This window comes from Dromiciops gliroides, chromosome 2, assembly GCF_019393635.1.
Source record: "Dromiciops gliroides isolate mDroGli1 chromosome 2, mDroGli1.pri, whole genome shotgun sequence".
NCBI lineage: Eukaryota > Metazoa > Chordata > Mammalia > Microbiotheria > Microbiotheriidae > Dromiciops > Dromiciops gliroides.
In genome coordinates this window covers 352,471,766-352,543,854 of record NC_057862.1, presented here as the reverse complement: position 1 = coordinate 352,543,854, position 72,089 = coordinate 352,471,766, and the positions used below count along the sequence as shown (strand labels likewise).

At 37.4% G+C, this 72,089-nt stretch overlaps 2 protein-coding genes across 2 annotated transcripts; both read left to right on the top strand.

Moving 5' to 3' along the window:
* The first annotated feature begins 24,872 nt into the window (after positions 1 to 24,872).
* On the top strand, positions 24,873 to 30,753 carry LOC122740220 (serine protease inhibitor Kazal-type 12-like). The gene is made up of 4 exons (XM_043982148.1): positions 24,873 to 24,933; positions 26,781 to 26,806; positions 29,800 to 29,927; positions 30,708 to 30,753. Exons 1-4 carry the CDS (start codon positions 24,873 to 24,875, stop codon positions 30,751 to 30,753), a joined length of 261 nt encoding a protein of 86 aa, XP_043838083.1.
* A 24,404-nt stretch (positions 30,754 to 55,157) lies between these two features.
* Positions 55,158 to 60,989, top strand: LOC122740371 (serine protease inhibitor Kazal-type 12-like). Its single transcript, XM_043982477.1, has 4 exons — positions 55,158 to 55,215; positions 59,058 to 59,209; positions 60,051 to 60,166; positions 60,944 to 60,989. The coding sequence occupies exons 1-4, from the start codon at positions 55,158 to 55,160 to the stop codon at positions 60,987 to 60,989; spliced, it is 372 nt and encodes a 123-aa protein (XP_043838412.1).
* The last annotated feature ends 11,100 nt before the right edge of the window (positions 60,990 to 72,089 follow it).

The following is a 72,089-nucleotide window of genomic DNA, read 5'->3' as shown; positions in this document are numbered from 1 at the left end:
TTTTATTTTTTAATTTAACTTTATCTTTGATTTTTTCCCAATTCCATGTAAATATAGTTTTCAGTATTCCTTTTGGTAAGATTTTGAGTTCCAAATTTTTCTCCTATCCTCCCTTTCTTCCCTCCTCCTAAAGCCAGCCAGCAATCTGATATAGTTTATACATTACAATTGTATTTCTCCATTAGTCATGTTGTAAGAGAAGAATCAGAACAAAAGGAAAAATCACACAAGAAAGAAGAAACAATACCTAAAACAACAACAACAACAAAAGTGAAAATACTAAGCTTCAATCTGCATTCAAACTCCATAGTTCTTTTTCTCTATGTGGAGAGCATTTTTCATCATGAGTCTTGGATCATTGTATTGCTGAGAAGATTTAAGTCTATTACAGTTGATCATCATACAGTGTTGTTGATTACAAAATCTTAGCTAGAAGAAACCTTTTATCTGTAGACCTAATTCTAATTTATGTAAAAATCCCCTCTATAATGTCCCTGAAAACTGGATACCTGCCCTTGATCTGAATACTTCAAAGGACAGGGTACTCACCACGTACTAATTTAGCTCATTCCATTTTTTGTTAGTTTTAATTGTTAGCACTTATTCATTTAACCAGTTCCAAATTCACTTCATTGTATCATCCTCTAGTGTTCACCTTTGCAACTTCTCCATAAAGATATCATAGGACCCTTTGCTGATTTTCCGTCATATAATATCTCCAATATGCTCCTGCTTAACCAGTGTAGTAACTGTGTCAATAAATTAAACTAGAGTGGAACCTTCCCCTTTCATTCCACTTAAAGCATGCTTAAAGATTTTCTATTTGTTTTGGTTAGCCCTACCATTATGCCAAGGTATGACCCTCCCATCATCTACCTCCTGACTGGAGTCACAGCTCATCTGTTTGAAACTTAATGCCATGAGAGCCACTATCTCTAATGTGTCTCTTCTTTGTGGTGCCTCCTCACATCCAACCACCTATTAGCTTTTCTAACTCATCTAACAATTTGATGATTCACACCAGTGATGTCATCTTGAGAAGCAGGCACCAGAAGAGAGTGTGCTGGAAGGGTAACTATTCTTTAAGAAATACTATAATCAGTACACTACCTCACAATGAGCTCAGCCTTCTCAGAGATTCTATAATTCGGAAAATCCCCATGACACCTTATAGCTCTTGATTAGAAGATATCATGCTTCAGAAATGACATCAGTATTTCCAGCTAAATTATATTCTCTTGAAAGAACAGACTATGCTTTCTTATCCTCTGTATTTTGCATGGGCCTAGCCCAGTCCTGGGAACATAGTTAGTGCTTAATAAATACCTAGGTGTAGGTATCTAGATGTCACCATGGTTAAAAGTGCTAGAACCAGGAAGACTTGAGTTCAAATCCTGCCTCATATACTTATTTGCTCTGCCACCCTGGGCAGATCATTAACTTCTGCCAGTCTCAGTTTCTTAATCTATAAAATGGAGGTGATAATAGTTCCTGTCATTTAGGGTTTGGGTGAGGAAATAAATGAGATAACATAAGTACAACACTGAAAATATTCAAGTGCCACATGAAGCACTATTCTTGTTAGGGCTGATGGATATTCCTTAACTTAACAAGAGAAAAGAAGACTATGTGACTGTGCTATAGAGCAAAGAATCTAGCTTTGAAGTCAAAGGATCTGGACCTCAATCTCTGCCCTGCCTCTTATTCCTTGTGTGATCTATCTAGATATAGATATAGATATATAGATATGTGTGTGTGTTTTGGTAGGGAAATGAGGGCTAAGGGACTTGCCCAGGGTCACATAGCTAGTAAGTGTCAAGTATCTGAGGTCGGATTTGAACTCAGGTCCTCCTGAATTCAGGACCAGTGTTTTATCCACTGTACCACCTACCTGCCCCCTGATTTCTATATGTTTAAAATTAAGAGATTAGACAATTTTTGCCTTATCTCTGAATTTCACCATTTTAGAAGGCTACCAGTCCATGGGGTATAGCAAATGGACTAGAATCAGACAAGATGAGAAGAACTAGTTGATAGAAAATTCTTATTTATACAATTTGAAGGAGAAAGGCACCTCACTGATGAGATGTTATTGTTGTTCAGTTCTTTCAGTTGTGTCCAACCCTTCATTACCCCATTTTGGTATTTCATAGCAAGGACACTGGAATGGTTTGACATTTCATTCTTTAGCTCATTTTATAGGTGAGGAAACCAGTAAACAGGGTTAAGTTACTTAACCAAGGTGATGCAGCTAGTATTTATCAGAGGCCAAATTTGAGCTCATGAAGATGAGACTTTCTGATTCCAGGCCCTGGCATTCTATCCACTGTGCCACCTACCTGCCCTATATTTTTATGTTTTTGTTACTTATTTCTCAATTCTATTTCAATCTTCTTCCCTCCTAACTCAGCAGTGCCCCATGTTTGACACCTCCAATGTCAAGGCTCCTGGGTAGGTCATGAAAAGATGTGAGTTCTCATCCTAGTTGTGACACTTACTTTCTACAAGACCTTTTCTGAACAGTGGTTTCTATACTTTCAGGGAATGGACCATCCATGATATCAATGCCATAGGGAACTTTAGGAGGAGGATATTTTCTCTACTAATGTAGGTACATACATCTTCTATAATGTATAGTCTTAGAGTAATGTTCAAGACCCTGAGTGGTAAAGGGTCTAGCCCAGGGTCATGGAACCAGGATATTTTAGTTGGAACTTGAGCCCCAAATTTCATGTCTCTAGAACTGGCTCTCTATCCATTGTCCCAGGATCTTCTCATATTACTATTATAGCTATGATAACCTCTAGCCTGCCTTGCTCACAAGTTTGTTGAAGGGGCCATCTAAATAAATAATTATTAACCACTCACTATGTACAGATCACTGTGCTAGGCACTGGGAAAGATGCAATGTTTACATAATCCCTAGGCTTTATTTAAATAGAATCACAATTGGAGGCAGCTACTTGGCACAGTGGATAGAGCACTGGCCCTGTATTCAGGAGGACCTGAGATCAAATCCAGCCTCAGACACGTGACACTTACTACCTGTGAGACCCTGGGCAAGTCACTTAACCCCAATTGCCTCACCAAACAAATAAAAATAAATAAATAGAATCACAATCTATCAGGGGATATAACACTATAAAGAAAGATAACTGTAGAGGGGCGGAGCCAAGATGGTGGAGGAGAGGCTGTGACTCCCACAAGCTCCAGATAAACCCATCCATTCACGCCCAAATAATGCGGTAAAAATCAAAACCCAGAACAGCCTAATGCACATAAGAACAGAGTGAGACTGTTTCTCCGCAAGAGGGCGATTCTGATCACCTACTGATCAGGCTGAACAGCTCAGCGCGCGGTCGGGACCCAGCCAGTGACAGTGCTTCCAACACGTCAGAGTCTTCAGCACCAGCAGCTTCTGAGGCTCTGATAACGGACTGGTGAGGGGGTTCGGAGGTAGGCCGGGGTGAAGTGGAGGCAGTATCTGCTGGAGTTGGGGCAAAGCGCCCTGGGTCTGAACCAGTGGGCTGAATTGAGTGGTGGTGGCTGAGTGGGGGAGGGGTAAAAGCACGCCAAGCTTCCGACCATAGAGAATCAGAGTTCAATCAGACTTCTGTTTCCGGGTCAAAGAGAAAGCGGCTGTGATTACTCACAAGCCAGGCAGGCTGAGAAGAAGCCCAATCACCCCCTGGTCCACACTGTAGCACCAACGGTGTGTCCGGGAAGCAGCGCTACACTTTAAGGAGTAAAAAGCCAAGAAACAGTAAGCCAGGATGAGTAGGCAGAGAAAGCAGAAGACCATCGAAAACTTCTTTGGGGGAAAGGTAGACCACAATACATCCTCAGAAGAAGAAGATAATAATAGGGTCAAAGCTCCAACATCCAAAGCTTCCAAGAAAAATATGAACTGGTCTCAGGCCAAGGAAGCTCTCAAAAGGGACTTTGAAGAGAAAGTAGGAGAGATAGAACGAAGATGTAGAGAAAGAGAGGAAGGAATGGAAAGAGAAATGAGAGCAATGCAGGAGAGTCATGAGAAAAAAGTCAACAGTTTGAAAAGCCAAATGGAAAAGGAGATTAAAAAACTGTCTGCTGAAAATAATTGCCTAAGAATTAGGATTGAACAAATGGAAGCTAGTGAGCTTATGAGAAACCAAGACACAGTAAAGCAAATCCAATTGAATGAAAAAATAGAAGGCAATGTGAAATATCTCCTTGGAAAAACAGCTGACCTAGAAAATAAATCTAGGAGAGATCATTTGAAAATCATTGGACTACCTGAAAACCATGACCAAAACAAGAGTTTAGACACCATCCTCCAAGAGATTGTGAGGGAAAATTGCCCTGATATTCTTGAAGCAGAAGCTAAAATAGAAATTGAAAAAATTCACCGATCACCTCCTGAAAGAGATCCCAAAAGGAAAACCTCCAGGAATATTATAGCCAAATTCCAGAACTCCCAGATCAAGGAGAAAATATTGCAAGCAGCTAGAAAAAAGGAATTTAAATACTGTGGAGCTCCAATAAGGATAAAGCAAGATCTAGCAGCTTCTACATTAAAGGACCGGAGGGCATGGAATATGATATTCCAGAGGGCAAAGGAACTGGGACTACAGCCAAAAATCACGTACCCAGCAAAACTAAGCATCCTCTTTCAGAGGCAAACATGGAACTTCAAGGAGAAAGAAGACTTTCAGGCATTTGTTATGAAAAGACCTGAACTGAATAGAAAATTTGACTTTCAAATACAACACCCCGGAGAAGCATAAAAAGATAAACAGGAAAAAGACTTCATGAGGGATATTAAAAGATCAAACTGTTAACATTCCTATATGGGAAGATAATACAGAGGACACAGGTCTGAACTGAATACAAAGGGAAGTTATGTTTTGTTCTTTGTGGGGTGTCTTATGTATGGGGCCGGATTTGGGCTTGGGGCCTCCTGGGTCCAGGGCTGGTGTGATGTCCACTGTGCCACCTAACTAACCCATAATGACATCCTTAAAATAGGGTTGAGGTGTAGAAGAAATAGACTGGGGAAGGGGGAAGGGGAGAGATGGTCTGGGGAGAGGTTATTCATATGAAGGAAACAAGAAAAAAGCTTATGGAGGGGAGGGGAAGAGGGGGAAGGAATTGGGGAGTGAGTGAACCTTAATATCATCAGAATTGACTCAAAGAAGGACTAACATACATACTCAAGTGGGTATAGTAATATATTTTGCCCTGAGGGAGGGGAGGGAGATAAGGGGGGGGAGGGGAAGGAGGGAAGGGCAGATTCTGGGAGAGAGTAGTAAAAAGCAAAATACTTTCAAGGAAGGTGAAGATGTTCTGCATAACGGCACAAGTATGAAATATTGAATTGCTTGATTTCATAGGGAGGGTTGAGGAGAGAGGGAGGAAGAAAATTTGGAACATAGAATTAGCTCAAAGACCTTAAACTCATCAGAGTTGGCTCATGGAGGGAATAACATTCACACCCAGTTGGGAGGAGTAATCTATTTAACCTTACAGGAAAGTATGAGGGGAAGAGGATAAGGAAGGAAGGGTGGAAAAAAAGGGAGTGTAGAGTAGGGGAGGGGACAGTCAGAAGTAAAATACTTTTGAGGAGGAATAGTTTAAAAGAAGATGGAAAATTGAGTAAATATCATGGGAAGGGAATAGGATGGAGGGAAATAGTTATGATGACTTTGCTGGGCTAATACGAAGAAAATTCTTTGTCAAGTTTAAGGTACATTGTTTAGGGTATGATGAACAGGATACTATTAGAAAAACCTGGAAAGACCTACATGAACTGAAGCAGAGTGAAATGCACTGTATACAAAATAACAGCAATAGTCTAAAATGATCTGCTGGGAAGCATGTGGTTATTTTCAGCAAGGCAATGGTCCAATATAACCCTGAAGGACTTATGAAAATGGCAACCCATCTACAGAGAAAGAAGTGATAGTATCTGAAATAGTTGGAAACACATTTTTTTTTTCTTTTCTCTTTTTTTTTTCTTTTTTGGTGAGGCAATTGGGGTTGGGTGGCTTGCCCGGGGTCATGTGGCTGGTGGGTGTTGGGTGTGTGGGGCTGGATTTGGGCTCGGGTGCTCCTGGTTCCAGGGCCGGTGCTCTGTCCGCTGCACCACCTAGCTGCCCCTGGAAACACATTTTTTTAAAAAAATGTTTTTTCTCTTTGACAATTCCTCAGTCTGAAGTTTTGGGAGTTTTTTGACTGTTTTTTCCTCACAACCTAGCTAATGTGGGAATGTTTTCCATGACTATTCCTGTATAATTTATTTTGAAATGCTTGAGTTCTAGTGGGTGGGGGTGGGAATAGAGGAGGAAGAGAAGTTGGAACAATTTTTTTTTTAAATTGATGTTAAAATTTGTTTTTACATATATTTTGGAAAATAAAATTCTATTCTAAAAAAAATAATAAAAAAAAAGAAAGATAACTGTAACACATAGTAATGCATGATGAACTACAATGGAAAGGAGAAGGCATACATACATACATGCATATATATATGTGTGTGTGTATATGTGTATGTATATCTGAGGAATATAAATCATTGCTGTGGACATCAAGAAAGCTTAACAAAGAAATTCCCATTTACATCAAAGGAGGATCACAGGGTTCATGCTGGAAAAAGCACTGGATATGGAGGCAGAATCCTTGGTTTCAGTTAAGTTCTCTTCCACTTACATCCTGAATTATTTGGGGGGAGGGGTTCCCTTTCCCTCTATAACCCTAAGTTTTCTCCTCTGTACAATAAAGAAGTTATCCATTCTTGTGCCAAGATTTTATTCTCAACATTCTAAGATCTCTCTTACTCCTGAAATTCTATGTTTTGGGGGTTGCAGTGGCCAAGGGGTAAAATAGACCTGAATAAGAAGTGAATTAAGTCCAAAGAATCAAAGACTAAAAAGATGTACCCAGAGGTACATCTGTGAGAAATGTTCTTTCATTCACTCATCAAACCTTTTTGTCCTCCATATTGGTAGTGAGCAAAGCAACATTCTAAGAATAGAACACATTAGTGGTTATCTAGAAAAGAAAGAAGAAAGATTTTTTGCTGTAAGTGCCTTAAGAACAGGAACGATCTTTTGCCTTTGTTTCCATAGGACACATCATAATTCTGTATATATTGTAGGTGCCCAATTAATGCTTTTTCACTGATTAACTGGAGAAGAATTACAACCACCAGAAAGATATAAAGAGAAATTGGATTCCAAAGTAAGGAAAAATAATTGCAAAATATACCATACTATACTAATCTTAAGGCTTATACATGTGTAACAAAATTATATAGGCAGAGACCTTTTGGGCTTGGGACATAGTGATCATAGGTAAAGGGATAGTTAGAAAGATGCTTTGTGATGTGTTCCATGTCTCACAGTCATAATGTAACAAAATTAGGGGAGACAATTTGCATGCATCATAGCACAGCAGGGTTGAATGGTCAATGAGAAATTCACAGAATCATAGATTTAGAGCTAGAAAGGATTTCAGAGGCCAATCATCCAACCTCCCCTCCCCCTTATTTTATAGATGAGGGAAATTATTAAGTTCACTGGCTAGCCCAAGGCCCCACAAGTTGCATATGTTAAAGCCTTATGTTAGGTTGTGAGTTTATATTATTTCTTATTCCCATGACTAAACCAACTCATGTAGGATATCAACATTTCTTGAACTAATCTTTGAAAGTCTCAATCTCTACAATACCTTGTGATCCAGCCTTCAGTGGGATATAGTAAAGAGCAACCATGAATAAAACATAGTCAAACCAAGGCTGAAGCTGCATTTCGACATTCAATGTCTTGAGGTGCCTTCCAGCTCTGAAAAGGTTATTTTTATTCTATTATTTTTAGGTCTTTTCAATGACATATGGATATGTTATTCCCAAATACTTTCTGACCCTGAAGTTCCATTTTATATTCTGATATTTTGTATTTTAATATTTTTTGTACAAAGATTCCTTCAAGATCTGGAATCTGATAATTGTGTGATTCTCAGGTCTGTTCCAACTCAGGCATTCTATGAGACAAAGGGTATTAATATGTTTTTGGAAATTGGAAAACATCATTCACATGTATCATTAAACAATTTTATTTGGAGTAAGGAAGGGAAAGAGAGAGGACAGTCTTCAAGTATTAAAGGATTAATGTGGGCCAGAGGAATTAGACATGTGCTGCATGGTTCCAGAGGGCAGCCATGAATTCAGCTTATATGAAGCAGGCTTTAGCTCTATATAAGGAAAACATTATTAAGTATTAGAACCATCTCAAGATATGATGACTTGACTGAAAGGTGACAATTTCCCCATCCAAGAGATATTCACATTAAGCTGGATGATAAATTATTGGGGTTATGCTGAGGCAGTGTGGGACAGTTAAAAGAGTGTTGAGCTCCAGAAGACCTCGGTTCAAATCCCAGTCCTGTTACTTGGTAGATAATTGACTTCGGGCAAGTCATTTTACTTCTGTGGGCCTCAGTTTTCTCATCTATAAAATGAAGATGTTGGAACAGATACCATCTAATTTGACTTTTAGCTCTAAGTCTCTGATCCTTTGTTTTACAGGGGGTTCCTTCAGGTATGGATTGGATAAGATTTCTTCTGAGGTTCTTTCCAACTTTGAGATTCTTTGTTTCTCTCCCATAGGTCTCTGTTTCCTCATCTGTAAAAGAAAATTTATCAACTCTACAATCTTATTTCTCTGGGAAGTTCAATTAACAAAATAGGCATGACAGCAATGTGTTCACACCTACCAGGATCAGGCTTGATGTGTGGCAAGTGATATAACCAGCTCCCCATGCTTTGAAATCACATTTATAGCTTTTGACAGACTACTCCTCACCAATAACTAATATGTTCCCAAAGCCTTAAGCAGCATCACTCTCTTTGGGGCCTCATAATTATATGTCAACAGGTATGGCCTAACCCAGATACCTACCCAATTGCTTGGAGTCTATTAAGTGACTGAAATCCAGCTGAGTGTTCTGACATTCCCTTCCCTTCCCCACCCCTTTGAATACATGTGTTCCTTTGATTCTCACACTAAGGCCTTATGAAGGGACTTGTGCATGCTTGTCACAATGTCCTAGCTAATGGGGTCAATAATGGTCCTATGAGTAAGAGATGAAATGCTATAAAAACTTACTGACTCGCTCAGTAAAAAAGGATTCATAAGCATCATTTGGTGGGAATATTGCAAAATGATATGTTGGGTAAAGTTGGAAAAACCCCACATTTTTCACATGTCCTATTAAGCTCCTCCCTTGTTTGGAAAAACCTTGGTCTGAGAATTGGAGGAGCCGAGTTGAATTCTTGGCTTCTCTAATTCTCTATGTGAATCTGGACAAATTCCTAATTTTCTGTGGGTCTGTTTTTTCCATTCTAAAACAATACTGTTGAACCATGCCTCAGCTGTCTTTTCACTCTCTTTCTATTTGTGAGTTCCTCCCGGAAACTCTGTTTTGAGGAAGTGCCCTAATGCAGACAAACATTTCTCTTTCTCGTGGTTCCACTCCTAACTCTCAAAGCTTCATTATCATGTCCCTATGGTTATATCTCCACCCCCACTCCCATATATAAAAGTTTAAAATTCCCTGTTGTGTGATTTTCCCCCATGAAAATGTAAGATTCTTCTGGGCAATAATTGTCTCTCTTTTTGGGGCGGGGCGTGTATTTGTATCCCCAATCCTTTGCCCAGCAAATAGTAAATGTTTATGGAATTGTTTTCTTTTGAATTAGAAAATCTCTAAAGTTCCTTTTGTTTGCAAAAACTGTCAATTTTTATGATCTCTGATGTTTTATAATTTTACTGTAAAACAAAAAGCCCTGTATTGAAGATAAAAATCCTGAGTTTGAATCCCTACCCTGGTCCTAATCACCTTGGGTCATGGGATTGAGAAGTGAAAAGGGATTAATCATTGAAAATCTCACAGAGGAGTTTGGAGATCCTTCTTATTGAGGATATCATAGATGGTAGGAGTTGGAATGATGCCCCCAGAGGGACCTTACAGCACCAGGTTCTACAATTTTGTGGTCATTCAATTCAATATTCTCTTTTTATACATGAGAAATCAGAAACAAAGTGATTTAACTAATGGTACCCAGGTAATAAGCAAAAGTAGAAGAATTGGTATTCAATTAAACGTAGGGTTTCCAATGACTCCCAATCCAGTACTCTTTCTATTATGTTGCACAGCTATTCCAATAATATTTATTTTTGTGGGCCTCAATTTCTTTAAATATACAGAATGACGTAAGATTTAGAAATGGAAGGGAAGGGGAAGCTAGGTGATGCAGTGCATAGAGCACCTGCCCTGGAGTCAGGAGTACCTGAGTTCAAATCTGGCCTCAGACACTTAACACTTACTAACTGTGTGACCCTGGGCAAGTCGCTTAACCCCAATTGCCTCACTAAAAAAAACAAAAAAGAAAAGAAATGGAAGGGAATCTAGAGATCTTAAAGAGTACACGGCCCTTATTTTGTACACCAGGAACCTATGGCACAGAGAGAAAATATCTTTCATCATATTGGAAAGAAAACTCTTAGTTTTGTTTAAATATCACACAACAATGGTAGTAGTACTAGATGGCCAGTAGTAGATGTTTAAATGTTTATTTATTGATTATTGGATAGAATTTGGACTATAATGTAGGACTTCTAATTTCTAATTATGTTTTTTCATTCCTGTTTTATTTCCAATATGATTTGGAGTTATTTAATGGGTTAATGTAATTTCTTCAAAGGCAGGGACTATTTCATTCTTGTTTTTGAATCCTTGGCACCTCACTGGCCCTTAATAAATGTTGAATTGATTATCCAAATTGTAATGCTAAATGTCTGTATATCATTGAACATCATCATGTCCAAGGAATAAAAATGGCAGATAATCTGTAGTATATTGGATAAATCCAGAATGCGTAAGTTGGCTTCAGTTTATTACCATTGACTTCTGCAGGGGGGGAAAAACCATCATCCATGAAAAGTATAATTGGAAAAGGGGATGGGATGATGATGTCACAAGAACTAAAGTTAACAAATGGACACCCTAAGTACTTGTATCAACAAAGAGTTAAGAAATATAAATTAAGCTTCTTTTTCCCATTCTATCCCCAGTCCTGGCATTCATCAGGTAAATCCTTTGAGGAGGACTGATGGGAGGATAGGAATAATTATTTCACAGGATGTGAAAACATGGACAGCTTGTGATTTGTCCTGTAGGAAGGAATGTGTTCATCAATGTGATGAGAAACCTATTCAAGTTTGAAAGCACTAATGTATGGGTTGGAGCCAGACTTATTCAAATGCTTCCCTGAATCTCAGATTCACCATATTATGCATTCTCTGTATTCTCCTATTCCCCATTCATTCAAAAATTAATTGAGGAAACATTTATCTTTATTAAGAGATTGTCATGGATACTAATTTCTTTTATGCATGGACAAAAGATTTTCTGGGACTAGGGACCACAAAGATCATTAGAATATGGTCCTGCCCCTTATGGAGTTCAGTTCATAATCTAGCCAAGTGAGTAGAATATATAATACAAATGCACAATGACTATCTGACAGCATAGAATATTCTATTTTAGCATAGTTCCAGTGCTAAACACAGAGCCTTGAATTCAATGCCTGGCATGGCACTTTTAACCCTTGTAAACTTGGACTATTAACTTCATCTCACTGGGCCTGTTTCCTCTTCTATGAAATGAGGGCCATCAGAACAGATGGCATCTAAGGCTGCAGCAGGCTCTAAATATATAATTCTTTGACACAGAAAATATTTAAGAAATGTTTATTGGGATTAAATAAATAGAAACCAATTGAATAAAATGATAAAATATAATGATTTCTACTAGAAAATTATCAAAGCTCTGGAGTTCCCAAAGCCTTATACAATTGTTAGATAAACTTTGCAAATATTCATTCTTCTTTCCAGCAATATGTGTTTAAATCTATTATATCTATATGTGAGTATGTATGTACATATAAATGTTGTTCAGTTGTTCAGTCTGATTCTTTGTAAGCCTATAGACTATAGCACACCAGTGGGGTGATTGTTTTTGTTGTTGTTGCTGTTGTTGTTGTTGTTATTGTTTGGCAAAGATACTGGGGTGATTTGCCATTTCCTTCTCCAACATACATAAATATTCAGCAAAACATGCATACATGCATACATACATGCATACACACACATTCATTAACACATAATTTTTTCATCTCCAAACACCAGGTGGCAACCTTCTTCCACAAATTTATTTTCCTGGGTGAAGGACCTAAAGTGTAGATTCCTTAAACCAGTATCTGATTTTTAGATTTGGAATGAACCTTAGACATCATGTAGTCCAATGTTTTCATTTTAAAATTTATAAAAATAAAGGTGAACCAATTCACCCCAGATCATATAGGCAGTATATGGTAGAGTAGGGACTCAAAATGAAATCTTCTGACTTTTCACTATATGCTTTATTTTATAGCACATAAATTTTATAGCACAACTAGTTTAGAAAATTCAATGTTATTTCAGAAGAAAAAGTATGGGGGGGGCGGGGCAGCTAGGTGGTACAGTGGATAGAGCACTGGTCCTGGAGTCAGGAGTACCTGAGTTCAAATCCGGGCTCAGACACTTAACACTTACTAGCCGTGTGACCCTGGGCAAGTCACTTAACCCCAATTGCCTCACTAAAAGAAAGAAAGAAAGAAAGAAAGAAAGAAAGAAAGAAAGAAAGAAAGGAAGGAAGGAAGGAAGGAAGGAAGGAAGGAAGGAAGGAAGGAAGGAAGGAAGGAAGGAAGGAAGGAAGGAAGAAAGAAAGGAAGGAAGGAAGGAAGGAAGGAAGGAAGGAAGGAAGGAAGGAAGGAAGGAAGGAAGGAAGGAAGGAAGGAAGGAAGGAAGGAAGGAAAGAAAGAAAGAAAGAAAGAAAGAAAGAAAGAAAGAAAGAAAGAAAGAAAGAAAGAAAGAAAGAAAGAAAGAAAGAAAGAACTATGGGGTAGGTAGGAGACATATTTTCCCAGAAGAGAGGGGGTGATTTCCTATAGTGCTTCTGGAAAGACTTTATAGGCAATAAATTATAAAACCTGAGAGCTATTCTTTTCTTAACATTATGTACTACTTAACACCTAAGGTATTAGTGACATTTAGCATATGGCTATGGATTTCACCTAAAAAGTATGGGAGCACCTCGACCTTTCTCAGAAAGATTCATATGGTGATGCGACAATAATAATAGCTACCATGTGGTGATTTGGGTGTACATATTTATATATGTGGCAGTAGAGTTTGGGCTTCCTACCTCAACCCCTCATTAGCACTGGTAATGCAGGACGCTAGATTGCAGCTAACTTGTCTATCCCACCCCTCAGAGTTCTAGGAGTAAATTGGATGGGGTGGTGGGATGGGCCATCTCAAACTATTACTTTCAAACACCCATAAAATGTGGTCCCCATTGAATTATTCACCCAGTTATTATGTACTAATATCATCTAAACAATAATGACTGCCTCCATTTTATTTTGACCAATCTTTTCTCAATATCCACAATTAGTCAACATCAATTTCCTTTAACAAAGGTGTATTTGCTGAAAGACATAATAAGAACCAAAATATCCCATTACACACACATGCACACACATGTTAGTATGTATTAATTACACGTGTGTGTGTGTGTGTGTGTGTGTGTGTGTGTGTGTGTGTGAACAGTGTGCTTCTGAGTGAGGTATGGCCAATGAACAAGTCACTTGCTTGAAGGAAACTATGTTGTAGGTTCTGGTTCAGTCCATTGTTGGGTTTGGTCACACAGGTTACATCTCAGAATTTACTTCTCACCAGCCTCAGTTGCTGTAGCTATAGTACCATTCTTCCATAGACTCTGGGTGCTGAACCTCTAATAGCTCTTCCAGTCTTTCAAAGCTTACAAGGTACTAGCTGTGTGACTCTGGGCAAGTCACTTAACCCTCATTGTGCTGCCAAAAAAAGAAAGGAACAAAACAACAACAACAAAAAAAAACAAACAAACAAAGCTTACTAGGTCATGACTTGGTCATTTCCATCTCTGGTAGTTACTTATCTAAGATTAAAAAATAATCAATCAAACAAACAAACAAAAACAGAAGAGATAGAATAAGCAGCAGCACCAATCTATTCACTTTCACATGGCTACTGAGTGAAGGAATGTCCCTCAACTTGCATGCATACAACTTTTTTCCCTCCTCATTTAAAATTTGCCAGGGAGAGAGAGTTCTCCTATTCATTTGAATTCTTTGCATATATATTCTGTTATTACTCCAAAGCTAGTTAAAAGGTGTTTCACCACTACACAGTAATCCAACAGGAAATAGAGAATACCTCTATACAACCTCAAGCAGGGTGGTAAAAGGCAGAACTTCCTTCATATGCTACCACAAACAACCATGCTAAGGTTTCATATGGTTTGATACTAGGCAGAAAATATTACAAATTCCCTAAGAATTGGGACCTTATTCATGTTAACATGTAGGTTATCTTATTTGAGCCTCACAACCTTATGAGATAGATGCTTTTATCATCCCCATTTCACAGATGAAGAAACAGGCTAACAAAAATGAATTGTCCAGCATCATACATCTAGAAAGTCTTTGAGGCAGGATTCAAACTCAAGTCTTCCTAGCTCCAAGTGCAGAATTCTATCCATCCTGCCACGTTGTTGTAAATTTATAGGAACTTGATCTGCCTGGGTATCATCTTACACTTGAAATATGGGAAAGTCTCTTACATTCAAGGTGTCCTAAGAAGCATCTGTTCAGGGACAGGTCAATGGATTTCAGAACACGAAGAGCCTGAATATGGTTCAAAGGACAGTACACAAGGATCAGAAGCCAGAAAATTGCAGGAACATGGTTTTCTTAGCCCGGAAGCTAGACTTGGGGCCAAAGAGTCATGCTTCTAAGGCAGAACATTGCTGAATAAGGAATGTAACACGTGTATGGTCTCTATTTCCTAGGACCACAATCCTATTCCAGGCCTCTGTTACATTTTGCTTAGATTATTAACTTACTAAATGGATTAATGGCTTCCATCATTTCCAGACTCCCATCCATCCTCTATACAACTGCTAAAATAATCCTCTTAAAGCATAAATCTCACCATGTTTCTCTCACTCAGTAGACTTCAGTGGCTTCCTATTGGCTCTAGGATAAAATAAAAATGTCTGGGCTTGAGATTTAAAGTCCTTCAAATTCTCATTTCAGCAAACCTTTCCAGAATAATTATAGTAACCTAGGAGGCACAGTGAATAGAATGCTGGGCCTAGAGTCAGGAAGACCTGGGTTCAAATCTGTCCACTAGCTGTGTGATCTGGGCAAGTCACTTAATTTATATTTTCCTCAGTTTTCTTAACTATAAAATGGGGATAATAATAATAATGTCTACCTCTAGTTTGTTGTGAGGAAAAATAAGATAATATGTTATATATAGCAAATGTATGTATGTATATATATATATATATATATATATATATTTAGCACAGTGCCTGGAACATAGCTGGTGCTATACAAATGCTAGATATTATTATTATTACTATTAATTCTATGTTGTTTCCCTTTCATGTACTATGCATTTCAGTCAGATTGTCCTACCTATTACTCTTAGGACTCTAAATTTCCTCTCATCATATCCGATCTTTGCACAAGCTTCTCCCATTCTTGAAATAAATTCTCTTCTCACCTTTGTCTAATAGAATCTCTATTTTCCTTTGATAAGAAAGGTTCTTAACAAGTTGGACCACATGAGCTAAACCTTTTGTGATACCTGTTCATTTTTCTCCCTCCTGAATGTATAATATATATCTCTATTTCCCTGTTCTATACCCCTAGGAGAATGGATGCTCATTGAAAAAAGATGGCTTTTCATTCCTAGTGCCTAGTAAAACACCTTATTTATGTGTTTTATCAATACTTACTTAACTGAACTGAACTAAAACAAGTTTAATCCTTATATAATCATCTAGGCTTAAATACTCCTAGTGCAGAAAGCTCTTCCAAGGCAGTCTATTCCATGTTTGACTGGCTAGCTCTAATTGTTGGGAAGTTTATTTTTTATGTCAAACTAAAATCTGCCCTTCTATAACTGTCCTTTAGCCTTGCTATCACTGTTCCTAGTACTGTGCTCTGGGGCCAATTAGAACACATCTTACTCCTGTTGCATAACACAGTTCTTCAAACATTTAAAAATAACAACCATTTCTCTTCCAAGCCATTTTATTCTCTAGGCTAAAAATCCCTAGTCCTTCATTTGACTTCCTGATGTTTAGCATTCTTCCCATTCTAGTTATCTTCCTCTGGATCAGGTCCATCCAGAACCATGCTCTTGGCAACCATGACCTGGTAAGTGAAGTATTTTCTACTCTTGTCCCACTTTTTCTCCCACCTAAGTGCTTACTCAAATAGTTTGAACAGTAAATCAAGATGGTTCAATGTATATGTGGTAGTGTTGGGTGAGGGGGATAGTTTGTGATCTAATAGCATGTTACAGAGTAAGAGTCAGAGGACATGGGCTAAAATTTTGACTCTGCTACTAACTACCTGTATGAACTTGGAAAATTAATTTTCCCTCTTTGAGTCTTTTTCCTAATCTGAAAAATGAGACAGCTGTAGTGAATGGCATTTATAGTCATTAGTACTTCCATATGTATCATCTTAAGTGCTAGATAAATGGTTCATTCTGAATCCTGAAAGTGGAGAAATCTTTGAATATCTTTAGAGATATAGTCCCACTTCTTCCTTTGCCAGAGAAGGAAATTGAGACCCACAAAAAGACATTGACTTATCCAATGTCCAAAAATGATTCAGAGAGTAAAAGGGGGAGCTAGGACTCAGAACTGATTTCTAAGCCAGAATTGTTTATACATCTCTGCAAATTCAATAGATGAAGTAAACTGAATTCCAGATGGTAAATTCTGCCTTTCTCCCTTCCAGGACATAAAGAGGAAGCTCATGGCAGGAGGGAAATTCACATGGACAAGAAAAAATGGTGATGCTCACATGTAGATAGGTGCAAGAGATGGTAGATGATGAGGCAGTTAACCTGGCTAAAGTATTAATTGTCAATGGGTGATAACACTTTAGATAGCACTTTCATATCTATAATGCATTTTGCATATATTATTTCCATAAATCTTCACAAGAATCTATAAGTTAGGTGCTATTATTGCACCCAATTTAGAAATGCTAAAAGATGCTGAGAGATGTTAAATAACTTCCCCAGGATCATATAGATTGTGGCTCCTTAAGGTGGGATTCAAACCAAGACTCCACTATCAGTTCTATTTTGGAATATTGCCTGCCAAGTAGTCAATGCTTATTGTTAAGAAGCACTGAGGGAGAGGAAGAAGGATGGCATGAAGCATGGGAAGGGGAAATACCAAGAAAGTTGAAAGGCAGGTTTTGAAAAGGGGTTTGATCTGTTGACCAGTTTGGGTTCTAGTTGGAAGTGGGGATCACATTCTGAAGCAGCCACATCCCGGTTTTGGAGGGGACCATTAGTCTTAGGTAGACATTACCAGATTTCTGGGAGGATAAAGGAAACAACTTATTGGGGAAAAACCCCACAAAACTAAAAACCTTTGTGTCAGTAAAGTTTTGATATATCTTCAGTAAAGGTTTGATATATCTTTATATATCTAAGATATATAAGGGGATGATTAAGATACATTAGAACAAGAGCCAATGAACCATTACCCAAATGGTCAAAAGATTTGAACAGTTAGTCCTCTAAGGAAGAAATTCAAACTCTCAATGGCCATATTGGGGGGGAAAAACCCTCTCTAAATCATAGGCAAACACTAATTAAAACAACTCTGACATTTTACCTCATACCTTTCAGATTGGTAAAGGCTTGAAAAAGGAAAAGGGCTATTGCTAAAGAGGCTTTAAGAAAATTGGCACACTAAAGCACTCTTGATGAATATGTGAATTGTTTCAGCCATTCTGGAAAGCGCTTCACTGTGTATACCCTTTGATGCAACAAAACATGATTATATCTATCCCTAAAAGAAATCGAAGGAAAACAAAAAAGACACACACACATACCCAAATAGTTATAGCAGCTCTTTTTGTCTATTTAGAAAATCAAATGTCCACATTCCACTTAAAGTGGAAGATTGTTTACCTTGAGACCTTTATCAAATGAGAATACATTTTGTTATTTATTAAATTTGAATGAGACCTGGATAATCTCTGGCATTTCTATCAAGTGTAACAGTAATTCTGTTCAAATTGAATAAAGGACTTCATCTTTCCCTATTGGCTTGTATCAAACCAATGACCCGGTTTAACACAAAGGATTCAGGTGTCTAGTGGCAGAAAAGAGGAAGAGCTGCTACTGAGAGGGAATCATTTATATGAGGTGGAAAGTGGAGATGAACTTGGACCTCAGTATCAGTTTCCTCCTCCTTTTGTCAGAAAAAAAAGACTTTGTAAATTTCAAAGCACCAAAGGATTTGGACTTTTCATCAGCATTCTATCAGCATACCTGGGATAACAATGTCTAGCTAGTGTCTGCATCAGGGGTGGGGGCTAGACCGAACATGATGAGGAAAGCCATATTCAAGGCTCTACAAGGAGCCACACAAAGAATCTACATCTTACTAAAGGAGAACTTCATTGGTTTATCCCCAAAGGGGACCAAAGAACTCCCAGTAACCAAAGACTTTAAGTTACCCATTTTCCAATATTTGTCAAAACTTCAAGTCACTTTCTCCTGGACTCTGTATTTATTGGTAAAAGAGTATGTCACAGACTTTGAAGGGATATTTTATATGAACTATTCTTTTCATACCATTTTGGTAAATACCCCCTTTATAAAAGCTAATTAAATCTGGCTAAGTGATATTAACCAAAAATCATGGAAGGAAGAATACCAGTGGTGTTCATGAGCTGTAGCGTTATAGAAGCCACCTCCCAGTCCTTCAGGGAATCCTGAGGGGAGAAATGTTATAATGTTATAATATTCAAGATTTGTAAATGAGTGGATTCCCATCAACTGGGAATTGAATTAACAGATTATGGTATATGTATGTAATAAAATATTATCCTATAAAATGACGAAAGGGAAAATATTTGTTAATTTATACATAGTGAACTGATCAGAACCTAGGTAGCAATTTATATAATAAGAACAACATTGAAAAGGAAAGCAACTTTGAAAGACCTAAGAATTGGGTTCAATATGATGAATGAACATGATTCCATAGAACTGATACTGGAACATGCTACTAACCTTCTTACAGTGAGGTAATAGACTCATGGTTCAGAATGAGATAAATAATTCCAGATGTGGACTCTGGGAATTTATTTTGGTTGATTATGTATATTTGGTACAAGAGTTTTGTTTTTGCTTGTTTGTTTCAATTTGCGTGTGGGGATAAAGAAGTTAGTGATAAAGTTATGAAAAGAAAAAGAAAAGAGAGCCATTGAAACATTTTTAATGTACAAAAGAGAACAGCAAGTATGCTGGAAGAAAACACAAACAAGCAGGGCAGCTTTTCGAACTTTATAACTTGAATTTGTTATAAACTTAAAAAGGAAAAGCCAATTGTATGTAATATAGATACATGGTTTCATGTACAATCCTATTTTAGGCTCTACTTTGTATATGAAAATTCTCATTGCATTTATTTAATTTCAAATAAAATGAATGCAATTTTAACAAAAAAAGACACCATGGAGGGAGGTTGAATAAGTCTTGCTGTCAACTTCTGATCATGTGACCAATGTGATGGTAGGCTAGACATTTTCTTCAGTGCTCATGAACTTTGAAAATTCCTCATAATTATAAGGAAATTATATGTACAAAATAAAATAATTATAGCTCTCCATGGGCCAAGATCTTAAGTCAAACAAGGTAACAGTCTGATGAATTAAGGTATAGGAAAGTGGAAGCTCACTCTTCCTGGGGTAGCAGTACCTACAGCAGCTCTCAGACAGAAAACTAAAGAACAGAATGAACTGGGGCAGAATTCCCCAGGGAATGCACTAGGACTAAAGGAAGGTAACTGGTATCTAGTTTGGACAAGTTCTAACTCTTCAGAAGTCACTTAGATTAGGGATTGAAGTCAGCAGAAAGTGAAATCTCTAAAATGGGAGGAAACTGAGAGGTCAGGTCCTCAGGCCACCTGCCAGTCCAGTAGAAGAAATTAGAAAGTAAGAAATAAGGGGATGTGAAAAGGGTGGAAAACAATAACATTATCAAAGATACCAGAAGGAAGAAAACTAAGCGAAAATATCAAGCAAAAGGAAATAAATAATCAGTGAGGATATGAAAACTGAAGGGAAGATGGTCAGCAAGACATCTAAACAAATCCAAAAATCTCTAAGTAAATATTTGAAATAAAGGAAATTGAACCAACAATGATGAGGGAGAAAATCCTGTGATTCACCAAGATAGCATGGAACCACAGTTGTTTCTAAATTGTTCAAGAGAGAAATAACAATTGTGAAAGCAAAATAGATGGCTTGCATAACCGAAATCATAGATGCTATTTTTTTTTTGGAGAGGCAATTGGGGTTATGTGACTTGCCCAGGGTCATAAGTAAGTGTCAAGCGTCTGAGGCCACATTTGAACTCAGGTCCTCCTGACTCCAGGACCGGTGCTTTATCCACTGTGCCACCTAGCTGCCTCCATTGATACTATTTTAAAAACAACAAAAACCTTGGTAAATCTCTCCAAAGAAACAAAAGAGAGGACAACTGATTGAGAATAAAAACATAGAGAAGCAAAGGGCAAATTTGGAGAAGAGATGCAAAAATCAGTAATGCTAAAAGAACACATGAATCGTATAAAAGCAAAACATATTGATTACGAGGACAACATGCAGAGGCAACTTAAGTATCATAGGTCTCACAGAGGAACATGACAAGTTAAAACACTGAAACAATATGATGCTAAAACTGATACAAAGAAACTAACCAGAACTTCTGAATACAGAAAACAAAGTATGAATCAAAATAGTCAACAAATATCCTCTGGGAGTTGTGAGGAACATTGTGCTACAAACTCAAATGTAAAGAAACATAGTAGTTAAATTGAACAATTCCATTGATGAACAACATAATCTGCAAGCAACCAAGAGAAAAATATTTAAATATTAAGGAAAGGAAATTCAAATAACCCAATACTATTATCTAGCCATCAAAAACTATAGAAGGAAAAGAAATAATTTATTCCCCACCCAAAAATGATATATCCCTGCCTGGATCATGGCCTTATCATAATGGAGGGGCTCGTGTAGTTCAATGAAACTATAAACTATGCCATGCAGAGTTAGCCAAGATAGTGGAGAGGTCATAATGGAGAGTTCTGACAAAAGGTGATCCACTAAAGAAGGAAACAGCAAACTACTCTAGTATCTTTGCCAAGAAAACCCCATGGACAGTACCAAAATGATATAAAGAGATGATATCATAATATGAGCCCCTCAGGACAGTGTCCAGTACACTACTGGGGGAGAGTAAAGGACAACTACAAGTTGCTCTACTACTAATGAAGCAGCTGGGCCAATGCTGAAAGAAAGCTCAGGTGTGGATGTGTCTGGTTCGGAAAAGAAAGCTTGATGCTGTAAAGATCAATACAGATTTTGAGAGATAGTGCAGGATAGAAAGGCTTGGCTTGCTATTGGCCATAGCTCATGAAGAGTTAGAAAGGACTCAATAACAACAACAACCACCACTTCAAGATGCAGCCCAAGGGGACATATCCTGAAAGGTTGAACTTGATCATTAGTAAAAAATAACCATTTTTTCAGTGGCATTTGAAGCATTCTTTTTTTTTTAATCACAGAAGATATTTATAAATATTTTAGATAACAGAAACACAAGAAAAGTAAATACAGCAAGATAGGAAAACACAATTAAAATAAATTACTTCAGAAAAAAGGAGAAAACTGGAGGGAGAAATAACAATAACTAGCATTTATATATAACTTTATATGATATATACACATATGTATACATATATGTATAGCACTACATATATGAAGCATTTTACTAATATTGTCTCATTTTATCCCCACAATAACAGTGGGAGGTAAGTTTTATTATTATCACAACTTTACAGGTGAGAAAACAGAGGTACAAAAGAGGTTAAGAGACTTGTTCATAGTCACATAACTAGTAAATAAATCTGGATTTGAACTCAGATCTTATTGATTCCAGGTCCAGCACTCTAAGCACTGTACTGTCTCGCTGCCCCTATGAAATTAAAAACAATAACAATAAACAAAAACAACAAGAATAACACAAGAGGGAAAACCTTAAGAAAATATTTATTTCTAAAAATACACAAAGATAAATGTGAAAGTGGAAATTAAATAGAAATGATGGTTGAACCACAGGCCCAAAACACAGATTAAATCACTTTACCCTGCCATAGGTGAATGAATGTATTTTATTTTTATTTTTGATGAGACTAAGTTGAAGATTGAGAGGTAGCATGAAAGATGAGAGGGGAGATAGAATATAAAGGGACTAGTGTGATATACCCTAATCAAGTCAATGTTAAACGATGAAGGGAAAACAACTACTTCTTTTGGGAAGGAAAAGAACTATAGGAGTATGTTCTAGGTGGCAAAGAGAGGAATTAAAACAGGAGGAAAGAAAAGGAACTCTATGGTGGGAGATGGGGATCTTATATTAATCTGCAAGGATCTGGTTGTAAGAAAGGTATTAAGACCTCTGGGTGAGTGTTGTATTTCCATGAACAGCATTCAACCTCAGGAAATAGAGAATCAGAGCTCCTGGGAATAACCAGTATCCAGAAGGGTAGAAGAACACGGATCCATCGAAAAAGATTCTATGACAAATGGGAAACAAATGATCATAGGGAGACCAGAAGGTAGAATGATCTCTGTAATGAGAAATTTGGGAAAATTTATATCACAAGGCAATACTTCTGTCTTCTCCATCTCTTGTAAGAATTGATACTTCTACAGAAGGGCAGATGATGACAACCATGGACGCTGGTCACCAGAACACTTTCCATGTGGTCAACTAGAAAAAGGAAGAGCAATTCCAAGCATGTTCCAATGGATGATTCCCTGCTTCAATTCTATAAGCACTGATTTGATCACCACTCTCCCCACCCCTGCCAGGATATATGTTCCTTGAGAGTAGAGATAATTTGGTTTTTTTCTTTGTGCCTGTAGTGCCCAGGCCTGGACATGGTACAAAATAGAAACTTAATAAATCTTACTGAATGACATTTCTATCTTCTTAAATCTAAATTTATTTTAAATCTAAAATTAAATTTAGAACACACCTATCAGTTTATCATGTTATGCCTTGTATTACAGACATTTAGAGATTTGCCATATCTCTTTTTTAGATTATCTATTTCTTGAGGTCAGAGACATGATTTTGTTTTATCTTTGTCTCTCCGGGGCCATTCATTGTGCATAAGCTATCACAGGAGCTTAATGAAAATATGTTGAATGAATGGATGACTTTTCAACAATTTCTTTTTTGTCTCTGTGAAAATAAGACTGAGTGTTATAGTGAGCACAGGGGTAGACTACATTCAAATCTTGCCACAGATATTGGATAAAGTTGTTTTTTCAGTCCCTTGGAGGGAAAAATTGATATTTCTGAGGGGTATCAATAGACAGAAGGAAAGGGGGCGACATCTACAGGACAATAACATAGAAATGATTTAGAAACTCAAAATCAGTATTTTAGAAGCTTTATGTCCACAAAGAAAGCAGAAACAAAAGAATATATAAGTATAAACATCAAGAATCAAAAAATAAAAGCTCAGAATCAATAGGAAGCAAAGAGAATTAATGAAGAGAAAAGGGAAAGAAATCTTTTTAATGACTCTTTCTGAGAGGAATCATATACCGACTGAGGATGTCACCCTGTAAGAGAATGAGACAGATGCTGAGAAAATGAGGGAAGCAGGTAAATCAAAACTCTGGGGAGTCAGATTCTAGTAAGGCTAAGGGCATTATCATACCCTAGTTTGAAGGAGGTAGGGTTGAGAAGAAAAGGAAAGGAAGGTAATTAACATTTATATAGCATCTACTAGTGAGGCACTGTGCTAGGTGTTTTACAAATATTATCTCATTTTATCCTCACAACAACCCTGGGAGGTACATGTTATTTATCCCCATTTTACAGTTGAAGCAACTGAGGCAGACAGAGTAACTCACTCAAAGTCACAGCTAGTTAAGTGTCTGAGGTCAGATTTATGCCTAGGTATTCCTGACTCCAAGTCAAGTCTCATATTCATTGTGCCACCTAGCTGTGTGGGGTAAGAGTGGGAGTTGGGGACGAGAGATCTAACCATGGAAAGGGAGGCCCAGACTCTAAATGGGGGTAAAAAACAACTAAAAGTTGGAGGATAAATTAGAGGATAAGGGGGGATCATTTGCCTCAGAGAGGAAAGGGAAACCTGGAAATCCTTGCATTCTTTTATCTGATTGTGGCCAAAGACAGAGCTGGATGGCCCCACTATCACAGAGTTCCCAGGACTCCCTGGATCAAATTCTCTAAAACTGCACAGTTCAGGGAAATGGATTGGGTGTGGCCTTCATTAAGCACAGTTAGACACTCAGCTCAGGGTGTGTGATATGGTAGCTACTATTTGCAGATATATTTGAGTGGAGCTATCAGTGTGATGAGTCTACCTGCCTGCACAGAACATCCCTGGAGCAAGCATCTTTTAATTCCTGGTGCCTCTCTCTGTGAGGACTGGAAAAGCAGATTTCATCACTAGGGTGGAGGATCTGGCTGAATGCCCTGTGTATGAACATTTAGCTGTCTGTCCATGGATCCCCTTATAAATGCCACTTGGGGGCCTCACTCAGGCACTACACCACTGAATTCTCAACAGAACAGTCACCCCGCACTGCCATGACTTCTTCACGTAGCTCAATGATTCTGCTGTGCTTAACCTATGCCTTCTTAATTGTGGGTGAGTGCAAGATCTTTTATTTCTCCAGTCTACCAGCAATGGGATTATGGACCTTATGAACCAACCAATCATGGGCCAGATAAGGGCTAGGTGGTGAAATAGATCGAGTTCTGTGCCTGAAGTAGGAAGTTCAGTCATTTTTGACTCTTTGTGACCCCATTTGGGGTTTTCTTGGCAAAAATACTAGAGTGGCTTACCATTTCCTTCTCCAACCCACTTTTGCAGATGAGAAAACTGAGGCAAACAGGGTTAAGTGACTTGCCCTGGGTCATCCAGTTAGTAAGTGTTTGAGGACAAATTTGAACTCAGGTTTTCCTGACTTCATATCCAGTGCTATAGCCACTGTACTGCCCAACTGCCCTAATGAATCTACTGACTCGTTATATCCAGGGCTTTGTACTGTGTTCTTCACTGCCTCAGAAAGTAAGTTGTGTTCTGAGGGAAAAAAAATAGCCTATTTGTGCAACAGCTAGGAGTCTCTTGTAATCATATAAGGAGAACCTCAAAGAAGCATGAGCACTGATCAAGGATAAGAATCATGCTTTGGGTAAGGGATATTTTAGATATTATTTGAGGTTGCTTTTAGCTCTGTGATATGAAGGGTTCTGTACCTCAGATAAATTTTGTGATTCTATTGCTCTCTGAGACCATACTCCAAGAATGCCTATAGATCTGTTGTTCCTATGAGCATATGACTAATAATGCGTCCATTATCGTCACTTAGTTATATAAGAAAAATTGACACATATACATTTTCATGTCTCCTTCTACAAAAGATTAGAATATCTAGAAGAGTATTTTTTAAACACAGCACTAAAGAAGGCACTGTGTAATGGGGAGAGCATTGAGCTGGGAGTCCAAAGAGTCAGTGAGGCAGCATGGTGTTATGGGAAAACGCTGTGCTGTTGAGTCAGAGCACCTGGGTTCAAGGCCCACTGCTGTCATTTACTATCACTATGACCTTGGACAAATCATTTGGTGTCCATTTGTAAAATGAGAGGATAGAGTGAGATAATCCCTTTTAGCTTTAGGTCTATTCCAGTCTTATTCTGCTATAAACTTACTATGTGACCTCATACAAAGCACTTCCCCCTTCAGGGCCTCAATTTTCTTTATCTATGAATTGGGGAAAATAATAGTTGTATTATTTATAGTGCTGTTGTGAGAATTAAGTATATAAGGCATCTTATAGTTATATGTAAATGACTTATTGTTATTTATTGACAGTGGACTTATTTATCAATTTTACTGATTCTTCCAAGAGTCTATTATTGGAATAATTTTCGCAAACCCATATTTTAAAAATTATTCTTTATTTATTTGCTCTAAAAGTTGTTTTCTTGAGTGGTGATGGGGCAGATAGGTGGCACAGTGGATATAGTGTTGGACCTGGAGTTAGGGAGACTCATCTTCCTAAGTTCAAATCTGGATTTAGACAATAGCTGTATGACTGTGGGCAAGTCACTTAATCCTCTTTGCCTCAGTTTCCTCATCTATAAAATGAGCTAGAGAATGAAATGGCAAACAATTCCAGCATGTTTGCCAAGAAAATCCCAAATAGGGTCACAAAGTCAGACATGATTGAAACAACTGAACAAGTAATAAGAGTACAGGTCTAGGGGTCCAATCACAGCTCTATCCAAGTGAATTTGATGAAGTTCAAGTCCATCTTCTTTGGATTTCATTTTGTCCATTTCTAAAATGAGCAGATTGAATTATTCTATAGGGTTTCTTCTGGCTCATTTATTCTGGATTCTATGTTAAGTTTTGTCTAGCTCTGACATTCTGTGATTCTTCCAAACCATAATGTGTTATCTCATGAATATTTGATGTCTCCTTAATTCCAGATGCTGTAAGTCAAGGTGGCTATCAGGTATGTGCTACTTTCTCTACTAGAGGCTCCATTCTTCTCAAAGCAGAAGATAAGTGACCAATCATCCATTGGTCCTACAATTGGTTTGTCATTCAGATGACCCAAGCCTATTTGGATGAACTCATTGGTTCTGGGAGTGACACATAGAAGCATCAGGCCAGGTCCCTATCCTCATGGAAATTACTGTCTTATAGGAGGATGTGACAGGGGCACATAGACCTACCAATAATGGAGATTATGGAAGTGAATTTAGAGGAATAAGATATTGTGAGAGAGAAGTCCTTTCTGATTAGAGAATACCCAGAAAGGTTTACTAGAAGGGGAGACATTTCAGCCACTTACACGTGGAAAAGGGCACACTGATTGGACAATTCCATTTTATAGGCTAAGGTGCATTCCACCTTTAAAATTCTATAATTTGGGGTTTTAAGATCTCTCCTCAACTTGGACATTCTAAGTCTTTCCTAGCTTTAATATTCAAAAGTAAATGATTTAAGAAGCTGAGCTTTTTTTCCCCTCCTCGATACCCGTTTTTGTCCAAGAAATTTTTATGTGACCCAGGGTATACAGGTATATAAAATAGGTACACATAACCTTTTACTGTTGCCAAAGTCTTCACAAGCCCCACATTAAGTTACGCAACCCAATATGGGGTTGAGGCCCACAGTTTAAGAACTAGAATCTAAGGTACTTTTCAGAACTAACACATGATAGTAGAGGTTCTAAATGTCTATTCTAGCTTTAATGGACTATGTTGCAAGACTTCATTCTCCTTTTTCATTGGCCATAGCATATCAGTGTACTAACTCTTCCAGTGCTACTGTAGATAAAAGAATAATAAAAAATTCGTATTCTTGCCACAGAGACTCTGTGCCTCCTTTTCTGAAAATTATTCTTTCATGGAACTCTATGGAAACCTTACACTGTATTATTTAGTCCTTTAAATTTTTTAATATTTTATTTTTCCAATGACATGTAAAGACCATTTTTAACATTTATTAAAAAAAATGAATTCCAAATTTTCTCCCTCCTCTCTTTCCTCCTCCCTGACATAGTAAGTAAATTGATATAGGTTATACACGTGCAATCATGCAAAACAAATTTCCATATTAGTCATTTTATGAACAAAAGACACAGACTAAAAGAAAAAAAGATGAAAAATCGTACACTTCAATCTGTAATCAGACTCTACCATTTCTTTCTCTGGATGTAAATAGCATTTAGTCTTCTTAAAAGTGACTACAAGCTATACTAATGGGGAAAAGTCTTAAATTTGAAATAAAATTTTGTCTCCCACAATGCCTAGTTCTGCCTGACTGAAGAAGTCAGTCCTTCCATTAATAGTCCTTGACATACAGGAAGTCAGTAACCAAGTCCTCATCCCTACATTGCCCAGTGCTATTTGCTGTTCTCAGGACTGAACTGTAATGTCCTCCCCTTTTGTCTATTGCTGTTAGATGCAAAACATTCTTGTGAAAGGATCCACCCCAAATTCATGCTGAGGGAGCTGTACTTGGCCAGTACAGCTATTCCAGATCTTCTTTTTCCTCAGACTCACAGCTCCACACATAACACAACTCATTCACTTCCTTAGAACCTTCTTGACTCTCTTTTCTCCTTCTTACTCTTACCCTTTCACCTGGGCTGTGAATTGTGTTTTGAAAAGAGATATAGACTTAAATTCAGAAGCCCTGAGATCAAATCAGTGCTCTGCTATTTACTGCCTGTGTGATCAGATACTCCATTTCTCTGGACCTCCGTTTATTTTGCCTTCTGTAGAATCAGAGTGTTGGCCTAGATCATCTCCTATGGTCCTGTCCTGGTCCAGCTCCACTGATTCATGTTCCTCTTCCTTCTTCTTTGACCTTGGTGTTTCAAGTAGTGTCTTTTTTTTTCTTCATTATTTGTGTGGGCCAGATAACATCTACAATTCTGTATGTGGTTCTATGCATCATGTTTAGCCAGAATAGAGAAACCAGAAATTGTAAGGAGTCTAGAAACCATATGATTTGAGGATCTTTTGAAGGGATTTGTCTATGCTAACCCTGAAGAACTGAAGACAGGGGAGGCAAAGGATAGTACTAATGGTTGTTTTTAGCTATTTTAGGACTCTCATAAGTAAAAGAAGTTGGACCTTTTTCTGCTTGATCCCAGAGAGCAGAGCTAGGTGTCACAGTAATTGTAGAAGGTGAAAAAGGAAGAGCAGCTTCAGAAGGGAAGATTTTGGGTTTTTTGTTTTGTTTTTTTGTGGGTCAATGAGTATTAAGTGACTTGCCCAAGGTCACACAGCTAGTAAGTGTCAAGTGTCTGAAGCTGGATTTGAACTCAGGTCCTCCTGAATCCAGGGCCAGTGCTTTATCCACTGCACCACCTAGCTGCTCCCCAGAGGGGAAGGTTTTTAACAATGAGAGTTTTCCAAAAGTGGGATAAGCTACCTCAGAGAGTAATGAGTCTTTTTCTCCTGGAAAGTGAGAAGTTGAAGGAGCCCATATCTGAGCTGTTCTAGAGGGTACTCCTGCTCAGCACTGGCTAGACTACATGGCTTCCAGAATCCCTTCCAACTCTAAGAGTTTATGATTCTATGAAACTTTCCCAGTGAAGTTTCATTTCTACAAACACTCCCTAAATGCTAATTATAACTAATCACACTAAGATTTTATTGAGTCTATAAAACAAATTGGCCCCTGTGGTGGTTGGAAGGTAAATGGATTTCTGGAGTTAAGCAAACAGAGGGTAAACCAGGTCTCCATCTAGTGGCACCTGCTGTGTGGAGCCAGCAATGGGGTAGTGGAAAGGCCCCTGGGTTTGTAATCAGATAGCAGGCTTCAAATACCAGTTCTCTTAAGTATTTCTTCTGTGACCTTGGGCAATTTCTCTGTTTCCCCGTCAGTAAATAAAATGGTTAGAGACCAAAGTATTCATAAGATATCTCTAGTTCTAAACCCTAGAATCTTCTTGGGTGAAGAACTGAAATTATTGTGTTGCTATTGCAGGCCCAGTGCAAAAAATTCAAGGCACCTGCCCCAGGAGAAAAGACTGAATGTCCCAATCTTAAAAAACCCGTGTGTGGAACAGATGGCCAGACCTACAAGAACCTCTGTGAATTCTGCAAAGTAGCTATGTGAGTATAAAGACACATTACTTCTGAATACCAGGGGTTGGGGAACATAGGGGAGAGGAGGAGTGAAAGATAGGGGAAAACTTATTTTTTTTGAACTCCACAAATTTAGTTTTTATTCAAAAATATCTGTGTAACATTTAAATATCTGGTCATCCAGCCTCTACTCCAATCCCTCTGGTTACTAAAGATTCAGTACCTATGGAGACAATCCATTCTAATGTAAAGCACCACACACCCGCAACAGAAGGTCCCTGCTTTTCCTTGGCATTTCTACACCTGGGTCAAACAGGGTTTAAAATTCTTTTGTCACAGCCTTCAATTCACTTCTACTCTGCAGGTGAATTACTAAAGAAGACAAACTGTTGTGAGAATGTAGGTGGAAGTCATCCCCATTATAATTTTTATTTCTCTTGTGTTTTGTATAGTCTAAAACACTTTCCCCACCACTATGTCCTGAAGTAGAGAGTAGGAAAATTTCCAAAGCCATTTTACATATGAAGAATCTGAGATTCAAATAGGGAGGAATGAGTGGCCCTAGGACATATGGCTAGTAAGTAGAAGGACCTGGATTTGAAACCAAGTCTCATGAACCTCCTCCCTGTCCTCTTTCCACTAAAGCATGCTGCCTACTAAGGAAGGAGTCACAAGGAGAAATAATAACACAGAGAGGAAGACTAGGGGACCTGGGGTCTATTGACATTCAAAGGGATTCTGTGAAAGCTCCATTAATGTAAGGTGGAGAGTGACTTTGTCTCTAAGAAATATATCTCTTTCTTTTAGGGAAAAGAATGGGCAGCTTGGCTACAAACATGACGGGAAATGCTAAACTTCCAAGTGGTTCAGTAGCTACAGTATTCCCTCACTAACTCACCTCCAATAAAAAAAAAACTTGGCAAATATTTGAGGGTCAGTTTGTTTATTTCTTTGGTTTATTGTTTTGTTGTTGATGGAACTAAGGGATATCTCAAACAAGACCCTGATGAGGAGACAAGCAGCTGAAGCAATGTCAAATACAGTACTTTGGGTTTTATGTGTACTTATTATTGAATCATAGTATTTACAGATAGAAAGGACCTTAGAGATTATCGGATCCAAATCATTGATTTTTCAGGTGAAGAAACCAAAGCCTACAGAAGTTAACGTACTTACCCAAGGTCCCGCAGCTAGGAATTGGTAAAGTTGTAATTCAAACACTGCTACTCTGATTCCAAAGTCAGGGTTCTTTCTACTATATAACTCAAATCACAGAATATCAAGGTTGAGAGTGATATTAGAAGACATCTAGTCTATACACTATCCAAAGAATTTTCTCACGGTTATTGGGGAAACTTGCTATACCTGCTTTTCCTGGGTGGGGAGGAACTGTGCATACCCAAACCCAGTAATTCAAATCTTCCAATGAATAGCCACTTACAATTTCCAGAATTCCTTTACCAAACAGAATACACAGATCATTAGAATTTTCAACCTGTGATGAGGGTACAAAAAGAGGGAGACTGAAATGGGGCTACAGGAAGATAAACAGTATCATTAACAGAGCAAGGGAGGGAATGTGGGGAGAGAGAAGAGTTAGGCTATGGACAATTAAAATATATATTTTATTCTGACCTAAACAAATAAAACAAGTGTTTCCATTGTGTCTAATGGATGCATTTTGATGTAGAAGAAAAATCACAGGACTTGAAGTCTAAGAGACATGAACTTTAATCCCAGTTCTGACACATTAATTGTGTGGCCATACACAAATCATATAGTTTCACTGAGCCTTAGTTTCTTCATTTATAAAAGGTGAGTAACATATTACTTACTTCATAGTACTGTTGTGAGGAAAATGATTTAAAAAGCCTAAAACATCATATGAATCTCCACTGCTAGTGTCTCAAGATTACGCCATAAAAGAACTTGTTAAACATGAGTTGTTAATTTGTGTGTGTGTGTGTGTGTGTGTGTGTGTGTGTATGCTATGTATTCATTTGGCAATGTGATGAAGTCTACTGACCTCTTTTATAAGTCCTAAATTTTAAAAATAATTATAGGAAAGGTTACATTTTAGTTAGAGGTTAAGTGAAAATAAAGATGTTTTTTTTCCTATCCAAGCTCACAACTCCCCTGAAATCTAACAATAGATTGCTTGCTTGATAGTCCATGGATCCCATGCTAAAAACTCTATGCTAAAGGAATTAAAGATGTCTAGCATGGGGAAAACTGAAGGACGGATAGCTGTCTTTAATCACTCAGGTAGTTGGTACATATAAACTGAATTCAATTTGTTCTGATTGCTCTCAGATGGCAGAACAAGGATAGAAGTTGTAAAGTGGAAAATTCAACTTAAAAAAAATTCTTAAAATTTTTATTGTTCAGTTGCATCCAACTTTACACGACCCTTTTGGAGTTTTCTGATCAAAGATGATGAAGTGATTTCCATTTCCCTCTTCAGTTCATTTTTCAGATGAGGAAACTGAGGCAAACATAGTTAAGTGACTTTTCCAGGGTCACATAGTGTTTGAAGTCAGATTTGAATTCAGGAACATGAGTCTTCCTGACCTCAGGCCCAGCACTCTATCCACTGTACCATCTGACTTACCTCTTAAAAATTAGAGCTGTTGAAAAGTGGAATGAACAAACTCTGGAGATGGGGAGTTCTCTCTTCCTAGAGATCTTTGAGCAAAGGTTGGATGACCACTTGACAGGTATCTTGTAGTTAGAATCAGGTTGGACTAGATGGTCTCCCTGGTCCTTTCTCAGCCTGAGATTTTGTTAATCTTAAGCTATAAGGAACTTTGCAACATAGAATACAGAAAGTCAGAGTCCTTAAAACAGAAAACCCAGAATGTCAGACTTGGAAGCATCCACACAACTATCAAATATTATTATATGGAGAAAGTAATAGCAAGAAAGGTTCAGGTCATGTTCTGAGAAGCAGGACTGAAGCTTACGTCATCACTGGATTCAAAACTGAAGGATCTTTCCCTGCCCAGGGAAACAGTATGAAATAAAGCATTGGCTCTGAAATCTGAGGACCTGCATTCATATCGCACCTTGGATATCTAAGTAGTGGGGAACTGGCTAACAATGACTCATTCCTGAGGTATAAAGTTGTTTCATGAGCCTGCTTTCAAGCAAGTGAAATGAAGGACTCTGATGTCTCAGACTATGCATGGGTAATGTAAGGGCTAAAATTCTAGCTATACTGTCTAAAATAACTAATGAGTGGTCACCAATAAATTATAAGCTTTAGCAAAAATTAGACTTCTAAGCATTTATTAAGGAGAATAAGAATTTGGTAAAGAGAGAGAGAAAGGCCTAGATTCCTCTATCTGTTAAAGGGAGAGAGCATTTCTAGCTCCCTTCTCCACCGGAGTCCTCAGGAAAGAGAGTAAGAGCCCCAGCCTCCCCCTTCTTCCTCCCACAAGCAAACGTCACTTCCTGACACCAAAGAAAAGACGCATGGTCCTGCCCTCAGAGGCCCTCTCCTTATGTTGGAGCTTTCCTACAGTAAGTCTCCAGCAGGTGGTGTCATTCCAGTCATTCCAGTAGTCTATGATGATTTTCTATCCACTTGCTGGGTGAAGGGCCTTTTCAAGGCCTCCCCTGTCAAGTATTAGTGTATAAATCCAATGACTTAACAACTCAATCTCATTCTCTTTTTGTTGGTCTTGATTGAAGCACAAAATACTGAATACTATAAGCCTCTGGTTGGGAAGGGAGGCAGAGCCAGTGCTAAAGGCCTGTTCTCCTCACTTAGGCTCATATATAGCCATGAAAACATGGTACTTCTTTTCTTATTTATGTGTTTATTTTCTCCTGCTCTTAGGTGAAGGAAGATTGAAGATTTACTATGAACTTTGAAAGTTCAGAAGTTCAAGATACCAGGGGTCCAGGACCTGGAGGTCACACTAGAATCTTCTAGTAACTGAACCTGGTGAAGTCCCAGGAAACCTGAGACCTGACCTCCCAGGGACATTGTACTGCAGAAAGGAAAAGACTCATCCAAAGGCTGTGCTAAATTCAGAAGTGAACTAGGGGGAGTGGATGCTTCGAAAAACTTCTTTAAGGGGAACCCCATTTTTATAATACTATTGTTACAATACAAATTGTTCTGATTTTGCTCACTTCTCTCTGCATAAATTCATAAAAGTCTTAAAAACACTGGTCATTCAATGATCAAACATGATTTCCAAGGTACTCATGGTGAATGAATACCCACCACTTAACAGACAGGTGAAAGATTCAATATACAGAAAGAGACATCTATTTTTGTACATTTACTTGGAAGGAAAGCTATGAGAAATCTGGAAAGCATACTAAAAAAGGGATATTACATTGATGACAAAGGTCCATATAGCCAAAGTTATGACTTTTCCAGTAGCAATGTATAACTATGAGAGGTGGATTGTAAGGAAAACTGAGTGCTGAAAAATAGATACTTTCAAATTGTGGTGCCGGAGAAGATTTTTGAGAATCCCTTGGAAAGCAAGAAGATCAAAACAGTGTATAATTAAAGACATTAGTTCAGGTTATTCACGGGAAAGTCAAATACTGAAGCTGAAGCTTACACACTTTGGCCACATAATAATGACAGCATTCATTCATTGGAAAAGACCCTGGTGTTGGGAAAGATTGAAGACAAGAAGAAAAGAGAATGGCAGAGGATGAGATGGATAGTGTCATAAAAAAAACCCCAACAAACATTAACTTGGTCAGACTTTGAGAGATAGTGGAAAATAGAAGGGTCTGGTGCACCATGGTCCATCATGAAGAGCCGGTCATGACTAAATGACTAAACAACAAATGTAGGAATTTGTTTTTCTTATTGATGCATATTGGAAGGTGGACCTGGGATCAACTGGATAGAATGCTTGACTTAGAGGCAGGAAGACTTGATTTTGAATCCTCCATATTTATTAGTAGTGTTACTCTTTGTGTCTCTGTACAAGTCACATAAAGTCTTTCAGCCTCAGTTTCCTCATTTTTAAAAGAGGGATTATAATAACACCTACCTCAGACTTTTTTGGGAGAATTAAGTGAGGTATATATTAAGTGCTTTATAGACCTTAAAGTGCTATATAAAGGCTAGCTATTATTTTTCATTAAAAGTTTTTATTTTATTTTATTTTATTTTTATTTTTAGTGGAAAGAGTTGTAAAGGAGTAAAATTCTTGTTAATTTAAAAATAATTTTAAAAGGTTTGAATCCACTGTCCCCAGAAACTGAGTTGGGAGAAGAAGGGGTGTGCTAATGGCCTTCAGGAAGATATTTTTGGACTTGTGTTCCTCCTGTACCTTCTTAATAAATATCATTTTTGTAAATGCTAATTAATAAATGGCCTAACACTGCTATCTAGGTACTAATCATTATCAACATTATACAGGACATATCAATTGTAACTGTTGAGTGATATTGGAAATAGCACAACAGAATGAGAGTTAATCTAATGGCATTAGAAAGCAAAACAATAACTCCTTGGGTTACCCCAAGAATACTTAATATTTAAATACTTAACCAGTCCTCTGGGAACCCAATCTGCTAAGACAAATATAGGTGAGAAGACTAAAGGAATAAGTTGAAAATTGCAACATGTGGGCAACTCAATTCAACTCCTTGAACCTTAGTTTCCTCATATGTAAAATAAGACAAGTAGAATCAGATCCCTTTCAGTTCTAGAGCAACTATAACAAATCAGGATAAGAAAGTCAATCTGGGACCAAGTAAGGAATAGTCATAGCATATGTAATTATTACTCTGCCTGTAATCCTGAATTACCAGGCCCATAAAGCTTTTAATGAGACTTTATATACCCAATTGGAAAAACCACTCTTCGACATGATTGGCAACATAATAACCTTTTAAAGATGCATTATGTTTCATAAGGCAATAATAATTCCATTTCAAAAGGTAGAGACCAAGCCCAAACATTCAGGTGACAAGACTAGGCTAAGTTATATAGGAGTTAAACCCATTTAACTTCAAGTTCCATTGTAGCTGACAGGAGACATTGTAAACACCACCCTCTGAAATTTCTGGACTCTCCCCAGACATAGTTCCTGAGGTCTGTTCTATGGAACCACTAAACAAAATGCATTCATTCATCAAAGATTTATTAAATATATGCAAAGTGCAAGGAGGGCCTGTGTTAAGGTCTGGTGATACAAAACCAAAAAATAAATAGTCCTTGAATTCAAGGAGCTTATTGGTGGAATTAACATGGACACTTGGTGGCTCAGTGGACAGAGTTCTGGGCCTGGGGTCAGGAAGACCTGAATTCAAAATCTGCCTCAGACACATTATTAGCTATATGATCTTGGGCAAGTCACTTAGCCTCTCTTTGCCTCAGTTTCCTCAATTATAAAATTGGTATATTAGCACCTACATTTCTGGGTTTTTGTGGGGATAAAAGGAGATAATATTTGTAAAAAGTTTAGCGCAGTGGGGGCAACTAGGTGGTGCAGTGGATAAAACACCGGCCTTGGATTCAGGAGTACCTGAGTTCAAATCCAGCCTCAGACACTTGACACTTAATAGCTGTGTGACCCTGGGCAAGTCACTTAACCCCCATTGCCCCTCACACACAAAAACGCTTAGTGCAGTGCCTGGTGCAGTTAGATACTATACAAACAATAATCATTATTGTTACTAATAATAAACATAATATATGTATATGTCTTTATAAGTACAAATTATACAAAATAATTTTGTTGGGGTCATTAGCCACAGGGGAATCAAAAAAGGCCTCATTTAGGAGGCAGCACTTGGGCTGAGTCTTAAAAGGAAGACAGGAACTCTGAAAAATGGAGGTAAAGAATTAGTACAACCTAACGGAAATAAATTAATTAATTAATTAATTTTAAAAAAGGGAAAAAAGAATTAGTACAACCTAGTGACAGGGGAAGAGTATATACAAAGGCAGGGAAAACAGATCAGATGTCAGGTATAGGAAACATAAGTAGACTATCATGGCTGAAATGTAGACACCATGAGGGAAGGTATATAAAATGCCTGGAAAGGTAGATTGTCACCATGGTGTGATATGCATTGAAGGTAAATGAGAGGACTGAATTTTATTGCCTACAGGCAATTGGAAACCCTCAAAGGGGAGTAACATCAGCAGGTTTGTACTTTAAGAATAGCAGTTTGTTGGGGCAGCTAGGTGGCACAGTGGGTAAAGCACTGGCCCTGGATTCAGGAGGACCTGAACTTAAATCCAGTATCAGACACTTGATAGTTACTAGCTGTGTGACCCTGGGCAAGTCACTTAACCCTCATTAAACTTAAAGAAATTTAAAAAAAAGAATAACCATTTGTTTACCTACATGGAGGGTATATTGAGTAAGGGAGAGAATTAATTTAGAGAGACCTGGAAAGAAATGGAAAACTAAACTGAAAGCTTATGGGAAGTAAGAAAGAAAAAAGACAACACGGACCCTAGAGTATAAGAACTGAAAAAATATCTTAGAACTTAATATTATCTTTTAAAAAAAATTTTTAGAACTTAATATTTTAACTTCCCTTGAGAGAGCTCATAGTCCCTTTCTCATAAACTAATAGGATTTAGAATTGGACATTAAAGACCATCTAATTCAAGCTGCTTAGTTTAGAGTTGGGTAACTAATATCCACAAAGATTAAATGACTTGCCCAAAGTCACACATGTAAGAAGTAGCTTTACACAGTTAATAATGATCATAACTCCTATTTCTTATATAAGGTTTTTTTCTTACGTGTTATGATAGTCATAGTGATAACTCATGAAATATTTGTCAAAAAGAATATATGCAAGAGTGTGCTGGAAGTAGCTCAAATTGGTTCACAACAGCTGTTAAATTTTCAGTGTGAGCATTTACACATTAGAAATCAACAAACACCAGGAATCAGGGTTCAATTTATTGTTTTGTTGATTGTTTAGTCTTAATAATGTGAAGGAGAAAATGTTAATAATGCAAATTGAAATTAAAATTATGTCCCGATTGCTTTTTTTGAGAACACCTCTGAAATAGAAGACTAGAATCTTAGAGTTAGGAGGATTAACAGGAAAAGACAACATATATGTGTATGTGTGTGTGTATACATACATACATACATAAACATTGTGTGTATGCATATATGTATGCGTACATGCATATGCATATATTTCTTATACAGAATTTGACATAGCTAAAATATGAACATTTCTAAACATAAAGAGAAAAAGATTGTGAAATTGTATATCTCCTTACAGAGTTTGATTTTATTAAAGCAATGCTAAATTCAATATATTAGTCCCAAAGCTCTCCCATTTGTTTGTGCTTTCCTCTGAACCTCCTCTTCTTCTCTATGAATTTTAAGTGCTTCATACATGCCTCTTTTCTTTCTTTTTCCTTTTTAGGTGGTTGTGGGGAGACGACTGATATCACAATGATTTATTTCCATCTCAATTCTCCTTTGCCAAATAAATAAACAAATAAACTTTTCCTTGTAACAAATTAGCATAATCGTGCAAAAGAAATCCATACTATAGCCATGTTTAAAAATGTATGCCTCATTCTAAGCCCTTTGTCTATCACCTCTTAATAAAGAAGTTTGAAAGAGAGTTTATACTTTGTATCCTATAGTAATGGTTGGTCATTGCAGTGATGAGACTTTTTAAGTCTCTCAAACATATTTCTCTTTACACTGTTGTCATCATATAAATTGCTTATCCATGTTGTGTTTACTTTACTCTGCATCAGTTTATAGAAATCTTCCCAAGTTTATCTGAATCCATCCTTTTCAACATTTCTTATGATGCAATAATATTTCATTATATTGATATACTATAATTTGTTCAACCATTCATAATTGATTACTGCCTTAAATTCAATCCTTTGTTTCAATAAAAAGGAATTCTATGAATACAATTATATACTTGGGTTCTTTCCCTCTTTCTTTTATCTCTTTGTGGCATTGCTAGTAATGACATAACTGGGTCAAAGGATATGAAAAGTTTAGTTACTATGGGAGATTCGAATTCCTTTTCAGAATAGCTGGATCAAATCAGTTCTATAAGCAGTGAAGCAGTATGCTTGTCTTTCCAAATTTTCTCCAAAAATTGTCATTTGTATTCCTTTGCACCTGTAAAAATATCACAGATATAAGGAGAACTTCAGAGAAATTTTAATTTCTCTTCTATGTGGTTGAGAGCATCATTGACCACCCTCCCCTTCTCCTACACATGGCAGAGATGAGGAAGAGTTATAGGAATAAACAGTAGGTCTGAATCAAACCCAAACTATTTCCTTCTACTACCACCCCCCACACATCTCACCCTCCCATTTTCTCATCCTTAATAATTCTCAACCCTACTACATTCATGTGTCACTACAACCCCATCCACTTCCTTCTATTGTGTCCTCTAGTGTTCCTGTTCCATAATGTAAATATCTTACCATGTTCTCTAGAATTAAAAAAAAAAAAAAAACCTTCTCCAACGCTCTGGTCCTAACTGGGGAGTCAGAATACTGCTGGCTCCACATTTCCATTACCAGATTCTCCCATTCATCTTCATTACTCTCTAAACTTACTTTCTTCAAAATCCACTCAGTCAAAATTTTCTGCCCAGTCTAAATCATGACACTTGTTATATTTTCCCTCCTTTCTCAAGGAATTCAGCACCTGCTTCACCATGTTCCTCACCTCCCAAACTCCTTCCCTTGATCTAGGCGATGCTAGTTTTCATGTTAATGATCGCTTCAACTTCCTAACCTCCCTGTTCCTCAACTTCTTAAATTATATGATCTACCCCTTTACTCTACGTACATCATACATAGAGCTGTTCACACACTAGATCTTTCCATTAATAAGAAGCATCCTACTTCATTAATTGGAAGTTCTGACATTCTTCTGGATATAACCTTCTATGATTCCAGTTTTCTTCATCCCTTTCCAAAATTTCTTCTCCCTTTACAAGATCTCCAATCCTTCTGTCCTCTGCTCTTGAATTTTTCACTCTTGTCCAATCACCACTCTATCTCTTGATAAATCTTCAACTTGTGTTATTCACAACCTTGATACCTAGATACCTTAGAAATTCATGTCATTCAAATTCACCTGTGCCTTCACTGAAGCAATGAAGTATTTTTATTCTACTCCCTAAGTTATTGCCTTCTTACTTTTTACACCTCTCTATAAAAGGAGCTCCCTTAGGGTGGGATAGTACTGGGAATTAGGATTTATCCAAAAGATGGCAGGGAGAAGGCATGAAATTTCGTGAGCTCTACCAAATTTCCCTCAAAAACAACATTAGAGGCAGCTAGGTGGTACAGTGGATAGAACACCAACTCTGGATTCAGGAGGACCTGATTTCAAATCTGGCCTCAGACACTTAACAATTACTAGCTGTGTGACCCTAGGCAAGTCACTTAACCTCAATTGCCTCACAAAAAACAACAACAACAACATTAAATAAAGCCTCTAAACAGATTCTGAAACTACAGAATGTACAAAAAGACAGAGAGATACAATCTTCCTACTTGAGATAATTTAGAAAACTTGAGGAAAGGTCTGTCTCACTTGGGCAAAAGGGGAGCACAGTGCAGCACAGCACAGTGCAGAGGAGGTCTGGGCAAGTCAGCAAGAGGCTCTTGTCCACAGCACAATAACTGAGGCCCCTTGGCCCTGGTCAGCAGGCTGGTGACACAGCATTCCAGTTCTAAGACCTGCCAGCCCTGTCTGAGAGGGCAAACTGACAGCTAGAGAACCACCAATAAGACAGGAGTGAATTGGCCAAGCCATCCTAGTACAGGAAGTAAGATCTGGGTGGTGAGGAATCCAAAAGCCACAGAGGTCTCAGAGCAGAAAGCCAGTGATCATGGCCCTATCCCCCAGCACAAGAAGCTTGCAAGAGTGGCCCCTTTTCCCCAAGTGTAGACCTTAACCTTATAAGTTGAAAAATAGGCTAAAATATGAGTAAGAAACAGAAAGGGGGTGGCTAGGTGGCACAGTGGATAGAGCACCGGCCCTAGATTCAGGAGTACCTGAGTTCAAATCCAGCCACAGACACTTGACACTTAACTAGCTGTGTGACCCTCAGCAAGTCACTTAACTGCAATTGTCTCATCAAAAAAAAAAAGAAAAGAAAAGAAACAGAAAAGGATTCTTACCATTCACAGCTTCCTTGGTGACAGGGAAGACCAAAACACAAACCCAGATGAGGATGCTATTGTCAAAATGCCTACATGTGAAGCCTTAAGTGGGAAGATTATCTGGTCCCAAGTCCAAAAAGCCTTCTTGGAAGAGCTCAAAAAATCTGTTAAAAATAAAATAAAAGAGGTAGAAGAAAAAATGGGAAAATAAATGAGAGAAATGAGAGTTACACAAGAAAATAATGAAAAATGAGTCAACAGCTTGGAAAAGGAAGCACAAAAATGGACCGAAGAAAATAATTCCTTAAAAAATACTAATGGCTAAATGCAGAAAAAATTGGCCAAATGGAAAAGGACGTGCAAAAGCTTACCTTGGAAAATAATGCCTTAAACCTTAGAATTGGACTGAAGGAAGATAATGACTCCATGAAACACCACGAATACATCAAGCAGAATCAAATGATTGAAAAAAAATGAAAGAAAATGTGATATACCTCATTGGAAAGACAAATGACCTGGAAAATAGATCCAGGAGAGATAATTTAAGAATTATAGGACTACCTAAAATCCATGATCAAAAAACAAAATAGTCTAGACACTATATTCGAAGAAATTATCAAGGATAACTGTCCTGATATTGTAGAATCAGAGGATAATATCATCATTGAAAGAATCCACTGATCACCTCCTGAAAGAGACCTCTAAAGGAAAACTCCAAGAAATATTGTAGCCAAATTCCATAATCATCAGGTGAAGGAGGAAATACTCCAGGCAGCCAGAAAAAAGCAATTTAAATATCATAGAGCCACAGTCAGCATTTCTTAGGACCTGGCAGCTTCAACATTAAACATGGCACATATACAAAAAATGTACCATGTATTAGGACACAAAAACCTCCCAGTCAAATGTAGAAAGGGAGAAATAGTAAATGTGTCTTTCTCAGATCATGATGCAAAAAAAATTATGTGTAATAAAGAGCCAAGGAAAGATAGACCAAAAATTAATTGGGAACTAAACTCATCCTAAATAATGAGTGGGTCAAATAACAAATCATAGAAACAATCAATAACTTCATCTAAGGGAATAACGATAGTGAGACAACATACCAAAACTTGTGGGTTGAAGCCAAAACAGTTCTTAGGGGAAATTTTACATCTCTAAATGCTTACATAAATAAAATAGAGAAAAAAGAGATAAATGAATTAGACATGCAACTAAAAAACCTAGAAAAAGAACAAATTAAAAATCTCCAATTAAATACTAAATTTGAAATCCTGAAAAATCAAAGGAGAGATTAATAAAATTGAAAGAAAACTATAAAATTAATAAATAAAACTAATAACTTTTTTTTGGAAGGGGCAATGAGGGTTAAGTGACTTGCCCAGGGTCACACAGTTAGTAAGTGTCAAGTGTCTGAGGCTGGATTTGAACTCAGGTGCTCCTGAATCCACTGTGCCTCCTAGCTGTCACTAAGAGCTTTTTTAATGAAAAAAACAATAAAATAGATAAATCATTGGTTAATTTGATTTAAAAAGAAGAAAGAAAAAAGAAATTATCAGTATCAAAAATGAAATCGGTGAATTCACTACCAATGAAGTGTAAATTAATGGAATAATTCAGAGCTATTTTATTCAACTGTATGCCAATAAATTTGACAATCTATTGTTTTTATTTAGGATTTTTATTTTTCAAAATTATATGTAAAAAAAATTTTGACATCAATTTAAAAAAATGTGTGTTCCAAATTCTCCTCCTCCCTCACTCCATATAGCCCCCCCAAAACTCAATAAATTCAATATAATTTTAAATTTTACAATCTAAATGAAATGGATGAATATTTACAAAATATAAAATGCCCAGATTAACAAAAGAGGAAATAAAAATACTAAATGAGCCCATTTTAGAAAAATAAATTGAAGAAGCCAACAATGAATTCCCTAAGAAAAAGTCTCCAGGACCATAGGGATTTACAAGTGAATTCTAACAAACATTTAAAGAATAATTAATGGCAATACTATAAAAACTATTTGGAAAAATAGGTGAAGGAGTTCAACCAAATTCCTTTTATGACACAAATATGGTGTTTATACCTAAACCAGCCAGAGCCAAAAGAGGGAAAGAGACTTAAAGGCCCATTTCCCTAATGAATATAAGTGCAAAAATCTCAAATAAAATATGAGCAAGGATATTACAACAATTCATCACCAGGAAAATACACTATGATCAGGTGGGATTTATATCAGGAATTCAGGGCTGGTTCAACATTAGGAAAACTATAAACATAATCAATCACATCATGAACAAAACTAACCAAAATCACATGATTATCTCAATAGATGCAGAGAAAGCTTTTGACAAAGTAGAACACTCATTCCTATTATAAACAGTAGAGAACATGGGAATAAGTGGAGCTTTCCTTGAAATAATTAGCAGTATATACCCCAAACCATCAGCAAATATTTTATGTAAAGGAGATAATTTAGAGGCATTCCCAATAAGAACAGAGGTGAAACAGGGAAGTTCATTATCACCTCTATTATTTAATATTGTAGTAGAAATGTTAGCTTTAGCAATCAGAGAAGAAAAAGGAATTAAAGGAATTAGAATAGGCAAGGAGGAAACAAAATTATTACTCTTTGCAGATGATATGATGGTATACTTAGAAAATCCTAGAGAATCAACTCAAAAATTACTTGAAACAATTAAGATCTTTAGCAAAATATCAGGATATAAAATAAATTCACATGAATTGGCAGCACCATTTCTATACATGACCAACAAAATCCAGCAGCAAGAGATAGAAAGAGAAATTCCATTTAAAGTAACAGTAGATAATATAAAATACTTGGGAGTCTACTTGCCAAGACAAACCCATGAACTCTATGAACACAATTACCAAACACTCTTCTCACAAATCAAATCAGATCTAAATAATTGGAAAGATATCAATTGCTCATGGATAGGCCAAGCTAATATAATAAAAATGACAATTCTACCTAAATTAATGTACTTATTCAGTGCCATACCAATCAAACTACCTAAAATTATTTTATAGAGCTAGAAAAAAGTAATAACAAATTTCATCTGGAAAAACAAAAATCAAGAATATCAAGGGAAATAATGAAAAAAGTGCACAGAAAGGTGGGTTAGCTGTACCAAATCTGGAGCTCAACTATAAAGCAGCAGTGATCAAAACTATCTGGTACTGGGTAAGAAATAGAGTGGAGGACCAAGAGAACAGGCTAGGCACAGGAGATACAGTAGTAAATGGCATTAGTAATGTACTGTTTGATAAACCCAAAGACCCCAGCTTCTGGGATAGGAATTCAGTATTTGACAAAAACTGCTGGGAAAACTGGAAGATAGTATGGCAGAAATTAGGCATAGACCAACATCTGACACCTTATACTAAAATAAGATAAAAAATGGGTATATGATTTAGACATAAGAGGTGATACCATAGGTAAATTAGGAGAGGAAGGAATAGTCTACCTTTAAGATCTTTGAAAAGGAGAGCAGTTTATGACCAAACAAGAGATAGAGAATATTATGAAATGCAAAATGGATGTTTTTGATTACATTAAATTAAAAAAAAAAGTTTTGTAGAAACAGAAGCAATGCATCCAAAATTAGAAGGGATGCAGAAAGCTGGGAAACAATTTTTATAGCCAGTACTTCTGATAAAGGCCTCATTTCTAAAATATATAGGGAACTAAATCAAATTCATAAAAATCCAAGTCATTCCCCAATTGAGAAATGGTCAAAGGATATGAACAGGAAGTTTTTCTGATGAAGAAATCAAAACTATATATTCCCATATGAAAAAATTCTCTAAATCACTATTAATTAGAGAAATGCAAATTAAAACAACTCTGAGGTACCACCTGACATCTATCATATTGGCTAATATGACAAAAAAGGAAAATAATAAATGTTGGAGAAGCTGTGGAAAAATTGCAACACTAATGCACTGTTGGTGGAGCTGTGAACTGATCCAACCATTCTGGAGAGCAATTTGGAATTATGCCCAAAGGGCTATAAAGCTATGCATACCCTTTGACCCAGCAATACCATTTTCGGTATTTTTCCCTAAGAGATCATAAAAAAGGGAAAAGGACTCACATGTACAAAAATATTTATAGCTGCTCTTTTTGTGGTGGCAAGGAATTGGAAATTGAGGGGATGTCCATCAATTGGGGAATGGATGAACAAGTTGTGGTATATGAATGTAATGGAATTCTTTTGTGCTGTAAGAAACAATGAGCAGGAGGAGTTCAGAGAAACCTGGAAAGACTTGCATGAATTGATGATGAGTGAGATGAGCAGAAACAGAAGAACATTATACACAGTATCATCAACATTATGTGTTGATCAACTGTGATAGACTAGATTCTTCTCACCAATCCAATGGTACAAGAAAGTTCCCAAGGACTCATGATGAAAAAGGCTCTCCAAATACAGAATAAAGAAAAAAATAACTGTGGAATATGGATGCTGATTGGACCATACTATTTCTTTTGATTTTGGTGCTGTTGGTTTTCAATTTTGAGGTTTTTCCTTTTTGCTCTGATTCTTCTCTTATAACATGACTAATGCAGACATATGTTTAATGTTATTATGCAAATATAACCCATATCAGATTACCTGCTGTGTAAGGGAGGGGGTAGGGAGGGTAGGGAGGGTAGGGAGGGAGAAAAATTTGAAATTGGAAATCTTATATAAACAAATGTTGAAAACTATTTCTACATGTAACTGGAAATAATAAAATATTTTTATTTAAAAAAATAAAAAAAATTAAAAGGCCTTTCTAATAATAAAAAAGACACTCACTATTAAACTAAAAAAAGGAATAATTGGGTACAAATACAATAGTTTTGGGGATAAACCCATTATTCTCTTCATTATTCAAACTGAATCAGAAACATCTTAAGTTTGTTTTAATGAAGAACAGAGGGACAGCTAAATGGCACAGTGGATAAAGCACTGGCCCTGGATTCAGTGGGACCTGAGTTCAAATCCAGCCTCAGACACTTGACACTTACTAGCTGTACGACCCTAGGCAAGTCACTTAAACCTCATTGCTGTTCAAAAAATAAAATAAAATAAAACTTTAAAATAATTAAACATAATTTTAATGAAGTTTTCTTTGAGGAGGGTAACTTATGGAATCTTTTGTCTTACGCCAATGGAAAAGTCAATTTTATTTGAGTTTATTGTGTAAAAGAATATCCTGTGGTACAAACATATTTTGTTTTAAACAATTTATTTCATATGCACTGTTTTGGAATTAATTACTTAAGTATTATTCTAAGTCCTTTGCCACAATTGAAGGTAAGTTGCTAATTTTTATATAAACTCCTTTGCATATCATAGACCATCTTCTTATTAAAAATACTCTGTAATCAAAAAAATTTTAAAAAATATTCTGTAATCTATGTTTCTATGTATTATGGCCTCATTTGTCTCTGCTCCTCCAGTGGAGGGCATTGATTAATGGAATTAAATTGGAATTTCTTTTAGTTAAGGGGCATTTAGATTTGGATTTCTAAAATGCTTAACAATTTAAATAGTAATTGTAAAGCAAAGCATTTAGTAAAATTTTGAAAAAAAACATTTTGGTCAAATGAATATATATATACATATATTCATATATGTATATATATGTGTGTGTGATTTGAAAAGATTTGAGTTCTGCTTTCTGTGTCTTTTGAAATATTTAGGTTGCATGGCTTACATGTATCAAAGCATTGATAACCCTTTGGCTTTATTAGCAATGTTTATATTAGATACAGAATTATATAAAGCTCTGAATAGTATCAGTCATTCAAGCCATAAATTCCTAAAAGGTTCAGATAAACTATGAACCCTTAATTTTGATATTCCCCTTATAACTCTATTGTTAAAAAGATCAGAATCATAAGGTGTGAACTGATTTTCCCGATGTGAAGTAGTTATTGGTGTGGTAAAAATTATTTGTGGTAAAAATTATTGGAGTTTTAGCTTGAATAGGAGGGTGACCAAAAAGCATTTCATAAGATATATGAAGTTCTCCTCTTGGTCTACTGCATAGATATAATAATGCCAATGGTAGAACATCAGGCCATTTCAAATGGGTTTCAATACATAATTTGCCAATCATACTCTTAAGCTCTTTATTCATAGGTTTAACCTGTCCTGAACTTTGTGGGTGGTAGGGTGTATGGAATTTTGGAGTTACTCCCAAGAAAGAGTAAATTTGGGATAAAACCGAATCAGTAAAATGTTTGCATATGTCAGAATCAATGCGGGCTGGTGGGCCAAAGCAAGGAACTATCTCTTTAAGGAGAGTCTTGGCAACAAAGTCAGCTGTGGCTCGGGGACAGGGAAATGCCTCCACCCATCAAGTGAGTTGGTCAACTATAACAAGGCAAAATTTATAATGTCCTGCCTTTGGCATTGTAATATAGTCAATTTTCAAGTGCTCAAAGGGTGTATATGCTAGAGGACATTCTCCATAAGCTTTGGCCATGAAAGCATGTTGATTATAAGATTGATATGTGGAGCAGCCCAAACAGATTTGAGATGCTGTGTTAGTCACACCTGTTGCTATCCAGGTTCTCTTAATAGAGTCCACAATACCTTGTGTACCAAAATGATCTTTTCTGTGAATAGAGAGGCATACCTGGTAATAGAATTTCCAGGGAAGAAGTAACTTACCTTCTGGAGACACCCAGATGCCATTGATCTGTTTTGCCTTAAATTTTTTTCTCCATTTTTCCACTTCTGAATCATCATAAGTTAGGTTGGGAGGAACATTCTCAGAAGGCAAGAGGTTAAATAGGTGTTCAGGAGCTTCTAAAGCTGCGAATGTGGCTGCAGAATCAGCTCATGCATTCCCCTTTGAAACAGGATCATTATTCCCTGTGTGGGCAGGGAAATGTACAATGGCTAGAGTAGAGGGGAGTTTCAGGGCATCTAGGAAGCCCTTCATAAGGTCCCCATTGCCAAAGGCCTTGCCCAAAGATGTAAGTAAGCCCCTTTGTAGTCAAAGAATACCCACTGAGTAGCATATTCCAAAAGAATATTTCGAGTCATTAAAAAGGGTGGCACTCTTTCCTTTGGCTTTATTACAGGCTTGTGTGAGAGCCACAAGTTCAGCAGCTTGCACACTAAAATGGGAAGACAGAGAAGCTGCCCAGACAATGTCATAATCAGAAACTACAGTAGCCCCAATGAAATGGGTCCCATCTTTCATAAATGAAGAACCATTCATATAGAGGACGATATCAGAGTTTTCTAAAAATGTATCCAAAAAATCATCATGGGGTTTCTCAGCCATATCAACTAATTGAACACAGTCATGCAATGGCTCCCCCGAGAGTGGTAAGTTAGGGAGCAGTGTTGCTGGTTAAGGACTGTGCAGCATTTTAGAATGATATTCTCATTACCTAACAGGGTTACTTCATACTTGGCCAGCCTTTGATCTGAAAAGGCTTGTGTCCTATGATGTAGTAAGAGAGCCTCTAGTTCATGAGGGCATTGCACGATTAGAGGGTTACCTAGGACCAAATCAGAGGCTTTTTCTACCAAAAGGGCTGTGGCCACCACTGCCCTAAGGCAAGGTGGCACCCCAGAGGCTACACGGGCCAATTGGGTTGAATAGTAGGCTATGGGGCATTAGTTGGGCCCCAGTGATTGAGTCGGAATTCCAGAAGCCACCCTCCTTTGTTCATGCATAAAGAGAGTGAAGGGCTTACCATAATCTGGGAGTCCTAGGGCAGGTGCTGATAGCAAGGCTAGTTTTAATTGTTATAGCTGAGAGATGCTGGGAATCCAGCTGTAAACGTTCTGGGACAGAATTTTTGGTTAGATCTATAAGAGGCCTAGCAATTTCACCAAAAGAGGGTATCCATTGTCTACAATACCCAGCTGCTCCCAGAATGGCTCTTTTTTTTTTTTTTTTTTTTTTTTTTTTTTTAGTGAGGCGATTGGGGTTAAGTGACTTGCCCAGAGTCACACAGCTAGTAAGTGTTAAATGTCTGAGACCGGATTTGAACTTAAGTACTCCTGACTCCAGGGCCAGTGCTCTATCCACTGCGCCACCTAGCTGCCCCCAGAACGGCTCTTAACTATTTCTTAGTATTGGGGGCAGAAAGTTGTTAAATGGCCTGTACTCACTTAGGAGAGATAAAGCAAGTTCCATCAGCCAGAATAAATCCTAAATATTCTACCTGGGGCAAACACCATTGTACCTTTGACTTGGACAGCTTGTGGCCTCTCTTGTGTAGTTCTAGTAATAAGTGACAGCTATCTTCCTGACAGATTTCAGCAGGCTAAAAGTAAGTCATCAACATATTGTACTAAAGTGGATCCTTTAAAGGTAATGGAGGCCAGATCCTGCTGTAAAATTTGGGAAAATAATGTGGGACTGTCTGCAATTCCCTGTGGGAGTCCAGTCCAGGTGCACTGTGTATTTTTCCAGGTGAAAGCAAGTAAATATTGGAAGTCCTCATGTACTGGTATGGAGAAAAAGGCAGAGAAGAGGTCTACCACTATGAAGCATGTAGCCTCACATGGAATGGAAGACACTATCATGGCAGGGTTTGGCACTATAGCATGTCTAGGAATAACATGATTGTTAATCATTCTAAGATCTTGTACAAAATGATAAACAGATTTACCTTCTGGCCCAGACTTGGATTTTTTAACTGGCAAAATGGGAGTATTGCATGGAGAATGATGGCATGGAACAATAATACCCTGGCTTTTCAAAGCCTCAATTATAGGGGTGATCCCTTCTATGGCTTCTTTAGACAATGGATACTGTGGAATGGATGGGGATGGTCCTCCTTTAACTTTAAAGGTAACAGGCATGGCAGATTTAAGGAACCCCACCCCAGTAGGGGATGAGGCCCATAAGAACCCAGGAATATCATAGGGGATTTTGGATATATCCCCTACTGCTCTTTGTGCTTCTATAAGCAAAATTGATAATAAATGAATAGTATCCTCCGGCAATTGTAGGGAGACAGCCCCATCTGGAGCACAAGATATGGTTGCTCTGAGCTTTCATAGGAGATGACGACCTAATAAATTCACAGGGGCATCAGGCATAAGTAAGAATGAATGTTCCACTGTTAAAGGCTCCATAGATACCATGCAAGGGGTTAATCTTGCCACTCTTTGTGCTTTTCCCAAAACTCCTACCACATTCAAAGATCCTACAGCTTTATATCCAGGGTCTGGTTTACTTACTAATACTGATTTAGAAGCTCCTGTGTCTAGCAGACAATCATAATACATGTCCCCAACTTTGAGGGTCACATGAGGTTCATTACTCTGGGGAGGTAAATGGACTGGTACAAGGACATTTAAAAAATCAGGGTCTGGAAATATGTGGCTTTCAGTATCTATTTTCCATCCATCCCCTTTGTCTCATCAATCTTGTGCCCCCCTCTGAGGGAAATCTTTGTTAGTCTGATTTGGTTCTGTCCTTCTGTACTTCTGATAGGGTCTACGGTTATTCTGATACTGTCTCTCTGTATCCCCCTGAAAATATTTATTTCCATTTTGATTTCACCTGTAATATGGCCTAAAGTTGCCTTGGTCCTCATACATTATCTGTTTAAGTACTCATCTCCAAGTCCTGAAGTCCCTCAGTGAGTGTCCTTCTTTATCACAGTAACTGCAGACCTTATTGCTGTTGTGTTGGCCCTTAGATGCCTGACCAGAAAGTACTGGTACCAGAATTCTCTGTTTAGGCTTATTCTCCTCATGTGAGTCAAAGACATAGGTGGCAATTTCCTTAAGCCTATGTATAATCAAAGTTCTCCAGTCTGGATGTTGTGTCAGAAAATATTTGCAGATTTCTGGCAACAAATTGTAAATAAAGGAATCTTTAAAATCTAGTGGGTCCAGTCTAGTATATTGTCTAGCAGCTTCACAAAGTCTATCATAAAACCTATTAGGTCTTTCATTAGGCTCCTGATCTAGGTTTAAGAATTTCTGCCAGTTTTCATATTTTCTAGGGGAATGTAATATGATATGATATGATATATATATATATATATATATATATATAGAGAGAGAGAGAGAGAGAGAGAGAGAGAGAGAGAGAGAGTTTGAGTATGAGTTATATTTTGAAGAATTCTCACTGCTTAATTTTATCATTGACAATGCTATGCTAAGGATTAATAAAAATCCAGCAGTTCAACAGCTCAAAAAGTGAGTCCAGAGACAACCAGAATCTAGACCAGAGTCCAGTTTCCCTGATGAGTCCAAACCAAAGTCCAGTCGTTCCTGATGACAATTTGAAGAAGACAAGATCTCGAAGACTTTAAATGAATAATTTCATTTTGTTGGTTTTCTTTTTTTTCATTATTATTATTATTTGTTGTTGTTGGTTTTTTGGTTTTTTTTTTTTTTTGCTGGGCAATGAGGGTTAAGTGACCTGCCCAGGGTCACACAGATAGTAAGTGTCAAGTGTCTGAGGCCAAATTTGAACTCAGGTACTCCTGAATCCAGGGCCGATACTTTATCCACTGTGCCACCTAGCTGCCCTTTTTTCATTATTAAATAAAAGTATTTTATTATTTTCCAGTTACATGTAAAGATAGCTCTCAGCATTTGTTTACATAAGATTTCCAATTTCCAAATTTTCTCCCTCCTTCCCCTCCCCCCGTCCCCCAGACAGCAGGCAATCCAATATTCCAATATAGGTTATATATATATATATATATATATATATATATATATATATATATATATATATATATATATATATATATACATATATATATACACACATAACAACATTAAACATATTTCTGCATCAGTCATGCTATAAGAGAAGAATCATGGCAATAAGGGAAAACCTCAAAATAGAAAAACAACAGCACCAAAAACAAAAGAAATAATATGGTTCAATCAGCATCCATATTCCACAGTTATTTTTTTTTCCTTGATTTGGAGATCCTTGTCCATCATGAGTCCCCTGGAACTTTCTTGTACCATTGTATTGGTGAGAAGAATCCAGTCTATCACAGTTGATCAACACATAATGTTGATGATACTGTGTATAATGTTCTTCTGGTTCTGCTCATCTCACTCAACATCAGTTCTTGCAAGTCCTTCCAGGTTTCTCTGAACTTCTCCTGCTCATCATTTCTTGCAGCACAATAGAATTCCATTACATTCATATACCAGATCTTATTTCCAAGATAAACAAAGAACTGATTTGAATTTATAAGCCCAAAAGTCTCTGTGCAATTGATTAATGAGAGTTATCAGAGGAAGAAATCCAAATATTAATATCTGAATATTATGTTTTAAGTCACTAATAATCAAAGTAATACAAATTAGTGGGAAATTAAGGTCTTATTCCATACTTACTAAACTAACACAAATTTAAAGAGGAAAATGACAAATTTTGAAGGCACTACTGGAAAAGTGGAACACTATTGAACTGTTGGTAGAGTTGTAAATTCATAAGTTTAGTCATTCTGGAAAAGAATTTGGAGCCCACCTACCTAGAAAGTTACCAAATTGTTTATATCCATTGATCAAGTTATATGATTATTACAAGGGCAGAAATATTTATAGCAGTTCTTTTCATTGTAGCCAAACACTGAAAATCAAGGAGCTGACTTCCTATTTGTGAATGGCTAAACAAAATATGATATTTCAAAATAATGGGAAATTATTGTCCCATAAGGAATGATGAAATAGAATGATGCAGAGAAAAGTGAACAGAACTAGGGGAAAAATTCATACAATGAGAGGGGGGAAATCTCAGAAAGATTTTAAGAATTCTTGTTGACTCATCCATAAATCTTAAATCCTAAGAATTGAAGATGAAACATGACACTCACCTCCTGCTAGAGGGATACAGAAAGATATACACTTTTTCACAAATGGCCAATGTGGATTTTTTTTTACAGATTATGTAGGTATATATTGAAGACCTTTGGGGAAAATTTTGTTCTTTTTTTAAGTTCAATTGGGAGGGAAGAAAATGGAAGGGATAAAATCTTCTTTAAGGGAAGTTGGACTGGGTTGAAATGAATGAATCCATGAAATTAATATCAACAAACCAGGGTGGAAGTCCCAGAGAAGCTTCCTCTTCTAGAATATTAGGATGGAAAGAACAATTTAGCCAATTTAGATTCAGAGGACTTAAATTCAATGTTCAGTTTTATTCTGATTGTAATTTAATCTCCCTCTTCTTAGATTCCTTATTTGTAAAATGGAGGGGTTGAACTTGATGGCCTCTTACATCCTGTTCAGTTCTTAATTTATGATTTTGTGATCTTCCATCAGACAACCTTTGAATTCTTGAAGTTAGTGACCATCTTCATAAGATCATAAATTTGGACCAAGAAAGGACTTAAGTGATGTCTTTTCCAAGAATATTTCTTTTTAACTTATGTTCAATTGGAAGGGTTTCAATCCACCCACCTCTATCCCTTTTCTGGTCTCCCTTCTATGAAGTGATTCTATATTGTCTACATAATTCACACACCTAAAATATACCATCTAGAGCAGAACAAAATATGCAGAAAATGTTCTAATCAAAATAGACTAGTTCCCTGATGTGATACATTCTACAAATATTAATGAAGCCTAAGTTCAAATTAGCCTTCTTTGTAGACAACACACCATTAAGTCAAGATGAATTTGCAGTCAATGAAACCCTCTAGGTCTTTCTCACATAAATTGCTGGAGAGAACAATGCCATTATTACAATTTGGTTTTATGTGTCTAACAAAAGACCTGTGTCTACATGGTACATCATTAAATCAGCATCATTACTCTCATTTAACACACCTCCCTCCTAAAGCTAATGGTCACTGCTTTGTCCTTTCTCCTTAATTCCCTCATGAAAATTGTTGAATAAAAATTTTCATGGAATCTTAAAAAGGATTCAGCCACTGAATATGGTGTTGAAATCAATGAACATTAAGCTCACTTCAGCTTCTAAAATAATGTTTCCAGGAGCCCATGATTCAATTACTGGAAGTTGGTTATATCAGATTATCTCAGGGAAGCTAGGTGGTGCAGTGGATAAAGCACCAGCCCTGGATTCAGGAGGAACTGAGGTCAAATCTGGCCTTAGACACTTGACACTTATTAGCTGTATGACCCTGGGCAAATCACTTAGCCCTCATTGCCCTGCCCCTCCCCCCAAAAAAAGATTATCTCTAATGTCTCTTTCAACTTTTGCAGTCCATGATTCTGAGAATTATTGGATCAGAAGCCACAGCATTTTTGTCACTGAATAATATATTTCATAAGTTTTATTGATGCCTTTTACTTTTATATAACTCATTTCTGGTGCTATAGCCTCATTTTAATCCAGAATTAATTTTTTTGTAATAAAGAAATACAATTTAGAAAAAAAAATCTTGATCATGTCTGAGAAGATATACATTTGTCTACTCTGATAATCCCCCTCTCTTCTATATTGAAGGAAGTATTTTGCGCTATTTGTTTTCTGTGACCATCTTTTGTTTGTTCAGCTACTTAGAGTTGGATTCCTTCTGAGGGATTTTTTCATCTACCCTGTTACAGTCATTGTGCATATTATTATTTTTTCTTATTCATAGGATCATAGATTTAGTGGTCTGCTTTTTTAATGGCATTAGTTTGCATAAATCTTCCCACATTTCTCAAAGTTTTTAGTGAATAATTCTTCCTGAGAGAAGAAAGAACACTTTAAGAGCGTAGTGAGTGAAAACATTAAATCAATATGTCAAAGAGAGTGCTGGCCTCAGGACATGCCAGAGCTGGCTGCCATGCAGCTTTGTTTCAACATTTAATTGTGGTAGCAGGAAACTCTCCTCTAAGGCCATCCATTGTAAATGTCTATATTTTTATGGGGCTCTCGGTGTGAAATGGGTTTTAAACATGGCATTGCAGTCAGGAATGTTCTTTCTTAACTGTGAAAGCATCTTCATAAAATGAACTCTATTGCAGGCTTGAGGAGGGTGGTGGGAAGTGGAGCTGTTTTGAAGTAATAACAGTTTTTCAAAATTTGGGTGGAGGATTATTTTCCAATATATAGCGCACACAGTACCCAGGTTATTCACTCTATCTTTCTCCTGCAGAGGGTGTCACTGAATACTGGAGAAGGTTCAAGAGCTATAGCCAGCCCCATGATGAAGACAGCAATTGCATGCATACTCTTCTCCTTAGTGCTGGGCAGCATCTTCTCAGGTAAGAAGGTTGGAGTGGATAATATCCAATTTCCTGTCCACTTCTAAGAATCTATGTGTGCTACTATGGCATAAGAGTCAGGAGAATTGACTCAAGTCATAGCTCTTACAATTAATACATGTGTGGACAAAGAACTTAACCTCTCTAATCCTACACTTTTATCCTTTATAGAAGAAGGAAACTAAACTTAATGGTTTGGTACCTCTTCTATCTCTGATTCTGATGTTCTGTAGTTTTATGGATAATATTTGCATAAACTGTATAAAGTCTATTATCTAATATCATTTAGAGAAATTGTTGATGGTCAAAATGTTATAAAAATGTGGTTTTACCTGTGCAGGGAAATATTGGTGAGGAAATTCCTTCCACACATCGAGATCAACAAGTTTTATTTTGTTTGTTTTTCAATTTGTCCTCACAGAGTATTGTGTGAGGCACTGTGAGGTTAAGAGATCTCTGTAAGGTTAAACAGGCAGCAGTATCAGATGTAGGGCTTGATACCAGATTGTTCTTATGTTGAAGCCTGCTTCCTATACTCTATACAGAATGTCCTATCATTTTCATCATCATTCCCAATAACAACTAGAGATGCAACATTGTATAGTGGTCTAGCCTTAGTGTTAAGGAGACCTAAGTTTAATTACCCACCTCTCACACATATTAGCTGTATTACCCAAATCAGGTCATTTAATCTTTCAGAATCCCCAAGCAACTTTAAGAGTAAGTTACAGGGGCGGCTAGGTGACACAGTGGATAGAGCACTGGCCCTGGAGTCAGCAGTACCTGAGTTCAAATCTGGCCTCAGACACTTAACACTTATTAGCTGTGTGACCCTGGGCAAGTCACTTAACCCCAATTGCCTCACTAAAAAAAAAAAAAAAGAGTACGTTACAGATGATTTGTCACGATGATCTAGTAGAGGAAGTTTTCAAACCGGGATTTCCCTATACTAATAAACCCCAAAGAATGAATCCTACATTTTGGTAGGATTTTATTTACATAATGTATTGGAAACATTTAGATTAGATTTTCAGTTCCCAAGATTTTGAGTACCTTCTCATGGACTGTCTTTCAATTTTTATTTCTATCCCCAGTTAGAATGGTGTCTGGCACACAGTAGGCACTTAATAAATGCTTATTGATGGACTGAATGACTGACTCACAATAGCAAATCTATGTTCATTCAAAGGAATACATAGACCTATGGCATATCATATCTAAAGATATGTTTAACTCTAGTAGTAATACTCATTTCTATAGCATTTGACAATTTTAAAATTACTTCCCTTGCAAAATTAAAAACAAAATTGTTAGATAGGTATGAAAATAGTTTATCCCTATGTAAAAGATTAGGAAATTGAGGGACCGAAATGTAAATATGGCTCATATAGCCAGGAAGTAGAAGAACTTGATGTTGAATCTCTGGCCCTTGTTTTCAAGTATTAGAGTCTTTCTACTGCAGACTAGTATTATTTAAATGATTATATACATTATCTCATTTGATCTTCCCATCATAATGTGAGGTATTCAGTGTACATCATTTGTAAGTTGTAGGGGAAGATTATTAAGATGGTGAAGGGCCCTGAGTCCATGTCATGTAAAAGACTGATGGTTCTTGGAATGTTTATCTGGTAGGAGATTGGTAAGGTGGTAGGGCTAGAATAGTGTAACTGTGTTCAAGTATTTGAAAGGCTGTCATATTAAAGGCATTAGACTTCTTCTATTTAGCCTGAGTAGATAGGAACAGAAGCAACTACGAAAACTTACTACAAGCAAAATAATAATTGATGCTAGGAAAAATGTCCTAAGAATAGAATAGTCTTAATAGTGGAATGGGCTGTATTGAGAGGTGGGCTGGGGGAAGGTGCTGCTCCCTGGAGGTCTTCAAGCAGAGGCAGAATAACTACTTGTCAGGTGTTTGTTATGGAATGTATGGTTTGTATAAAATGGCCACTGAAGTTATTTCCTTCTTTCCTATTTTTTCATATTGTTTAAGTCTTATCATCACTTTACAGTGTAAGAAACTGAGAGCCAAAAAGAGAGGAAATGACTGAGAGCATCATAAAAGGATGGATCTAAAATCTGAAGCCAAGACTTTTAATACCAATTACAGTGGTTTTACCAGAGAACCATAGATTGTTACAAGTGGAAGAGCTCTTGAGCAATCAACTATTCAAACCTCCTAATTTTACAAATGAGAACATTAGGACTCTTAAAAATATGATTGGCCAAAGGACATATGGGAAATCAGTGACAGTAAGGACAAGAACCCAGGTATTAGAAGGGAAAGAACTCTAAAAGAGTTCTATATTTGGAGTTAGAGGAGAGAATGACACAATTTCATAAATGAAAGGGATGTCAGTGGTCACCTAGTATAATCCTTACCTGAAATCAATTCTGTTAAACAGAGGCTTCCTGTATTTGAATCTTGGCTCTTTTACTTACTACTAGTGTGACTTCTAAGATTTGTTCCACTTCTAAAGTCTTATGAGTAAGGTTAGACAGGTTATTCTTCTGCCTTTAGGCAGGCAAGGACTCATAACTCTTTGAAAGAGCAAGTCATACATGCCACTTTACCATTTAGTCTACTAAACCAATGGCAAGGAGATGAAAGAGCAAGAAGCATTTGCTTTTGGTATATGTGTATGTCTGTGTTTAATTCAAAAGCCCCATGTTAAATTATGTTTTCCAAAGTATTCTGACTTTTAAAAGGAAGATTTGTCCATCAAAACAGAGGCAAAATATCTTTTTTTTCACAGAATCACAAAGCCAGAAAGGAAATTAATAAGAGACTAGTTCAAACATTTCATTTTATGTATGAGGGAATAAAGGAGTGAAGTAACTCTCTCAAGGTCACAGAACTAGCAAGAGACAAGGAAAGACTTGAACCTACTAGGTCTTTTGACAAAGTTCATCTCTCTGATCACAGCTACTCTCAAATTTCTGTTTTTTTTCTACTGTTTTCCAATTTATGAATATTTTTTATATATGGACAAATGTAAAAATAAAATTACTTAAATTTGATTTAGAAATAAATATAGTAACATGTAGGAGACAATAGATAAAATGTTCAGCATTTGGACTAAATATTCCTTTCTGATCCTTTAACCCTATCTGTTAACTCAAATGTGATTTGTTCTTGGATATGTTGAGTTAATTGGTGGGACACAGAGGTAAAAATATCTATAGGAAGCTGGAAGTGGGGGTCTGAAGACAATGAGGACATTTGGATATGGAATGAATGGATCCAACAAAGGAGGCCATTTATAGTGGTTCCTATGGAGGGACTGCCTGCTAACATGTGGTGTGGTGGAAGAACACTAAATTTGTATTCAGAGGACCTGAAATACAGGAGTCATCTTTATTATTTTTTAACATCAAGGGAGTCATTTAAACTCTCTGTTCTCAGTTTCCTCATCTGTAAAATAAGGAAGCACATAGCTCTAGATCTTTGACCCTAGAGGATTTCTGAGATCCCTTTACGTCCTAAAAATATGATATTCTGATTCTGTGACATCAGTCAACAAGCATGTTCTAGGCATTGCTTTGTGCCAGGCATTATGTTAAAATCTGGTCGGTAGTGTAGACTAGATAATTGAGGAAGAACATTGAGGATGTGTTCCCATAGTAGGTGGGAGGTCTAAAGAGAGACAGAGGAAGAACAAATAGGAATTTAAGAAGAAACTCAGGATAGTTCAATGTTAACAAACACACATGAGAGTCAAATTTCCAGAAGGAATATGAGTTACCATTACAATTAGTTAATGAGGGGAGGGTTAGATTAAATATTCCAAAAGATACTTTGTTTCAATTTAATTTTTGCATTTGTGGTTTATCTCCAGATGCTGCTAGTCAAGTGGGAAAGGCAGGTGGAGTCAGTAAAAATCAGAAGCCAGGTACCTCTAACCAGAAGATGAAAACAGGGGCTACTGCTGTTCAAGAAGAAGAGAAAAATATGGCTAAATCTTCTGCTGGTAACATAGTGGAGACGCAAGTGAGTACCACTGGTTTTTGTTTGTTTGTTTCATTGATGTCACCAAATGAAACACCCAGTCAGGATCTGGCAGATCCATGACTTTAAGCAGGAAAAGAGAAAAAAATTCTTAGAATACAGCCATGTAACAGTTTAGACTAACATAACATTAGAAGGGGAAAAGACCCTAGAGATAGAGCCCAACTCTCTATTTAATAAATTAATCTCTAACACAACGTAGAATATCAAAAATGGAAGGAACCATAGAACAAAGAATGTCAGAATTGGAATATTTCTTAGAATATACTTTTGTAAACCTAACTTGGTGGAACACTCCTATAATACTTACTATTAGGGGACATTGGCGAAATCACTTCAGCTCAGGGTTCTGTGGTAGAGTAGGGTGAAAATGAATTAGGTGTTCACACTGAGGCCTGAACTAATGTGGTAAGCCCCTTCTGCTCTAGAAGGAATGGATCTCCAGGTGTCAGGTTAATCAAGCTACTGATTGGGGTCAAATTGGGACAGGTAGGAAGAAAAACAGAACAAGTTAAGGCTCCCATACCAATCAGCATTGGGATCAGGCCAAGTGGCTTCTGTGCTTCTAAGCCTGGTGAGAGCCAGTCTAAAAGAAGACTTACCAGTAGAGCTGGAAGAAAACTTACAGATGATCTATTTATGGTCTCTCCTTTTTCACTGGAGGAAACTGAAACAATCAAAAAAAGATAAAATATTTCAAGTTCAACTGAGGCACTATGTTTGCCAACTTGTCTATGACTGCCTCTTTCTCAACCTTTTGGCTAGTTAAACACAGCTCTGAAATGGCTATTCTGGATTGGCCTCATGATGCTTTTCTTTCCAGAATGGCAGCAAGAAGCCTTCAGAGGATCACATCAGCTGTCCAGCACTCTTTGACCCTGTCTGTGGCTCTGATGGAAAAACCTATTCCAACATGTGTATGTTTGGAGTAGCAAATAAGTAAGTACAGATTGATTCCTTCTGGGATATAGACTATTGATCCTTTTAACTATCAGAATAGACAAGAGCCTTTAGTACTAGACTTATAGTCTCTCAATTTCAGAGACTGGTCCTAGTGAGAAAAAGGAGCCAAGGAGACTCAACACGACTTACAAGAAACAAATAGCAGAAGCAGGTGGCTATGTTCAATATTTAGCAATCTGCCACTGGTTATATAGCTATTATATGAGAAAGGTGACATTTGAACTTGTCTTACTGATATCAAGACCAACCCTCTAGACATTATATCATGCTGCCTTTTAATTAACAATAGCCCACATTTCTATAGAGATTTAGAGTTTACAAAACACATTCTATGTAATACCCACTGTGATTCAGGTAGTGTGAGTATACCCACCCCATTTTGCAAAAGGGAAAGCTAAGGCTCGAGTTAAATGACTGGCCCAAGGGCATACTACTGGTATATGGTAGTGCCAGACATTGAATTCAAGATTTCTGACTCCAGTGTCAGGTCTTTCTCTACTAAATTATACGTAAGTATCCACTGAGCACTTACTATGTGTAAGGAACCTTGCTAAGTATTAGGAATATAGATAAAGGCAAAAAGTATTTCTGTCCTACAGTCTGCTGGGAAAATGCAGCAGTAGCTAGAGTCATGACCACACCATGGATAAGCTAAGGTTTATGGCAGCCTGACATCAGTACATAGAAAATACATGTATAATCATTTATACTAACTATTAATCATTGTCATCATCCTTGCTTTTATTCTTTCAGGAAAAATAATGGAAAACTAAGCCTGAAACACAAAGGAAAGTGCTGATCCCTTGAGGTGGCCAAATATCGGATGATCCATTCTCTACACTTTCCTTTCAGCTCATTGCTTCCTGAAGACTTCCTTTGTGCTAAGATTGAGGGGTTTGGGGACTTCCCTGATTGGCATTATTCATTTCAATGGACAATAAAGTCAGCTCTAACGTCAGTCTAGTATTTTCTTTACTGGGGGCTTCTGAACTTGGAAACACCATGTATAACCAATTTGCAGTCCATACATCTGTGTTCCCTTCTAAATCTGAACTTCTAATAAGGCACTTGTCCCCCCACCCCACCCCCCACCAGAAACTTCTTAACATAAAACACTACTTACTGTGATTAATCAATGAATCTAGGGACTCAATGATCCCCCTGCATTCTTTTCAGTGTGAATATTAAAACCTATCCATGCCAGCTCAACTGCTGTAAATCTTAGGCATTTTCCTTTAGACGTACTCCACCACTTGCTGGTAGCCTTCTTCTAGGACCTAGAGTCTAGGTCTTCTGGAATCAACATATATGAATTCAAATTCAGCTCTGCTAGTTATTATTTGTGTGACATTAAGCAAGTCATTTGAACTCTCTGGGACTCAGTTGCACATTTGTAAAGTGAGGGATTGGACAAGAAATTTTCTGGGATGGCTTCCAACTCTAAATCTATGAGTTTATGAAAACTTTACACATACCAGTGCAGAATTCAAGCCATTTATCTTTTATTTCATATTCTAACTACATGATCAATCTGCTTATCCCACCCTCAGCTCCCCAGCAAACTAGATCATCTTAAATTATTGAAAACAGAATATAGTATATCAAAACTGGAAGAGAATGGTCCTCTGTTTCAAAATTCATGGTTCTTTTCATTATACTATAACTATGCAATTGTTTATAAAATAATTAGAGGAAAGGAAGTATTTTTCAATCACTAAAAAACTCACTCTCATGACAAGACCCATGGTTGTTCCAGGCCATGACACACTGAGGTCTAACCAGAGAGCCTAGTCATATTTACAGGTCAGGAATAAAGAATTTAATGAGAAAGTAAGAATATACAAGCCCTAAAGTGAAAAGTTAATAACACTGGACAAGAGGAAACATTTCCTTTTCTCTCTGTTTGTTTTATATTTTTTAATTTCTTTTTTCTTTTTTTCTGTTTAGAATTTTATTTTCCAAATTACATGTTAAAACAAATTTTGACATCATTTTTTTTTTTTGCGGGGCAATGCGGGTTAAGTGACTTGCCCAGGGTCACACAGCTAGTAAGTGTCAAGTGTCTGAGGTCGAATTTGAACCCAGGTACTCCTGAATCCAGGGCCGGTGCTTTATCCACTGCGCCACCTAGCCGCCCCCTTGACATCAATTTTTAAAACTTTGAGTTCCAACTTCTCTTCCTCCCTCCCTTCCCACCCCCCACCCCCAAGAACTCAAGGAATTCAAAATAAGTTATACATGAGTAGTCATGGAAAGCATCTTCACATTAGCTAGGTTGTGAGAGAAAACAGATAAAAACAAAACTTTAGATTAAGGAATTGTCAAAAAAAAATGTGTTTGAATCTGTTTTCAGATACAATCAGTCCTTTCTCTGTAGATGGATTGCAATTTTCTTAAGTCCTTCAGAGTTATGTTGGATCATTGCCTTGCTGACAATAAATACATGCTTCCCAACAGAACATCTTACACTATTGCTGTTATTTTGTATGCAGTACATTTCACTCTGCTTCAGTTCATGTAAATCTTTTCAGGATTTTCTGATAGTATACTGTTCATCATAACTTTTATGTAGTACCTTAAACTTGACAAAGAATTTTCTTCACAATAGCCCGGCAAAGTAGGTACCATAAGTTTTGACATTATAGTCAATCATCATAAATATTTCCCTCCATCCTATTCCCTTCCCATGATATTTACTCTGTTTTCTATCTTTTACACTATTCCTCCTCAAAAGTGATTTGCTTCTGACTGCTCCCTCCCCCACTGTGCCCATCCTTCTTTCACCCTTCCATCCTTATCCTCTTCCCCTCCTACTTTCCTCTAGGGTTAAATAGATTACTCCTCCCAATTGGGTGTGAATATTATTCCCTCCTTGAGCCCACTCTGATGAGATTAAGGTCTTTGAGCTAACTTTGTGTTCTAAATTTTTCTTCCTCCTTTCTTCCCTCTTCAACCCTCCCTATGAAATAAAGCAATTCAATATAAGTCATACATTTGCAGTTATGCAGACCATCTTCACCTTCCTTGAAAGGGTTTTGCTTTTTACTGCTCCCTCCCCCAATCTGTCCTTCCCTCCTTCCCCTCTTCTCTCCTTCCCCTCTTCTCCCCCCCCTCCGCCCCCGCCATCTCCTTCCCCTCCGAATTTCCCTCAGGGCAAAAATATATTACTATACCTACTTGAGTATGTATGTTATTCCCTCTTTGAGCCATTTCTGATGATAGTAAGGTTCACTCACTACCCCACTCCTTCCCCCTCTTTCCCTTTCCTCCATAAGCTTTTTTCTTGTTTCCTTCATGAGAGCTACCTCTCCCTAGTCTACCTCTCCCCTCCCCCCTCCCTCAGTGCATTACTCATACCCTTGAACCCTATTTTAAAGACATTATCATAGACAAAGCACCAGACCTGGACCCAGGAGGACCTGATCCCAAATCTGGTACAAGACATAAGAAACCCCACCCTATTTGCCCCACAAAGAACAAGGATAAACCAAAAATAAATGCTTTACAGATATCATCCCTTCGTATTTAGTTCAGACCTGTGTCCTCTGTCTCAGCTACCTTAATACTGAGAAAGGTCTTATTCATTAGAAGTACTATTTTCCCATGTAGGAATATAAACAGTTTAATCTTTTAATATGTCTCCTGATTTATTTTTCCTGTTTACCTTTTTATGCTTCTCTAGGGTCTTGTGTTTGAAATTCAAATTTTCTATTCAGTTCAGATCTTTTCATCACAAATGCCTGAAAGTTCTCTTTTTCATTGAAGTCCCATTTTTTCCTCTAAGAGAATACACGAAGTTTCGCTGGGTACATGATTCTTGGCTGTAGTCCCAGTTCCTTTGCCCTCTGGAATATCATATTCCATGCTCTCTGTTCCTTTAATGTGGATGGTGCTGGATCTCATTTTATCATTATTGTAGCTCCACAATATTTTAATTCCTTTTTTTCTAGCTCCTTGCAATATTTTCTTCTTGATCCGTGAGCTCTGAAATTTGGCTATAATATTCCTGGGAGTTTTCCTTTTGTGACTCTTTCAGTAGGTGATTGGTGGATTCTCTAAATTTCCATTTTACCTTCTGCTTTTATAATATCAGGGCAATTTTCCCTGACAATCTCTTGGAAAATGCTGTATAAACCCCCATTTTGGTCTTTGCTTTCAAGTAGTCCAATGATTTACAACTTATTTCTCCTGGACCTATTTTCCAAATCAGCTGTTTATCCAGAGATATTTCATATTGCCCCCTGTTTTTTTAATTCATTTGGATTTGCTTTACTGTGTCTTGGTTTCTCATAAAGTCACTGAGTTCAACTTATTCAATCCTAATTCTTAGGCAATTATTTTCTTCAGAGAACTTTTGTATTTCCTTTTCCATTTTTTCTCATGTCTCCTGCACCACTCTCATTTCTCTTTCTGTTCTTTCCTCCACCTCTCTAAATCTTCTTCCTATCTCTCCTCCTTTCTCTTCAAAGTCCCTTTTGAGTTCTTCCATGGCCTGAGACCAATTCATATTTTCCTTGGAAGCTTTGGATGTAGGGGCCCTGAGGTTGTTATCCTCTTCTGATGGTGCACCCTGATCTTCCTTGTTGCTAAAGAAACTTTCAATAGTTCTCAACTTTCTTTGCTTGCTCATCTTGCAGTCTTCTACTTGACTTTTAACTCTTACAGTGGTGCCCTACTTCCAAGGTACACTGTCCCAAGCTTCAGAGGGTCTCAGGTGTTTCAGTTTGAAGGAGTGCAGGTTTTTCCTCTTACCTGTCCTGTTCTCTGGTCTGAAGATAACCTCAAGCCAATTTGCTAATTAAATAGCCAGCAGAAGTTTGTTTGCTGTGGTGGTTCTTAGCTTCTGAGGAGCCTGTGCCCCTCCCCAACCTGGGTCTCCTGCTGCTCAAGATTTCTTCCTGCTTCCCAGCTGGGGTTGGATAGGTGAATTCCTCCTTAGGTCCCATAGACACCCCTGTATTTCCCCCCCACTCCTGCCAGGTGTTCAGCCCTCTCACCAGACTGTAAGCTTAGTTCTAGAAGATGCTGGTGCTACAGCTGTTTAGGAGGCTTGGGGGTAAGTTACTCTGGCACAGAACTGCTGGGGTCGGTATCTGCATGATTGGGGGGAGGGGGGTTGAACTCTGTTTGTAGCCCAGCAGAGCTGTCTTTGGATGGAAAATAATATTAGCCTATCTTTTTTGGGGGTTTGCTGTTCCAGGAATTGTTTTATTGCTGTTTGGGGGGTAATTGTGTCAGGAGCTCTATGTGTTTAATGTCTTTCCTCCACCATCTTTGCCCCACCCCCAAAGCATTTCAATAATAGGAAGCAGCATGGTTTAGTTGTATAAGTAGGGACTTTGGTTGGAGATAAAAATTTAAGCCTTTTCTCTAAAGTTTATTAGTTATGTGACCGTAGCCAAGTCCTTTGCCTTCTTTTATCCTAAATTTACTTATCTATAATAAAGTGCTGCATTATATTTGAACAGGTACAGTTATATCAAAAGTGGTTAACAGAATACTGGAAGTCAAGATAGGTAAGTATATAAGGAGTATCATTTGCTCTTAATGAATACTACTCACCAGCAGTGGATAAAATGCATTCCAAGGTTTATCAAGAAATGACAGGTGTGATTGCTGATATACTGTGAGTGAACAAGAAAGATATAGAGAATGGAAGAGGAAGCCAAGACTGGAGCTTATCAAATACTGTCCTAGGTTGAGAGAGAGAGAGAGAGAGAGAGAGAGAGAGAGAGAGAGAATGAGAATATTTTCAAATAGGCAAATTACGCTAATTCATGATAAAAATTCTAGAATACAGTGTTAATTGGAGGGTTTTTAAGGATTTAGGAAAGGAAGTGGTGATAATCAAGAGCTATTTGAGCTTTATCAAGAACAGGGAACATTAGAATCACCTAATTTTCCATTTTGACAAGTTTATTAGAATGGTAGCTCAGTCCATAGACAGAGTATTCATTCCACTATTGTCTCTAGTAGATCATCTTTTGTCAGATTGCCCCATTATGATCTTTCCATCTTGGCTAAACTTGTATGTATTTTCATTCTGTTACACAAGCCTGCTTCTCTATCATGACAAGGCAGTGATCCAGGAGGGATTCTCCCCCCCCCACCGCCCATGTGACAATGAGGGTTAAGTGACTTGCCCAAGGTCACACAGCTAGTAAGTGTCAAGTGACTGAACCAGATTTGAACTCAGGTCCTCCTGAATCCAGGGCCAGTGCTTTATCCACTGTGCCACCTATCTGCCCCTATTAGGAATTTCAAATTATGTTACTGAAGAAGACTTTTGAGGGTTCATTGGACACTAACTAGATAATATTGGACAATATTTAAAGAAATTAACTCTGACTAATCATTGGAATGACAAATACTGAAACTCAACCTTAAGCACTTTGACCATATAATGAGAAAACAGGACTTATTAGAAAATACTCTGGTGCTCAGAAAGGTTGAAGACAAAAGACAAAGGGGACAGCAGAGGATGAAATGGATAGATAATGTCATCGAAGTAATGAACATGAGCTTGAACCGACTTTTGGAGATAGTGGAGGATAGAAGTTATGCTTTGGTTCACGGGGTCATAAAAAGTTGGACATGACTGAAAACAATAATCATAAGAGTAAATGTGAATGGGATGATGAACTCACTCATAAAACAGAAGTAGGTAACAGAATGGATAAGGAGGCACGCTTGAAACAGAAAAAGAGTTAAAATAAAGGGACTAGAGTAGAACTAATGTACAAAAGACACAAATAGAAATAATGATATCAGACAACGAAAAAGCAAAAATAGACTGAGTTAAAAGAGGTCATCAGAATAGGTACATTTTGCTAAAAGCTAACAGACAAGTATATAAAAAATACAGAAAGCTCTCAAATAAAACCCTCATTTCACAAGCATATAAAGTACTGAGTCACATGTATAAGAATAAGAGTCATTCCACAATTGATAAATGGTCAAAGGATATGAACAGTTTTAAGAAGAAAAAAATTAAACTTATCAAAAGTCATGAAAAAATGCTCTAAATCACTATTGAGTAGAGAAATGAAAATTAAAACTACCTTGAGGTACCACCTCAAACCTATTAGATCAGTATACATGACAGAAAAGGAAAATGATAAATATTGGAGTGGATGTGGCAAAATGACACTAATATGCGATTGGTAGTGTTGCAAAGAATATTTTGGAACTATGCCCAAAAGTCTATAAAACTCTGTTTATCTGTTTTTACCCCAAAATACCACTACTAGGTCTCTATCACAAAGAGATTAAAGAAAAAGGATAAAACTCTGTATGTACCAAATATTTATTGCAACTCTTTTTGTGATGGAAAAGTTGGAAATAGTGGGGATGCCATTATTGCCAGAACAAGTTCTGGTATATGATTTTTTTTTTTGGTTTCTGGGTAACTTAATCATTTTATAAACAGGCTAACATGTTTTTTACACACATACACACACACTCATCAGTCCTCTTCTTTCTCCAATCATCATCAATCCACCAATAAATCAGTCATCAGTCATCATCATCAACATCATCATCTTACATTACTCTTGCCTCTGTTTCATAATTTTTTTCAGTTACTATTGTTAACTGTTTCCCTCCATCCTATTCCTTCACCATGATATTTACTCTATTTCCTATCTTCTTTTACCCTATCCTTCCTCAAAAGTGTTTTGCTTCTGACTGCCCCTCCCCGACTCTGCCTTCCCTTCTTTCACTCCTTCCTCATTATCCCCTTCCCCTCTTACTTTCCTTCAGGGTTAGATAGATTACTCCACCCAATTGAATGTGCATGTATGGTAGTTCCTCCTTGAGCTAACTCTGATGAGAGTAAGGTCTTTGAGCCAATTCTGATGGGTGTAAGGCTCATTCACTGCCCTACTCCTTCCCTATCTCTCCCCTTACTCTGTAAGCCCTTTCCTCCTTCTTTCATGTGAGATTTCACCCCATTCTACTTCTCCCCTTTCCCCTCCCCAAGTGCATTCCTCTCCCCCCTCAATTTTAGCCTAAATATGTCATCATGGGACAGATGGGTGACACAGAGGACAATGAACCAGCCTGGACCCAAGAGGACCTGAGCCCAAATACAGCCTCAGACATAAGACATGATTTAGAGTATTTTTAAATGACTACATATAGCTTTAGTTCTTCTGAAAATTGCCTGTTCAAATCCTTCTATTTTTAAGATGCTATTTTCTTCAGTATTTTAATGTCTCTTTTACCAAGCCATTAATTCTCCTTTCATATTTTTCTTGCAATACTCTCATTTCTTTTTTCCCTCCTCTTGCTCTACCCCTCTCATCTCTTTAACTCTTCCAGGAATTTTTGTTGGTCTTGGATAAATTTAACTTCTTTTTCTTTTCTTTTGAGGTTTTACTTGTAGCTGTTTTTACATTGTTGTCTTCTTTTCAGTTTGTGTCTTGCCACTACAGTAATTTTATAGAGTAATATTTTTGTTGTTTGCTTATCTTTCCAGCCTGTTTCTTGACTTTGTTCTTTATGTTAATGTTAGGCTCTTCTCACCTGGGAGTGGGGAGGCACTCTCCCAAGCTTCTGGCTTTTTTTGTGCTACTGTTTTCAGGGTTAATTCTGGAGGTCTGCAAATTTTCAGTGCTTCCAAGGTCATGTGATCTGGAAAAAAAGGTGTGGTCACTGCTTTTCTGATCTGCACTGTGGTCGTTGCCCAGCAATGGCCCTTTCTACCCTGTAGCTACAAGTATTAGCACTCCTCTTGGCCCTAGAATTGTGACAAAGTCCCCTGCTGCCTTGTGACTGATGACAAGTCCTCCTCTCCTTCCTGGGATTAAGACCCAGAATAGTGCATGCTCTAGACAGGCCTCCACCCTTGTGTCACAGAACTCTCATGTCAATTTCCTAAGTTTTCTTAGGCCAGTAAAATGTCTCATTCTGACTGTTCGTGGGTTCTGCCACTCCAAAATTTGACTCGAGGCATTATTTTTTTGTTTTTTTGCAGGGCAATGAGGGTTAAGTGAACTGCCCAGGGTCACACAGCTAGTAAGTGTCAAGTGTCTCAGGCCGGATTTGAACTTGGGTACTTCTGAAACCAGGGTCAGTGCTTTATCCACTGCACCACCTAGCTGCCCTGCCCCCCCCCAAGGCATTATTTTTAATTGTTGGTAGGGGAATGTTGAGAGAGTTCATCTGATTTACTGCCTCAGATCCTCCATCTTAGTACTCAGTGCTGGTAAAGGGTTGAATGACCCCTTACCATCTGAAAGTTAAATGAATATTAAAAGATTATACAGATATAGGCCTAGCTCACAAACCTCTGTTTGCCCCCTCTATGAACTCCCAGATGTTTTCTGTGAACTCTACTATAGCTTCACATGGGAAATTGCCCCTGTTTTGAATGAGAGTGGGAACGTGAAGGAGGATACCCTGCTGGGAACCTGGCCAGGTCCCTTCTAGCCATATCTCACTGATTAACTGCCTAAGGTTCTCAGGAACTAGCCATTCCTAGGGACTATAAACAATTCCAGGAGTAGTCCTGGGGGGTTGGCTCCCCCTCAGGAGTATGTCCTGAAAAACTAAAAGTTTATTCCAACTTCTCTGGCAGTGATCCTGTGAGAACTCACTTGGTGTCAATCATAAAATTAGTTCATCATATAAGCCGCTATTGGTGGCTTCAAGCCACTTTTGTTTAAGGTACTATATAAGTCAAAGTAAGCCCCCACCCCTTTGGAGTCTCACCTGTGGAGAGGATGCTCTGCCCAGGATATTCCCAATTGGGACTCTGGGAGGCTGTACCAGGACCCCTAGTCAAATGGACCCAGGAGTTGGTGTTTCTTCAATTTGGTGATGTATTTTCCCTTAAAATCTTTACATAATGGTAGCTTTTGCTTTAATAGTTACATTGTTAGGGTGCTTACTTTATTGCTGCTGCAAAACTAATATCTCTTTTCCTGTACTATAATATTCATTAAATTTAATTTTCTTCACCTGGCATTGGATTGTCATTTTGTAGGAGTGAATTTGAAAATTATCCTTAACAATACATATTGATGTCATGGACAGGATTTGCTATGCAAAATGCCTCTGTTTAAGAAATATGCTGAAAAAGGAAAAGAAATGATTGGAGTTTGTAGAAGAGGGTAGGCATTTTTTACTGTGTATTAGATATTTTGTGAGGATAGGAATAAGAAGATAAAAGAAAAAGCAAATTTGGGAATAGAGTTGCCTGAATTACAGGGAAAATTACCTAAGTTACAATGTCAGAATTTTATACTTGAAGTTCAAACTCAGAATTATCAGAGTATAGCTGAGAAAGCTGCTGTGAGAGTGGCTCAGTATGAGTATAAGAAAAGAAAGAGGAAAAGTGATGGGACATGGAGGATGGCTGTTGATTATAGACAATTAAATAAGGTAACTCCTCTACTTTATGTAGCTGTTCTGGACACAGTGACTTTAATAGAGACTATTCAAACTTACCCTGGGCAGTGGTATGCAGTTATAGATCTTGCGAATACCTTTTTTACAATACCAGTAGATTCTAGTCAGTGGGACCAGTTTGCAAGGGAGCCAATATACTTTCACCAGACTTCCTCAAGCATATTTGCATAGCCCTATTATTTGTCATAGAACTGTGGCTGAACACTTGGATGAATTAAAACTTTCTGGAGTACAAATTATTCATTATTTTGATGACATTATGGTTCAGGGAGAGAACAAGGAAATAGTAGAAAAGGCACTACACACTTTGATTGATTACATGAAGGATAAGGGGTGGGAGATAAATCCTGCTAAAATACAAGGGCCTGCCCAGAAAGTAAAATTTTTAGGAATTATGTGGAATGCAGGCCATAGAGAAATCTTACCAAAAGCTAAACAGAAAATAGCTGACTTTGCTCCCCCTACCTCTAAGCAAGAGACCCAGAAATTTATTGGACTTTTCAGATACTAGAGGAATCACATTCCTCATTTGGGGCAAATTTTAAGTCCTCTTTATAAAGTAACTCAAAAGAAATATGAATTTGAATGGGAACCACAGGAACAAAAAGCCTTTGAAGAAGTTAAGGCCACAGTTCAAACTGCTTTAGACCTGTGGCTTATAAAAGAAGGTCCAGTAGAATTACAAGTCTCTGTAGAACAAGAATATGCAAATTAGAGCTTATGACAAAAAGAAGAAGGAAAGAATGTGCCCATGGGTGTTTGGTCCCGTAAATTACCAGGTTCTGGTTTTCGATACACCCCTTTTGCACAACAACTATTAGCTGTCTATTGGGCACTGCTGGAGACTGAGCAACTGAGGCTTAATCATGAAATAACTATAAGACCACAAATCCCTATTATGAGTTGGTTAATAGGGACTCCTGCATCACATCAAATTGTACATGCTCAAGAAGCAAGTATTATTAAGGGGAAGTGGTATATATAAAATCAAGCTAAACCTGGGAAGTCAGGAATATCTGTATTACATGAAAAGGTATCAGCTGTTAGCAATGAAGGGGAAGTCCTTATGAAAGAAACTCTTAAAACATATTCTGTGGTTAAATGGAACCAAGAGTATGCTTCTCTTACTACGGACCAAAAACAACATGTATGGTTCACTGATGGTATGCCAAAATATTTGGGTCAGGAGAGATATTGGAAAGCTGTGTCATTTAATCCTATTACTAAAGTAGTGTTAGAAATGAGAGGGAAGGGAGGAAGTAGTCAATGGGCTGAATTTATGGCAGTATATCAGGACATTAAACAGGAAAAAGGAAGACAATGTCATATTTTTACTGATTCATGGGCAGTGGCTAATGGATTAACTACCTGGATGCCAATCTGGCAAACAAAAAATTGGGATATACGTGGAAAAATATTTGGGGATATGAAATGTGGAAAGATATATGGGAATGGGATCAATTTACTAATGTTTTAGTTTTTCATG

Coding starts and splice junctions, on each gene's coding strand:
- LOC122740220 (XM_043982148.1), top strand. CDS start 24,873: ATGACTTCTTCACGTAGCTCAATGATTCTGCTGTGCTTAACCTATGCC. Junction 26,807..29,799: donor TAAGTCAAGGTGGCTATCAG/GTATGTGCTACT, acceptor TTGCTATTGCAG/GCCCAGTGCAAAAAATTCAA. Junction 29,928..30,707: donor GAATTCTGCAAAGTAGCTAT/GTGAGTATAAAG, acceptor TCTTTCTTTTAG/GGAAAAGAATGGGCAGCTTG.
- LOC122740371 (XM_043982477.1), top strand. CDS start 55,158: ATGAAGACAGCAATTGCATGCATACTCTTCTCCTTAGTGCTGGGCAGC. Junction 59,210..60,050: donor GTAACATAGTGGAGACGCAA/GTGAGTACCACT, acceptor TTTTCTTTCCAG/AATGGCAGCAAGAAGCCTTC. Junction 60,167..60,943: donor ATGTTTGGAGTAGCAAATAA/GTAAGTACAGAT, acceptor TTATTCTTTCAG/GAAAAATAATGGAAAACTAA.